The sequence below is a fragment of the Giraffa tippelskirchi genome, chromosome X (genome assembly GCF_054371585.1).
Source record: "Giraffa tippelskirchi isolate mGirTip1 chromosome X, T2T-mGirTip1v1.2.pri, whole genome shotgun sequence".
In the NCBI taxonomy this organism is placed as follows: domain Eukaryota; kingdom Metazoa; phylum Chordata; class Mammalia; order Artiodactyla; family Giraffidae; genus Giraffa; species Giraffa tippelskirchi.
Window position 1 is genome coordinate 41,762,555 of NC_137289.1, and position 72,089 is coordinate 41,834,643.

At 42.5% G+C, this 72,089-nt stretch overlaps 1 protein-coding gene and 1 long non-coding RNA gene across 6 annotated transcripts; one reads left to right on the plus strand and one right to left on the minus strand.

The window, feature by feature from the left end:
* Positions 1-1,558: 1,558 nt before the first annotated feature.
* Positions 1,559-39,423, minus strand: LOC145537095 (plastin-3-like). 5 transcript variants are annotated; one of them, XM_081567739.1, is made up of 13 exons: positions 39,195-39,423; positions 36,115-36,340; positions 22,850-22,931; positions 21,910-22,075; positions 19,863-20,005; positions 12,179-12,274; positions 8,379-8,574; positions 6,727-6,805; positions 5,885-5,999; positions 5,564-5,697; positions 4,599-4,722; positions 4,252-4,376; positions 1,559-2,790 (listed from the first exon to the last, which is right to left on the minus strand). In XM_081567739.1, exons 2-13 carry the CDS (start codon positions 36,117-36,119, stop codon positions 2,658-2,660), a joined length of 1,398 nt encoding a protein of 465 aa, XP_081423865.1. In that variant the 5' UTR covers positions 36,120-36,340; positions 39,195-39,423; the 3' UTR covers positions 1,559-2,657. The 5 variants fall into 5 exon arrangements, with proteins under 5 accessions (XP_081423865.1, XP_081423862.1, XP_081423863.1 ...); XM_081567736.1 differs by lacking the exons at positions 36,115-36,340; positions 39,195-39,423 and adding exons at positions 12,547-12,573; positions 38,832-39,000; XM_081567737.1 differs by lacking the exon at positions 39,195-39,423 and adding an exon at positions 38,832-39,000.
* A 20,536-nt stretch (positions 39,424-59,959) lies between these two features.
* LOC145537096 (uncharacterized) lies at positions 59,960-62,615 on the plus strand. Its single transcript, XR_014076201.1, has 2 exons — positions 59,960-60,765; positions 60,858-62,615. It is a non-coding gene; the product is annotated as an uncharacterized LOC145537096 (long non-coding RNA).
* The last annotated feature ends 9,474 nt before the right edge of the window (positions 62,616-72,089 follow it).

Below are 72,089 nucleotides of genomic sequence, written 5' to 3' on the forward strand. Positions count from 1 at the left end.
CATTACTTACAGAGAACTTTTGTACCTGGAAGGAAACATATGTAGATAAGCATGGGAAATACAAAGTAGAAGACAGGTCATAAGGGATAACTGTCCTGTCTTATCAGTTACCCTGGTATATATTTGCAGAGACTGGTCTTTTATCCTTATATTAAGAAAATCCATCATACGGGTACTATAGACTAAATGTTTCAGGCTCCTCCAAAATTTGCATGTTGAAACACAATCTCCCAGTGTGACGGTATTAGGAGGTGGGACATTAAGTTATAAAGGTGAAGTCATGAGTGGGGTCAGTGCCCTTATTAAAGAGACTCCAGAGCTCCTTGTCCCTATCACAATGTGAGGTTACAGCTAAAAGACAGCCATCTGTGAACTAGGAGGTGTGCTCTCACCACACAGCAAACCTTCCAGTGCCTTGATCTGGGACTTCCAGACTGCCTAACTGTGAGAAATAAATTTGGTATTTATAAATCACGCAGTCTATGATACTTTGTTACAGCAGCCTGAATGGACTAAGACAATGGGACCAAACATTTTTTCTCAGTCATCTATATTGTGACTTTGCTTACTCATTTATTGCAAAAGTAGAATTGTCACATTTATCTTTCTTTTATAGCTCTGGGGTTTATATCATATTAAGAAAGGTCTTTCTTATTCTTAGGCTATAAATAAAAACTATTTTATAGTATCACCATGTAGTTCCTTAAAGGATTGCATTTCATATTACTGATTCACACAAAACGTTAAAACGGTACCATAAACAACATTTTGTCAACTAGAGATGATTTTGCCCCCACCTTGGAACATTTGACTGGTTCTGGAGACATATTTGGTCTACACACTGGGGGTATGCTACTGACATCTAGTGGATAGAGGCCAGGGACACAGCTAAATGCTCTGCAATAATGCACAGGACAGCTCCCTCCCACCTCCAACAAAGAATTATCCAGCCCAAAATGTCAATAGTGATGAGGCTAAGAAAACCTGTCATAAGCCACCTCTCCTCCCTGGTTGTTTGGATCCCCATTGTTTTGACCTTCTGTATACCATAGAACAGGCGTCCCTGGTGGCTCAGCAGTAAAGAATCGCCTGCAATGCAGGAGTTGCAGGAGATGCAGGTTCTAGCCCTGTGTTGGAAAGATCCCCTGGAGAAGGGAATGACAACCCACTCCAGTATTCTTGCCTGGAGAATCCCATGGACAGAGGAGCCTGGCGGGATACAGTCCATAGGGTCACAAAGAGTCCAACAAGACTGAAGTGACTTAGCACGCATGCAAACACATATCGTGTCATTACTGAACACTGAAAAGATTGAATGACATGAAAAGAAAGAAAAAGGGAGAAAATGGACTAAGAAATTTTGGTAAGTTGGAGAAAACCATCTTACCTCATTGAGGATTATAACCTTAATCTGTCCATCTGTGTAATTCAGCTCCAAAAGCATAAATTTAACAAACATCATATTATAAAGTACACCAGAAAATGAGTTAGAATATTGGAGAAAAAAAACTGGCAAACATTATAGGCATACTAAGAAGGGACAGAGGCACGAAGAGACTAATTATGTAAATGCCTTTATTTGAACTAATAATCGCTACCAGATTACATTAGAGTTAGAGTAACATTATGATCTTAAAAACTATAGCAAACAGCTTGACAAAGCAAGAGTACATTAGAGTACATTAAGTCCTACATATATGTTTATTTTTTAGTGACCACATCTCCTTATCTTAGGTGTAAAATTAGAAAATTTAATATACACTTAGCATACTTGGCCTACCATATCCTTCCTAAATTCTGAGCCCACTCTCTCCTCAAAAGTGTCATATTCAACAGCATTTTAAATCTAAAGAGAGAGTTTGATGGTACATGTTTTAAAACAAATAAGCATATATTGAACCAATGTTTCAGGACAAAATATGTCAAGTGTTTACAGCTTTAGTGTGGGAGGGAAGATGGAAATTCAAGGTACATTTCCCTCTATGTTTTTTACTTACTTGAAGACCCCTTAAAAAAGTAGCAAAATCAGCAGTCTTATTTAACGTAATCAAAATATTCTTAAATGTACAAAAAAGGATCATGTAGACAGAATACTGTAAAAAGATACTGATTTTAAGAATAAAAGAATATGAAAAGCTTCTATTACATTCTGCACAGCCAGTTACTTCTGTCAATTTTCAGTACTAGAAAGATAAGCAAAGGATACTCATATACAAATACCCTCTGACCACAGTTCTTGAATAAGAACTAGCATACTGGATGGAAAGCAAATTATTGCCTAATATCAATAATATTCATATTCAATCATCTAAGCAAGTCCCACGAGGTGGACATTCTAAGAGGAAAACAGATACATAGAAATACGTACAGCAATGGAAAATGTCAAGGGCAGCGATCTATGAGGAGCGAGTAAATGATTTGACTACGGGCACATTTCAGGTGGGCCTGACAAATCCACCTTGACTATGGGAAAGAGGAGTTGTTGCTACTAAAACTCTTTCACCTGAGGGCTCCCATGATGAGCTTAGTCTTGTGAAAACTAAAAAGTCCTTTCAATAACCAATAGTTTCTTAAGCCATGAGCACTTCGGCCAGAAATTGCTGTACTGCTAATCATGCACCTGGGAGCAAGGTTGTTTTTTATTCAAATTGGTTATTTTACACTCTCTTCATACCCCTGCCCATCAAGCATGCAAACACAGTCATGACCATCTTGGGCTTTACTTCCACAAGGTCTTCTGGGAGAGCGTACACCCTGGCTCCAAGTCTTCTAGCCATCGACACTGCGTACCTATTTTTTGGAGGAAACAAAAATTGAAGTGCAATTCTGGTCAGTCATGGGCACTGACATGAGGCATCTATTTCCTCTTATATACTCAACTGTCTAGGATGCAAAACTTCTACAGTGAGAGTTCAAATCAGAATGACTTTATTTTTCATTGTCTTCTCTTTTATTTTTTGAGGTCACTCATAAGTGATACCAGATTTTTAAGCTCTACTATTTGGGGCTGATGATATTTATTCACTCCTTTTCTACAATGTAAAATGAGAACAATTTAGGAGCACTGATATGAAAAAACACTTTTCTAGAATATGTGTGTGTGTGTATATACATATATGTATATATACCCAGATGTTGAAAATATGTATATATAATTACTCAGATATTGATATTCTCATTGAGCATGTAATAAGATAACAGTGGCTATCACGAGATCTTAGAGACACAGAATGGAAAACTGTGCCAGATGCAAAATACAATTTCATAGATGCAGTGAATACTTCGAAATATCCAAGGGAGGAGAGAAAGTCTGTATGGTACATGCCAGTGTGGCTGAAGCAAGGAATGAAAAGGGTAGAAAAAGGAAAGGAGTTAAGAACTGACATGTCCAGCCGAGGAAATTTGCAGGAGCACCCCTCAATTAATACACAAGGCATTTCTAGGTGTTCTATAACAGGAATCTTTAAATATGATCAAGTTTCTGGAAAAAGAACTTTGAGGAGTTCTCTATAAATCTTTATCATATTATGCTGCAAATATTTTTTTCAAGGAGGGAAGAAATGATGTGATGCAGTATGTGATGCCAAAATGAAGTTTTACAGTAATGCTTCTTAGCTATCTTGTGAAGCCCTGTTGGGAGCTGATTTTCAGTGTATACTAGGAGAGCTTTCATGGGTTGCCCATGAAACCAGATCACAGTCTAGATCTTTGGAGAAGAAGGGAAGAGGCAGGTGGGAAGGACCTTCTGCATGTTGTCAAAATGCAGGGAACTTTCAAGGCACGGTTTCAGCTGAGGGTTTAGCATCCTGCCCACTTAAGGGACCAAGATAAACTCAGTGTATGTAGTAAGGTGGGCTATGCACAGTAAGTTTTAAAAACGTTTGAAAAGAGTGCAACAAAAGAAAACCCTATCAAAGGCATGGTTATCCTTAGCCCATTTTTCTTCTGTTCTAAGTTTGCAGCTAAGTTGCTTTAACACATACATTATTTCTATAACCTACAAACCAATGGCTGACTGAGCACCTACCTATTAGGTCAGGTGCAGCAATGTTAGGCTCTTAACGTATTTTACTCATTTCAAAATCTCCAAGGTAAGTATTATTGCTCCCATTTTATGGATGAGGAATCTGAGGCTAGAAGATGCTTCCCCCAGCTGACACCATTCTTGAGTGGCAGAACCTGAATGATAATGCAGATCTGCCTGCCTACAATGTCTATGCCCTTATGAGGATATTAGGCAGCATCCCTTACTTGGCATTATTGTGCTTGTCATCTTCTGTCAGAGTGCCACTCTTAACAAGGTCATAGTTTATGCAGCCTGGCTGGATGGCGTCAATTAAATCCACAACTGCCAAACTAGAGCTGATCGTCTTATCCTAGAGTAAAAGGACAATACATTTGAGAATTTCCATGTGTACAAATTAATGCATGATCACTTATATAACGCTGTCAAAAACAAAGTCTAGTGAATTAGAAAAGAATCATGTCGTTAGCCCCACAATGATCTCACTCACAAAGAATCCAAAGGCTAGCTTTCCAAACTATAGATACTTTTTATAGCAAACATAACGTTTAATAGTCAAACATGGAATTCTTACCTTAAAACTCTGAATGGAGGTTGATTTTCCAGCTTCATTCAATGTTCTGTTCACCCAGCTTACAATGATGTCGTCATTAGCTTTCTGACCATCACCGAGATCTTCCAGGACATTGAGGGTATATCTAAATGAAGCAGCAGAAGAAATAGGTAACTAATGAGAAGCTACTGCATAGGATAGGGAACTCGACTCAATGCTCTGTGCTGAAAAAGACGGGATATATTTAAACATATAGCTGATTCACTTTGCTGTATAGCAGAAACTAACACAACATTGTAAAGCAACTAAACACCAATAGAAATTAATTTTAAAAAAGCAGCAGAACAGTTTCTGTCCTAGTTTATTAGAAAAAAATACAATTATTAGAATGCTTTATCTTTCATTTCTTTTCCTTAGGTTTGAGAGATTAAAGGAAAGATTTCACGAGAAGACATTCACACTATATGAAAAAAAAAATTTCAGGCAGTAGTGGCTTGCCATTGAGCTGCCTTTTGCACTGCTGGTGGGAAGATTTTCAGCGCTCTACTGAGTAAGTCCACCAGTCTACTTACTGCAGGCTCACTGTGTACTAGGCCAACCCCTGGTAACGACTTAAAGTAAGCTGTGCTTTGGCTGGTACCCAGTTATAATGAATTGCTTTTTAGCATTACAGTTAAGAGATCTTCTTTCTCAAATGTATACATGTTCATAATTTTTGCTGTTTTTATTCACCAACTCTAAATGAGGCTCAGGTCTGTGTCAGGCAGATTATAAAAAAGGGAAATATTCACAATTCTGTTGCCTCACTATCGAGAAGGCATTTCCCATTGACCATCCAACATATACTCATTACTTAAACTCACTTCGGAGTCTAAACATAAAAATTTCAAAGGTGTAGTCATTGATACGTTTCCTTAGAAATAGTAAAGACTAGATCACAGACCTGTATGATAGTGAACTTGAGCAGTTAAAATTGTATACCATACCTTCTCATCAGCTGCCAGACCAAAGCTAAAGTCAGGGTTTGATTTCCATCATTCAGGTCTTGCCCTCCAATGCCAACCAGGGAGAATTTGGCAGGATGCTTCCCTAATTCAACAGCATAGTTGCAGTTTTCTAGCTGCAAGCAAACAAAAGCAAATGATTAAAGATTTTCACTTGTTTAATCTTTATATGCAGGTGCGCACAAAGTAAGACACAGTTTCTGTCCTCAAGAAGCTCAGAGTCAAAGAGTTTCCCAAACAAAAGAAACAAATTGAGAATAAAAACAGTCCGTAACAAATATGTGCAGCAACTTAATTAGCTACCTTTTTCATGTTGGCTCCAAGTTTCGGGTATGGAGGTTTATTCACCTTACTCCAGTCAACAGGAACTTTAATTCGTTCATATAGCTGTAAGATTACCAGGGCATCTTGCAGGTCACTGATGATTTAAAAAGAGTTTGATCAGTGTTTTCAGAGAGCAGAGCCTGTTTCCTTAAAAACAAGGACACTACACTGTCAAAAGACTCATGTATTTTATTAATCTGTGCTAAAAATGGAGCTAACACCATCCAATTCACTTAAAAATAGTTATTGAGAGCTTATTGTTTGCAAAGAACTGTTCTAGAAGCTGGGCTCATAGGAGAAAAATTCCAGGCCTTTAGAGTCAGAGAAAGAAAGAGAATAAACAAGTATATGGATAAATGGGTTAGGGGAATGTATTTAATTGCTATGAAAAACAAAAAGAAAGAGGTTAGGAGTTAGGGAGTGGTAGGTGGTGGTTAGGATCTGGATCAGCGGCTTGAATATAGCAAGGGAATAAAGCATTTGATGTGGAAAAGAACATTCCAGGCTGAGAGAACAGTGAACACAAAGACCTCAAGGCATCATGGATGGTCTACTTAATGTGCTCTCTGGTCTCCGTTTCAAAATATAAAGTCTCTGTTCCCTAGGGTGTTAGAAAGATATTTATACATTTTTTCACTTAATGACCATGTAAAGAAATAATCTGGGCTTTTGTGTATTTGGGAAATGATAACAGAAGTCACCACATTTTCCAATAAAGTAATGGCTACAAACTAACATTTAGAAAAGGTTTAGAGCTATAATTATTTATGCAGCATCCATTCATGATGTTCAAAACTTTACAAGAGCATTGGAAGGCTTACGCATAGAGATGGTTTACATGGGGATTAACACCAAGAGAGTTCATCCAGTTACGAAAGGTTCTTTCTTCGCGAGTTTCTCCTATTAAAAATATTCACAGTGTTTATATAATCATTAAACACCTTGCATATGTGCATATAACATCAACCCACAATTAGATGATTATTTTTTTTTCAGATCTAAAGGTTTTCTCCAATATGAATCTCTAAGCAGTCTCTCTAAATACATACTCTCTTGTTTTTTAAATTGGATGACTTTCTTTTAAAAGTAAAAATATAACCTTATTATAACCAGCTAAGAGGTATATGAACTTTTTATACTCTCTTCCCTATCTCATCCTTCTCCAGTATCTCCCCAAATCCCCATACTTCTAAAGTAACTGATATTATTGGTTTAGTTTTTATTAGAAAAATTTACCATGGTCATACAAACCTCTATACTCACATTAATTTACATCTTCTCTCTACCCATTTAAAAATACTGATACTAAGTTACATATATGTACTTTTTTTTACGTGCCTATATTAGAGCAACAAATTATTTGAAACTTCAAAAGCATAAAATTTAAAGATTTTACAGTAATCCTAGTATATATGCAATGAGCTGCTAATTGAGAGTTTGAAGTATTAGTCGCTAAGTTGTGTCCAGCTCTTTGTGATCCCATGGACTGTAGCCTTCCAGAATCCTCTGTCCACGGATTTCTTAGGCAAGAACACTGGAGTGGGCAGCCATTCCCTTCTCCAGGGGATCTTCCCAACCCAGGGATTGATCCCACGTCTCCTGCACTGCAGGCAGATTCTTTACCATCTGATTTCATAATAATGCTAGTGGATATGCAATGAGCTACTAATTACATTTGTTAATTTTTAAGTACTATACTTCATGCATATATAATCTGGCAAAGGTATACTCTGCCTTTCCCAAATTAAATGAATATTTACATGCATTATTATTATTTTTTGAGTAGGTTAAAGGTGAAAGGAAATGAGAGCAGTTTCAGTTAGTCTGACTATGCAAGAATGAATCAAATACTGCAGATTTACATAGGTCAAATTTTATGCACATGTGCATTTTTTTGGAGGGAGGTTTAAAAATAAGTGACCTAAATACAAAATATTAAAATAAAACATTGGTTTACTAAGTGGCCTTATACTAAGTGATCCTAGGCTAGCTTACTTTAAAAGTTCCCAGACTTCCTTGGTGGTACAGTGGATAAAAGTCCTCCTGCCAAAGCAGGGGACACAGGTTCGATCCCTGGTTCAGGAAGATCCCCTATGCCATGGGGCAACGAAGCCCAACTACTGAACCTACGCTCCTCAACAAGAGAAGCCACCCCAATGAGAAGGCTGAGCACCAAAACAAAGAGTAGCCCCCGGGTGCAGCAACTAGAGAAAGCCGACACGCAGCAACAAAGACCCAGAGCAGCCAAAAATAAGTAAATTAAAATAAAAGTTCCCTTGTATCATCCCTTTCTATCAGCTGCCACTTTTTACTCAGCCCTTGGGACTACTTATAGTAGACAGTTGCTAAAGGAAAGTGGATAAGGAAACTTATTAAATCAAGATTATGAAATCATCGTGGCCTATGTATTTCTACTGTGTAGCCCCAAATATAATTTAAGAAACCTGTATACTAAACCTGTATACTCTATTACCTTCTAATAGAGTCCAATCAATATCTTGGTTCTCTGGCTTAGTGAGTGCTGGGTATTTATTAAACAGGTTAGCCACAAAGGCTAAGTTCAGTTTGGGGTTCCCACTGACAACATCAGCTGGGGTAACAAACTTTCTGCAACCTAATTTGTCTGCTTGTTGAAGCATACTCTCAGCCCTCTTCAAATCATCTGTTTCCTGTTGAAGTAAAATAAGACTTTTTTTTAAAAAAGGCCATACTAAAAATATAGAAACTTTGCCCTACAATGATAAGCTGGGTATACAATTCTATTTTTTCTTAGCCAACACATGGTACTTATATTACTGTTTTGAATGCAAAAAAAAAAAAAAAGTTGCCTGTGCTGGATATGCAGTACCTTGAAAATACCCTAGATGGCACCAGATCACGAATCTAAGGACAGGATACATTTCACTCAACTGAAATTACTTCTCTCATGCCAAAATTCATTAAGAAAAAAAGTGAAACTTGTTCAGATTTTAAATTTAGGCCCTAAAGAGGGTGTAAGGCTGAAAAAGATGAAGGAATTATGAAGAAATTTTTTACAATAATAATCAAGGATACCAGGCTCCAATAATTTTGAGGTTTAAATTACATATTTCAAATTATCATCTTTCTCTTAAACTATTTTTTGATTTTACTTTTCCATCCAGGAAGCAAAGTTGTCTATTTCTGTGTAAAATACTTACTTTCAGCTAATTCCTAGGACTCCTAACTTCTTCTCTGTTTTGTCCCCCCCACCCCCTCAACCCCAACTTCTTTCCTTTTGGAAAGATGCATGCTGATTTCTTGACTAACATACAGTTTGGTGAGGAGTATAAGTTACAGATCTGATAATTTCATACCAAATTAAAGATAGTTTCCCAAGTGCTCACCATCCCCACCTCCCAACAATAAAAGTAAAAAAAAACTGGAGCTGCAGGAGGAACAATTGCTTTTGGATTATTCGTTTCCAGTGATCTGCCCCCTCTAGACTTCTCTTGGCAGTTACTATAGATGTGGCCACCCCAGTATGCCCCAGGGTAAATGTATGTCTTCTGGAAAAGAGTGTCAGGTAAGAAGGGATTTTTATAATAAGGGGGAAACAAGAGATAAAGGAAATTTGAGGAATGTTACTTACAAACCAACACAGTTCAGATTCTATAATTTGAGTCTTAACTCTGTCTTTAATGGGTGATGCTATCTTTACTTTTTTCATCTCCAGTGAGGGGCCTCGATCATCTAGGTCTCCAGAAGAATGGGTATTTACTGTGTTACCCTTCACTGTTACCATTGCAGAGCAATCAGTAACCACCAGCAGATGAGCAGTTGACTGGGATTCAGCCTTTGGGATTCTCCATGAGCCTAGTGAGTTCATCTCATAGAGCCTATTCTATTTTCTGTTACTTTAATACTTCTGGTTCATGCTATTTACTATCTTTATTTTTAAATCTCATATTTTTTATCATCTCGGCATTCTTAAACAAAAAGCATTGATGATATTGGAGTAGAAGGAAACGTTGAAATAGCAACAATTTTAAAAAATTAAGATACAGAATAATGAAACAAAAGACAATCAAATAAATATATATATATATGCCAAAAAGAACTTCAGCCCATACCTCACATCATATTCAAAATTAACCTTCAATACACACACACATGTAAATGTATAAACCCAAAACTATAAATAAAAAACTAGATATAAAACCCCAACTATAAACCCTCTAAGAGGAGACATAAGAAATGTTTGTGACCTTGTGTTAGGCTAAAATTTCTTAGATACAACATCAAAAGCATGATTTGTCAAAGAAAAAAAATGACTAAATCTGACTTTGTTCAAATTAAACAATGCCTGTTCTTGGAAAACCACTGGGACTAAGTATCTGCAAATCACATATCCAATCAAGGACTTATATCCAAAATATATAAAACACTCAAAACTTGATAAGAAAACAAACAATGCAATTAAAATGGGTAAAGTGTTTAAACAAAGATGTATAGACAGCAAATAACTACATGAAAAGATGTTCAACATCATTAGCCATTAGGGAAATGCAAATTAAAATCACAATGAGACACCTCTACCACTGCCAAAATTCTTAATGTTTAAACTAACCACATTAAAGTGTCAGTGAGCATGTGGATGAACTGGAACTTTCATGTGCTACTGGTAGCAATGTGCAATGGTACAACCATTTTGGAAAACAACTTGGCGGCTGCTTAGAAAAGTTAAACGCACATATACCATTACCCAGCCATTCTACTCCTAGGTATTTACCAAAGATAAATGAATGCATAAACTCACACAAAGACTTGTATATGAATGTTCAGAGCAGCTGTATTTGTAATAGCCTCAAACTTGAAACAATCCAAATGTTCATTGGGGTGAATGGATAACAAATTATAGCATATCCATTCACTGAAATATTATTCAGCAATAAAAAGGAATGAATTTCTGATTTATGTAACAACACAGATGAATCTCAAAATAATAACGCTGAAAGAAGCTTGATTAAAAAAAGGGCACCTATTATATGATTCCATAAAATTCTCAAAAATTCAAACTACATTGAAAGAAAGCAAATCAGTGGTTGCCTGGGATGGTGGAGTATGGAGGCAGAGAGGAATCACAAAGGATCATGAGGAAACTGGATGTTATGATGGAGATACATATCCCTAAAGAAGGTATAAGACTGACAAAGATAAAGGACACTGAAAAACAAAGGAAAAGCATGATGAAAGGCTCAACAGTAAAATGAATGTGTGGACAGAGCAGTAGGAAATTGCCCTGGCTAGAAGAAATGGAGCAAGATGGTGTAGCAGGGCTTCACGTGCACAGCAGAACATTTCAGATTGAACTCTTAAGTCAACGGGGAATCCTTAAAGGATTCTGAGGAGGACAGAGACAGCGAAGGGAGTGCTTTAAGATCAACCAGGGAGAAGTGACTAGAGAAGAGCTGTATCATAATCAGAATCAGTACACTGGTGTTATCTACCCAGGCATAAGATCACCTGGCTAGACATCCCAGATAGCTTCCTTCATGCACAGGAGGGCCCCTCATTTGTGCCAAGAGGGACCTGAACTGAAGAATTTCAGATTTAAAAACAGACAGAAATGTAAGTACTACAAGTCAGTGACAAATTCAGTTCTGATAAGGGCTGCATAAAATGTTTAGCAAGTGTAATCCACTCAATCCTGAAGTGGATATGAAATATGCTAGAAATGTGCATTTTTTAAAAATCAGTAGAATCCATTCCATATCTAATGAATACAAAGAACAACAGGATCCTAGAAAGTTGAGACTCAATAGTCTAGGCCAACTTGTTACTTCATGTATGAACAAAGGAACTTGTCCAAGGTCATTGAGCAAATAAGTGATGTAACAAGGGAACATGGTCTGTGACAGTAATTCACCAAATTGGATTTGAGAGATCAGGAGTTTGTAAACACATTCACATTACTCTCAACATAAGAATATGTTTTCATTAAATCTATCATTGTGATTATAATCCAAACACTCAGAAAAGGTTAGCCTCTAGTGCTTATTTCCCCACACTTACTCTGAATATTTTATGCCATCCATAAAAACCAACAACACCATAACTACAGAACTCACCAATAAACTATTAATATAAATCAAAGCTGGTCTTTCTGTCTATAAATTACATCTACAGTAATAAAATTTAAGATAATACTTAAAACTGCCAACATCACAACATGCAATTATAGGCATTCTTGTTATCTATAAGAAATTGACAATTTTGTAAGCTTGTAGAATTCACAAGAACATCTATACTTACATTGAAACCCGACATGTTAATATCTATCCGTGGTTCACCTTCCTTTTGTCCTTTTGGTGCGATTTGATTGAGAAGATGAAAATAGGCTTTGGAATCCTAAAAATGAATTGCAAATGTCAGTGAGATCACATTTACAAAGAATGAATGTATCCTATTGTCCCATGTGTGGAAGGATATTTGCATTGGATTTTGTAAGAATGTGACACAAATCTCTATCTTCTTATTTAACAGTTCCTTTTCCCAGAAAAGTCCACCTATCTGGCCTTATGTCTGCCTTGAATATGGATGAACTGGATTTTGTCATGACTTTACAATTTATTGAAATCATCAATATAATAATGCTAGAAAACATATAACTAGTTCTGTACCTTCACTGAGTTACTGAAGTCAATAAGCTTGACAGATAAAACAAGCACGAGAAACAAGTAGGATAGGAGAAATCCAGGAAGCATAGGGAAAGAGAAAATAAACAGGTTCTATCATTACAAAGCATAATATGTATATACCATAACCTATGGAGAAGAGATTAGTTGTGTTAACAATGCATTAAATTATAAATTGAAAGGACAAAAATTTTTAAATGATTTCTACTTGAGGTGGTGAAATAACAGTAAACTCTTAATCATCTGAATATATTTAACCAAATGAGCTTCTCTTTGTTTTAAGCCCTTGACCTCTTTCAACACTGGAACACTTTTACTTGGAATACCAATACCTAAAACAAAATGGTATTGCTCATATGGGATGTGGGCTGGGTGAATTCAGGCTGTGTGGATGCTACACAGAACAAAACCTGAAAACCACTATATTAGTGTAAACATTTAATGAGGGTCTCCAACACACATGTCAAGTACAATTCTGCCTCTCTGGAATACCAGAGGACAGGAACTGGAGTGAAGTTTCTTTATCATGTTGAGGCAGGACATACATGGGCCCCAGGCTGAAGTTTCTCCCTGTGGACAGAAACTCCATAATAGTAATAGCAGAAACTCCATAAAAGCTGGATGATGGAGCAGGCTGGGCCCTGTCCAGATAAGAGATAGAAGAGGTAGCATCACGGTGGTTTTGGGTAGCCTCAGTCCACAGTGCCTTGAAGCAGGGCTTTGGTTCCCAGACAGAAATTGAGGTGTTGCCCCCTTCCTTTTGACCTCCATTGAGCCTTCCTGTGCCTGTGTAGTCAGGAAGGTATCCTTGACTTCAAGAATGAGGAATATATGGTCTTTTATTTCTTATCTGGGCAAGGCCCAGCCTCCTCCATCATCCAGTTTTTATGGAGTTTCTTCTATTATAGAATTTCTGTCCACAGGGGAGAAACTCTTCAGCCTGGACCCATGTATCTCCTGTCTCAAGCTCATAGTAAGTGATGTCAACCTACCCATAGGCCTCTTCACTAGAATCCATCTTGGCTAAGAGATACACATGCACACATGGGAGGATCCTGAGATAAACCAAACACGGACTCAGAACCAGACAAAGCAAGATGACTGGCAAAGGGAAACCCAGAAGAAATGCTCCATGAAAGTGACTTCAACCACCACAAGGGTGCAACTGTCTCTCTGAGCCCACCCATGTGAGTCTATTCACATATACGTTTTCCTCCTAATAAACACTTGTTTTACTTGTCTCAGTCTCTATGTGGAAATTCATTTCTACACAGCTGATGGGCCAGGGCCTTGGTCCCACTGGTCCCTCGTGGTCTAGTGGCTAAGATTCAGTTCTCTCACGGCTGTAGCCTGACCTCAATCTCTGGCTGGGAACAGAATCCCTGCCTCAAGCTGCTATAGGCCGAGGCCACCTGAGATCAATGTTACATCTGAAGATCACCTTCCCAGCTTTGGTAGTTTTCTATTACTGGGCCTTGACAGTCCAAACAGATTATAAAGGAATGTTTCTCATGGTAACTCCTATGGATTGTGTACACCCTAATCCCCCAGGGAAGTTGCTGAATATGGAGATGGCCAGATGTAAGCTCTGACCTGCTAAGTACAGAGCTCTGGGAGAGGCCTAGAAAGCTGTATCTTCAATGAGCCAACTATGTACGTTTGATACACTTGCCAGAAATTATTCTAAGAATGGGGAGAATCAGGTGAGAGTGAAAGCCACTGCAGAGAAATTCATGGAACGCAAACTCAGATCTTACATTAGTGGCACAGAGGTTATCTCCTAAGGAGTAGGGCATTACAGTTGTGAAAGTGCTTTCACTTACAACTATCTACTAAGGGTGCAGAAATAATTTGTATGTGCCTTCTCCCTATGCACTTGAGAAAGACAGGTGAAGAGTAGACCCCAAAGAGTCTGTAACTTACTACCCCAAAAAGGGGCTTTAGGTGAAAATTTGAATGTGAACATAAATTGGAACTTCCTTTTCACATTACCCAGAAATCCTCTTCTTTTTAAAACTATTAAAAGCAGAATATCTTTTTAAAAAAATATCAAAGGAGAATTTTTTACAATATTCATTTAAAAATAAGATTCCCTTTCCAAAACAGCAGAATACACTTTTTTTCTCAAGTGTACACGGAACACTCTCCAGGACAGATCACATCTTCAGTCACAATCATCAGGAAATTTAAGAAAACTGAAATTGTATCAAGCATTTTTTCTGAACCACAATGCTATGAGACTAGATATGAATTACAGGAAAAAAAAAAACACAAACACATGGAAGCTAAACAACATGCTTCTAAATAACCAACAGGTACTGAAGGCATCAAAAAGGAAATTAAAAATACCTAGAAATAAATGACAATGAAAACATGACAACCCAAAACCTATGGGACGCAGCAAAAGAGGGAAGTTTATAGCAATACAAGCCTACCTCAAGAAATGAGAAAAACATCATAAACAACCAGACTTTATGCCAAAGCAAATAGAAAAAGAAGAACACAAAAAAAAAACCCTGAAGTTAGTAGAAGGACAGAAATCGTAAAGATATAAATGAAAAATACATGAAGGAAACAATAGCAAAGATCAATAAAACTAAAAGCTGGTTCTTTGAGAATATAAAATTGACAACCCACTAGCCAGACTCGTCAAGGAAAAAAGGGAGAAGACTCAAATCAATAAAACTAGAAACAAAAAAGAAGTTACTACAGAACGCAGAAATACAAAGGATCATAAAAGACTACTGTGAGCAACCATATGCCAATAAAATGAACAACCTGGAAATGGATAAGTTCTTAGAAAAGTACAACCTTCCAAAACTGAAACAGGAAGAATTAGAAATCACAAACGGATCAATCACAAGCACCAACATTGAAACTGTGATTTAAAAATCTTTCAGCAAACAAAGGCCCAGGGCCAGATGGCTTCACAGGTGAATTCTACCAAAAGTTTAAAGAAGAGCTAACACCTATCATGCTCAAATTCTTCCAGAAAATTGCAGAGGAAGGAGAACTCCCAAACTCATTCTATGAGGCCACCATCACCTTGAGAGCAAAACCAGACAAAGATACCACCAAAAAAGAAAATTACAGGCTAATATCATTGATGAATATAGATGCAAAAATCCTCAACAAAATTTTAGCAACCAGAATCCAACAGCACATTAATGGATCATACACCATAAGCAAGGGTGATTTATCCCAGGGATGCAAGGATTCTTCAACATATGCAAATCAATCAATGTGATTGACCATATCAATAAACTGAAAGATAAAAGTCATACGATCATATAAATAGATGCAGAGAAAGCTTTTGACAAAATATAATACCCATTCATGATAAAAACACTCCAAAAAGTAGGCACAGAAGGAACCTACCTCAACATAATAAAGGCCATATACGACAAACCCACAGCAAGCATTATTCTCAATAGCGAAAAACTGAATGCATTTCTTCTAAGATTAGGAACAAGACAATGGTGCCCACTCTTGCCACTATTATTCAATCTAGATTTGGAAGTCCTAGCCATGGCAATCAGAGAAGAAAGAAAAAGAAATAAAAGGAATCCAGATTGGAAAACAAGAAGTAAAACTCTATTTGCAGATGACATGATAACATAGAAAACCATAAAGATTCCACCAGAAAATTACCAGAATTAATCAATGAATATGGTATAGTTGTAGGATATAAAATTAACACAGAGAAATCCCTTGCATTCCTATACACTAACAATGACAAATCAGAAAGGGATGTTAAGGAAACAATTCCATTCACCATTGCAACAAAAAGAATAAAATACCTAGGAATAAACCTACCTAAAGGGACAAAAGACCTGTATGCAGAAAACTGTGAGACACTGATGAAACAAATCAAATATGACACAAACAGATGGAGAAATATACCATGTTCTTGGATTGGGAGAAATATTGTGAAAATGACTATACTACTCAAAGCAATCTACAGATTCAATGTAATCCCTATCAAACTACCAATAATATTTTTCACAGAAATAGAACCAAAATAAGTTGCAAATTTTTTTTTTTCAAAATAAGTTACAACTTTAATGGAAACACAAAAGACCCTGAAAAGCCAAAGCAATCTTGACAAAGAAAATCAGAGCTGCAGGAATCAACATTCCTGACTTCAGACTATACTACAGATCTACAGTCATCAAGACAGTATGGTACTGGCACAAAAACAGAAACATAGACCAATGGAACAAGATAGAAAGTCCAGAGATAAGCTTACACACACCTATGGGTACCTTATCTTTGACAAAAGAGTCAACAATATACAACGGAGAAAAGACAGCCTCTTCAATAGGTAGTGCTGGGGAAACAGGACAGCTACAAAAGAATGAAACTAGAACACTTCCTAACACCATACACAAAAAAAAACTCAAAATGGATTAAAGACTTAAATATCAGGTCAGAAACTATAAAGCTTAGAAGAAAACATAGGCAGCATGCTCCTTGACATAAATCACAGCAAGATCCTCTGTGACCCACCTCCTAGAGTAATGAAAATAAAAACAAAAAAAACCCTAATAGACCTAATTAAACTTAAAAGCTTTTGCACAGCAAAGGAAACAATAAACAAGATTAAAAGATAACCCTCAGAAAGGGAGAAAATAATTGCAAATGAAACAACTGACAAAGGATTAATCTCCAGAATATATAAGTAGCTCATATAGCTCAATATTAGGAAAACAAACAGCGCATTCAAAAAATGGGCAAAAGACCTAAACAGACATTTCTCCAAAGAAGACATACAGATGGCCAAGAAACACATGAAAAGATGCTCAACATCATTAATCCTTAGAGAAATTCAAATCAAAACTACAATGAGCTATCACCTCACACCATTCAGAATAGCCATCATCAAAAATTCTACAAACAATAAATGCTGGAAAGGATGTAAAGAAAAGCAAACCCTCCTATACTGTTGGTGGAATGTAAACTGATACAGCCATTATGGAGAACAGTATGGAGATTCCTTAAAAAACCAGGAATAAATACCATATGACCCAGCAACCTCACTACTGGGCATATACCCTGAAAAGGATCCATGTACCCCAATATTCACGTGTGCTTAGTCACTCAGTCGTGTCTGACTCTTGCGACTGCATAGACGGTATCCTGCCAGGCTCCTCTATCCATGGGATTCTCCAGACAAGAATACTGGAGTGGGTTGCCATTTCCTTCTCCAGGGGATCTTCCCAACCCAGTGACTGAACCTAGGTCTCCTGCATTGCAGTCAGACTCTACCGACTGAGCTACGAGGGAAGCCGAACATTCATAGCAGCAGTATTTACAACAGCCATGACATGGGAGCAACCTACATGTTCATCAACAGATGAATGGATAAAGAAGATGTGGTATATATACACCATGGAATATTACTCAGCCATAAAAAAGAACGAATTTGAGTCAGTTCTAGTGAGATGGATGAACCTAGAGCCTGTTAAAGAGAGTGAAGTCAGTCAGAAAGAGAGAAACAAATATAGTAGATTAATACATATATATGGAATCTAGAAAAATGACACTGATGAACCTATTTACAGGGAAGGAATGGAGACATAGATATAGAGAATGGACTTGTGGACACAGTGGGGGAGGGAAAGAGTGGGACGAATGGAGAGAGTAGCATCTATATATATATACACACACACACACACACACACACACACACACACACACACACACTATGGAGTGTAAGATGGATAGCTGGTGAGAAGTTGCAGTGTAGCACAGGGAGCCCAGTCTGGTGCTCTGTGATGATCTGGAGGGATGAGATGGGGAGAGGGGTAGGAGGCCAGAGAGGGAGGGGAATGTATGGCTGATTTGCGTTGTGGTATGGCAGAAACAAATATAACATTGTAACATTTTTAAAAATATATTTAAATTTAAAAAATAGGGGCAGGGTTGAGGTAAGAAATACAAACATACATAAGAGTATATAACTACCCCCAAGAACTGAATGCCTGAAGGAGGGAGCACATGACAGAAGAGGAGCCAAATAAGAAAGGGAATGGGGAATCCTGAGGCCCTTTCTCTCTAGGCCTTTACTAACACAGATCCACTGAGGCCTGGGAAAGGCAGTTAGGAACAGAAGTCATGACTGCCGATCTTTTCGTACAGCATGTTGAACAGTAGGCAGAATAGAAAATGTTAGCACTGTAATATTTAAACCCCTTTCCACAAAATGAAAGCTAGACTTAGTGCTGGTGCTCTTACTTGGCTCAGTCTCTCTACTGAAATCTACCATCAGGGCCTAGAGGCAACAAGGTTGGGTGATAAACTCATAGGATTTTCCCTCCTTTAAGCTGACCTGAAGTCTCCATGTTATTATGTCCCTGTCAAGTATTTAACTAAACGGTTAAGGCTGTATATTGTCACCCTGCTTATTTAACTTATATGCAGAGGACATCATGAGAAACGATGGGCTGGAGGAAGCACAAGCTGGAATCAAGATTGCTGGGAGAAATATCAATAACTTCAGATATGCAGATGATACCACCCTTATGGCAGAAAGCGAAAAACTAAAGATCCTCTTGATGAAAGTGAAAGAGGAGAGCGAAAAAGTTGGCTTAAAGCCCAACATTCAGAAAACTAAGATCATGGCATCTGGTTCCATCACTTCATGGGAAATAGATGGGGAAACAGTGGAAACAGTGGCTGACTTTATTTTTCTGGGCTCCAAAATCATGGCAGATGGTGATTGCAGCCATGAAATTAAAAGACGCTTACTCCTTGGAAAGAAAGTTATGACCAACCTAGACAGCATATTATAAAGCAGAGACATCGCTTTGTCAACAAAGGTCCGTCTAGTCAAGGCTATGGTTTTTCCAGTGGTCATGTATGGATGTGAGAGTTGGACTATAAAGAAAGCTGAGTGCAGAAGAATTGATGCTTTTAAACTGTGGTGTTGGAGAAGACTCTTGAGAGTCCCTTGACTGCAAGGAGATCCAACCAGTCCATCCTAAAGGAGATCAGTCCTGGGTGTTCATTGGAAGGACTGATGTTGAAGCTGAAACTCCAATACTTTGGCCACCTGATGCAAGGAGTTAACTCATTGGAAAAGACCCTGATGCTGGGAAAGATTGAGGGCAGGAAGAGAAGGGGACGACAGAGGATGAGATGGTTGGATGGCTTCACCGACTGAATGGACATGGGTTTGGGTGGATTCTGGGAGTTGGTGATGGACAGGGAGGCCTGGCGTGCTGCGGCTCATGGGGTCACAAGGAGTCGGACACAACTGAGCAGCTGAACTGAACTGAAGTATTTAACTAAACAGTTACCTTGATGTCAGCACTAAAATTGTTGATTTTCTGCCAGCCTGAGTTTTCCAAATGAAAATTTGCCCATCTAAGCAGAAGCTCTTCTGGAGATAATTTCATAAGCTCCTCCAAAGTCTCACCATCTCGAAGTAAAGCAGCCAAGGCTACAAAGGAAAAAAAGAAAAACCCAACCGATACATTATATGGTAACAGTCATTACATGTTTATTGAGTCTTTTGACACTCTGTTAAGTAAGTAACAGAGGTACAAAAAGTACTGTGACCTAGTTCCTGGTTTTCAGGTACTCACAGTCTAATAATAAAGATAAATGAAAGTATATAATGAGTTATAAGATGATACAGATAGAAACACTTAATTACAAGAATACACAGCATTACATATTTTAACATCTTGATTATTCATCACATTCCAAATACCAAGTAAGTTCTAGCTTTAAGTTGAACATTGTTACATTATGTCATATATTTACATAAACTATTCTTAAATAATATTAAAATCAGAGGCTTGGGGGAGTATGTTTAAAACTTTGGAGCCTTTTGATTTAAAGAGTATTCAAACCCTATGGTATTTATATTTAAGCATAACTAACTCTTGAAATGTTAAACCTGGTTTTTTAAATTAATTTAATTGGAGGCTAATTACTTTACAATATTGTAGTGGCTTTTGCCATACCTGTTTTTAAAGAAAAAGAATTCAACTTTACATTGTCTATAGCACCTAATATGTAAAGGTTCCTCAACACTTTTTTGTTATTGAATTAAATGTGCAGAAGAAGCCAAGGGTTTTTGGTTAAATATCCCCAGAGATAAGAGGTAGAAGCTTGGGCATCTGCACAGAGAATTGTCTAAATTTAGGTACTGTTTTTATGGAGAAGTTGTATAGTCCTTATGCAATAATTCCCTCCCATAGGATAAAAGATTTACACTGAACAAGAAGACTAAAACTGCCTGACTTCCAAAGAGGTCTAAGTAATATCTCTAATGGGCAAACTTCATCTTTCATAGACTCCACTTCACACCATGTCACTCTGGCACTGAGGGATTTAAGTAAAGGCAGAGGCAACATTGTCACTTGTACAGAAACCTCCTCATGCTCTCCATCTCCAAGTCAAAAGGCTGGAAAGGATTAAACAGCCTGACCTCCCTGCACCTGAGACCTTGTCAGAGATAAATCATTTGACTTATTACATGAGCCAATGTAGTTTAATTTTGTTGTCTTCCTTTCCTTGTTCAATGGACTTTAACTCTAACAAGATAAACACTGCTCTGAAGAGGCTAGCAACTAGAAAAATTTTATTTGTTTAAATACAGCCCACTTTGAGTGGACTGAAAATTTTAAGTATCATAAAGTCTTGGATAAATGTGCAGAATAGGACTGTTGACAGGTATTGTGAGACCCTGAAATACTGAGAACTCCCAATATATATTCTTCCCCCAAAGTAACTGAAGATTGATATGGTGATTTCCGGAAAAAAACGTGAATATTTGGAGTGATGCTTAATATTTTAAACTTCAAAAGGAGAGGACAGTGTAGCACTTCCTAGGACCTTAGGACAATTGTATCACATATGCTTATACATTCTACAAGTCTATGATGTGATATCAAACCCTATGCTATAAAAACGGTGCTTCTGCTAATTCAGGAAATATGAGACCATCAAGGGCAGGTTAGAATATTTTTGAAGAGTCTTAAATCTATAATAGAATAGAAAAGGTATTAAAATTAATAGGAGATGGTGTGCCTGAGGGTGGTAATGGGGTGGGGACTATGTGAGTAGAGCAGAAAAGAACTTTGCACAAATTCCTTAAACTCTCTGGGTTTTCGTGTCTTTATTGTGAAATGAATTCTAAAGAGCCAGACAAATGTTAATTACTACTAAAGAAGAAAGTTATAATTAGGCTGTTTTCCTGAATAACACTATAACATTACCTTCTGTTAATTCTAATTATCATCTAATCACCTCAATTAGGTGAAAGCGTGACAGTCTGCATGACTAGAAAAAAATAACCAATAAACAATTTTCAAGATCATGACTGTGTTTCATTACCTTCATTCCTGCTTAATTCAATGTCAGCAAACAAACCGATCTTAATGATCTGCCACAGCAGTCCCAAAACCAGGTGAGGCTTCCCAGCCCTCAAATCCTCTGCACCAATGTTCACAACATGACATCCAATGGCAGAAGCTGAATTCAGTGCCAAGTTCAAGTTTTCCTGCAAGACAGCCAATTTATAACACTTGCTTCTTGACCTTTCTGTTTTTTTACAGTCTTTTTCTCCCTTCACTGAAATAACACTCAGTAATGACATTATGTATTAAGTTTACCCATACATGATCCACAGAAAGTAATATCCAAGCTTTGGTGTTAAAAGCATAGCTAAAACAAATCTATCCTCATTTTTATAGTCTTTTCCAGATTTCCAAGGCAAGTTAACAGCATTTTTAGTTAGCCTCGATTGAAAGATACCGACCCTAAAGGAAAAGGCTGAGTTACTAGAGTAAGTATATCCATGTGGGTTATGTGTTGAATTTTTTAAAATGCCTAAATGAGAGGTCTACTGAATACACATGAGAGTTCTAGAAGTTCTGAATCTCCTCATCCCAAGAGATGGCCTTGCATGAGGAAATACTGCTATATAACGCCCTAATACGAGATGGAAAATAAAAGCCTTCTATTCTTCAAGCATGCTAATTAACTAAGAGCTTAAACATGCTTGCTTATTTCTGTATGTTTGAACGCAAAATGTAATGAAAAGAATATAGGGCTTTGCAGTTACACCTGGATTTGAACTTTAGTTCCAGCACTATTTACCTTGGTACAGCTCTGAAATCTTTCTGCATCTCAGCTTCTATGAAATCTGGAAAATAATCCTCAACTCAGAGCTGTTGTAAGAATTAAATGAGACAATGCAAAATGCAGAGCCTTCAGTCTGTAAAACAGGTCCTCAAATAATAGTTTCATGGAAGGAGAGGAGAAGAGTGCATACCTGAATGATGAATGGTATGAGTTTCTTCTTGTTGATTGCTCTCTCATCAATTGTATCAGGAACTGAAAGGTTGATCATTTTACTGAAACAGAAATTTTAAAATAAGTTGACTTATTTTTTAAATAATCCATAAATATTCACAAATATTTTAAGGCTTATTATAATATCTATCTCATGTAATCTGAAAAAAAAGCAATGTATGACTTTAGTCAGGTTGATCAAAAAACCATACATATAAAAATGCAAATAAAGGAAAGACCAAAGTGCTTATAGTAGTTGAATATTTCTGAGTTGGGGATTGGGGCATATTTTCTTATTTAATGTTTTGTACTTCTCACATTCTTTTAGAAGAATGAATTACTTGGATATTAAAAACTTTGTTGAGTAAGTGTTAAAAACAGATAATATCCCACATTGGAACTGAATCTCTCTGTTAGATTATATAATGTATAATTAAAATGATTTCATCTACAAAGACGAAAATTAGTTGAGCATGAGATTCTTTCATTCACCAAATATTTATTGAGTACCTAGATGATGCACCTGGAGAAGGCAATGGCACCCCACTCCAGTACTCTTGCCTGGAAAATCCCATGGATGGAGGAGCCTGGCGGGCTGCAGTCCATGGGGTCACTGAGTCGGACACGACTGAGCGACTCCACTTTCACTTTTCACTTTCATGCCCTGGAGAAGGAAATGGCAACCCACTCCAGTACTCTTGCCTGGAGAATCCCAGGGACAGGGGAGCCTGGTGGGCTGCCGTCTATGAGGTCGCACAGAGTCGGACACGACTGACGCGACTTAGCAGTAGCAGTAGCAGATGATGCACCAGGTACCATATTTGGTGCTGAAAATACAGTGATAATATCGATAGAAAGAAAAGTTGTATTAATTAGGGCAGGATCTGACTTAGAACAACCTCATTTGGTAAAATTTGGAGTTAGACTCTAACATTTTAGATGTTTATACTACTGTCCTAAAACAAGTTATTTTGCATAGAGAAAACCGTGCTTATTTCCATGCAAAATTTAAATATTAAACAAATAGTATCATATGAGTCTCTCTATTAAAATATATGGGAAATTATTTCTTTACAGCCTATAAGTGGCAAGTAAAAGGGTATCTCACATTTTTAGAAATCATCTTTTTAAATAACCAAAATGACCGTATTGGAAAAAAACAAATTTTATATATTGTACACTGTCATCAGAAATATACCCACTGTACTGTTCTAAGTGTTCCAATATGTACTTACTCAATGCTCACAACAAATTTCTGAGCAAGCACAATAATATGGGGATCATAATGGATGGATCCTGAAATGCAAAGCAGTCAAGTACCTTTTTTTTTTTAATACTTCTTCCCTACTATGGAAAAGGTCAGTTTTCATTTCAATCCCAAAGAAAGGCAATGCCAAAGAATGCTCCAACTACCGCACAATTGCACTCATCTCACACACCAGTAAAGTAATGCTCAAAATTCTCCAAGCCAGGCTTCAGCAATACGTGAACCGTGAACTTCCAGATATTTGAGCTGGTTTTAGAAAAGGCAGAGGAACCAGAGATCAAATTGCCAACATCTGCTGGATCATTGAAAAAGCAAGAGAGTTCCAGAAGAACATCTATTTCTGCTTTATTGACTATGCCAAAGCCTTTGTGTGGATCACAATAAACTGTGGAAAATTCTGAAAGAGAAGGGAACCCCAGCCCACCTGATCTGCCTCTTGAGAAATCGGTATGCAGATCAGGGAGCAACAGTTAGAACCGGACATGGAACAACAGACTGGTTCCAAATAGGAAAAGGAGTATATCAAGGCTGTATATTGTCACCCTGCTTATTTAACTTATATGCAGAGTACATCATGAGAAACGCTGGGCTGGATTAAGCACATGCTGGAATCAAGATTACCGGGAGAAATATCAATAACCTCAGATATAAAGATGACACCACCCTTATGGCACAAAGTGAAGAAGAACTAAAGAGCCTCTTAATGAAAGTGAAAGAGGAGAGTGAAAAAGTTTGCTTAAACATTCAGAGAACTCACGCCGTCTGGTACCATCACTTCATGGCAAATAGATGGGGAAAGAGTGGAAACAGTGGCAGACTTTATATTTTTGGGCTCCAAAATCACTGCAGATTGTGACTTCAGCCAGGAAATTAAAAGATGCTTACTCCTTGGAAGAAAAGCTATGACCAACCTAGACAGCATATTAAAAAGCAGAGACATTACTTTGCCAACAAAGGTCCATCTAGTCAAGGCTTTGGTTTCTCCAGGAGTCATGTATGGATGTGAGAGTTGGACTATAACGAAAGCTGAGCGTGGAAGAATTGATGCTTTTGAACTGTGGTGTTGGGGAAGACTCTTGAGAGACCCTTGGACAGCAAGAAGATCCAACCGGTCCATCCTAAAGGAGATCAGCCCTGGGTGTTCATTGGAAGGAGTGATGTTGAAGCTGGAACTCCAGTACTTTGGCCACCTGATGCGAAGATCTGACTCATTTGAAAAGACCCTGATGCTGGGAAAGATTGAAGGTGGGAGGAGAAGGGGACGGCAGAGGATGAGATGGTTGGATGGTATCACCAACTCAATGGACATGAGTTTGGGGAAACTCCGGGAGTTGGTGATGGACAGGGAGGCCTGGCGTGCTGCCGTCCAAGGGGTCGCAAAGAGTCGGACACGACTGACATTGACTGACTGAATAAACTGAACTGAACTGATGTACCCATGGGTTAGTTAGACAAACAACATCAGAACATTGCAGTTTAAGGAAGAGAGCATTTTCTTGCAGGGCCATGCAAGGAGATGGGTGGCTTATGCCTTTAACAATCCTGAACTTTCCAAACACTTTCAAGAATGCCCACTTATACAAAACTTGAGGGAGGAATGTGATTAGCTCTGACAACCTTCTTGCTGTCAGATATTCTATTCTTGAAGAAAAGTCATAGTGAGGTAACTGTGTTCCTGTAAACCTCTAGCAAAACAAATATTAGTCTCAATGCTGAAAGGTAAGATTCCAAGCTTGACTTTCACACTCCAAGGTCCTGTTTAGGAGGAGGGGCTTCCTGGGCAAGCTGATTATCCTGCCTGAGAGCATTCATCCAGCACCCAGTCTTGGTCCTCCCACCAGTGGCCAGTCACAGCTGAAGATGCAGCTCTCAGTCTCTGGGCCCTCCTCTTACCAAGGTCCCCATACCCTGCCCAGCCACCTTAAAGGAGGGAGCCAGGTGCCCAGCCCACAGTTGCCCTCAGTCTTCTCAGTCTACCCTAACTTTGGGGGGGAAGCTGGGTCTTGTAGACTCTGACCCAATCAGATTATTGCAAGCGTTGAGTCATGGAGGTGGGGATGGCAGAGGTAGGTTGCCTAGTGCTCTGAACCCTGGGCCAGGCCAGTGAGTGTCTCTAGCAAGGTCTCTGGACCTCTGCAAGACTCGGCCTTTGGCCTGTCCCCAGGCTCCACCCCTTGCTACCCAGACCAAGGCCAGAGGACCTGGAGGGCCATGGACGAAGGCTGAAATATACCTTTTACTACACTCTGCTGAGAGGCTGACTATTGGTGGACCTGGTCTTCTAACCTCTATGGTCTTTAGCTAAGGACGGCAGCTCCATGCCCATCTTGCCCCTATTACAGTATCTTCCTTGGTGAGATTATACAAACTTTGACTGAAAGTGGGTAACTTAGACCATCATGGTCTATTTCCACTAGCCCAAGATAATCACATTCTACTCTGTTTCTATAACTCAGGTAAATTAACTAACAATATCATGTGATGATATAGTTTTTATCTTCCTCTAACTGAAATATTATACTTAAAAAGCATAATGTCCCCTCAGACATATATATTGCAAATGGGGGAACCATTTATTCATTCACTGCTGGAGCTATAGTTGAATTGTTATATTTTGAAAACAATTTTTATTGGAATGGAGTTGCTTTACCATCTTATATTAGTTTCCGTTGTACATCTAAGTCAATCTATTATAGGCATACATAGATCTCTTCATTTTTGGATTGTCTTCCCATTTAGGTCACCACAGAGCACTGAGCAGAGTTCCTTCCACTTTTTTCGTTTTTGAATTCAAATTAAGTTATTTGTATTAACTGGAGGATAATTACTGTACAATATTGTGATGCTTTTTGCCATATATCAACATTAATGAGCCATAGGTATACATGTGTCCCACACATCCTTAAGCCCCACTCACCTCCCTCCCCACCCTATTCCTATGGGTTGTTCCAGAGCACTGGTTTTGAATGCCCTGCTTTATGCATATATAAACCTGAATGATGATTTTCCTGAATGATGAAATATGCAATTTTCTCTATATCACATATGAGTTATGGGTGTAGTTTTTTCTACATTAAATTTGATATCTGTATTTATGTTTGGAAATCTAGCTGTATATTTTTGGTCATGATAGATGGACTATTGTATGTTTCACATCTGGATATCTCTGCACTCTTTTCCCTACATAAATATGGAATGCTGTATTCTTCACATAGGAAAATTTGAGCACATGTTTTCCTGAATAAAGTATGGAATATTTTGCAGTTTTCTAATGAAAATCTCACTTAAGATTTTCGGACATGAAGTATATAATTCTCCATAGTCCAAATATGAAACACCGAGGCAAATTTTCATTACTGAACTAGGAAATTTGTACATCTCATAAATGATCATCTAGGTAAAGATTTTCCTACATGAAAGTTGGTATATTTCATATTTCACATAAAGAAATATGGACACAGATCTCCTTGTTTGGGGATACTCTGTATTTCACATATGAAAACATGGGTGCTGATGTTTCTACACTAAATATGTAACTCTCTATATTTCCCATTTGAAAATCTAGACACAGGTTTTCCTGCATGAAACATGCAATATGCTATATGAAAATCTGGAAAAAGGTTTTCCTGCTTAAATACTGAATGTTTTATTTTACACTTATTAAAATCTGTGTGCACATTCTGCACATGACATATGGAATTCTCTTGTGTTTCTCTTTGGAAAATATAGACATTCAGGAACCTACATTAAATATTAAATTCTCCTTAGAACTCATATTAAAATATTGGCACAGGTGTTGTGGGCCTAGGTTTTCAACTGTGAAATTATATAATTCTGTATGATTCACGTGTGGAAATCTGAGTGCAGATTTTCCTAAATGAAGTATGAAATCATGTATATCTTACAGATGATAAGTTAAGTGTAGATTTTCTGCTATATTGCTATATGGGATTCTGCATATTTCATATAAGAAAACCTTAATTATGATTTTTTGACATAGAATATGTAATTCTAATTTCACATATAGATATCTGGGAACAGATTTTCCTACTTGAACTATGACATCTCTATATTTCACATATAGAAATCAGTGTACAGATATTCACGCATCACATATGAAATTTTCCACGTTTCGTATGTGGGACTCTCAGGCCAGATATTTTAGAAAATATATGGAACTCTCTATATTTCCCAAGTAAAAACAAGATGAGGAAGTTTTGAGATGAAATATGGACGTTTGTTCATTTCTCATATGAAAACCAGGGTACAGATTTTCTTACATGACATATGAAACGTGTATATTTTAGATACGAAAATTTGAGTTCATATTTTTTACATGAATTATGGAATTTTCTATGTTTCAAATATGGAAAACTTACCTTAGATATGCTTCTATGAAATATAGAATCCCTATATTTCCTATATGACATGTGGACCCTGATTTTGCTCCATAATATGTGCAATTCACTACATGTCATATATGAATATCTTGGTTTAGATTCTCCCACATGAAATATGGAATTCTCTGTATGTCCCTTTCAAGACATGAGGGCAGGTTAACTTGACGAACAATGGAATTCTTTGTATTTCACATTTGAAAATCTAGGTGCAGATTTTCTACATGAAATATGAAATTCTGTACATTTCTTGTATTAAAGTATTAGTGCAGATTTTCCCACTTCAAATATGGAATTCTCTATATTTCATATAGGAAAGCCTGAAAGATGACTTTCCTACAGGAAATATGTAACTTTCTATATTTCATACACGAAAATATGGGTACAGAATTTTCTCCAGGAAGTATGAAATCTGTATTTCATGTCTGAAAATCTAGCTGTATATGTTTGGTCATGATATATGAAATATTGCATGCTTCACATATGGATATATGTGCACGTATTTTCCTGCAAGCATAGGGAATTCTGTATTATTCACATAGGAAAATTTGAGTATCCATTTTCCTGCTGAATCATGGAATTCTACTTTCATAAATGAATTTCTCAATTAAATTTTCTGACAAGAGATGTACAATTCTCTATCATTCAAATATGAAATTCCAGTAGCAAATATTCATTCCAGAAATACGAAATGTGTACATTTCACAAATGAAAATCTAGATAGAGCTTGTCTTACATGAGGTGTGGTACTCTTTACATTCCATATAAAAGATCTGAGCACAGATTTCCTTGATTTAAATATAGACTAATCTATATTTCACATATGAAAATATTGGCGTTGTGTGTTCTACAATATATGTATTTCTCTACATTTCACAAATGAAATGTTCAATTCTTCATATCGCATTTATAAATATTGGCTGCACATTTTCCTACATGGTATATGGAATTCTCTGTGTTTAGCATTTGAAAATATAGACTTTCATTTTCCTACACTAAATATTAAATTCCCTAAACTTCACATATTAAAATATTAGCATGGGTTTTGTAGGCACAGTTTCTCAAATGTGAATGTGGAATTTTGTGTTTTGCATGTGGACATCACATTAGAAGTTTTCCTAAATGAAATATGGACTTCTGTATATTTTACAGGTGATAATTGGAGGAAGGGTTTTTCTGCTATATTGATACATGGGATTCTGTATTTTTCATATATGAAAATCTTATGATTTTATTACATAAATATGTAACTGTCTATATTTCACATTATACAACACTGGGAAAAACTTTACCTACATGAAATATGAAATCTCTACTTTTCACATATATTAATCAGTGAACAGATTTTCACACATGACATAAGAAATTTTTCATCTTTCATATAAGGAAATCCCATCCCAGACATTCATACAAAAAAACCCTGAAGTCTATATTTCATATATGAAAATACAGTTGCCAATTTTCCCACATGAAATGTGGAGTTCTCTCTATAGAATCACATGTGAAACCTGGACACCCATTTACCACAAAATATGAAATCTTCTATATATCATATAGGAAAATCTCTGCTCAAATTTTCCTCTAGGCAGTACTTAACATTATGTATGTCACACATGAAAAACTGGGTGCTAATTTACCCATGTACAATCCGGAATTGTGTATATTCTGGATATCAAAATCTGTGCACCAATATTACTACCTAAACTATGGAATTCGGTATATTTCACATATGAAAATCAGGGTGAAATTTTACTCAGTTAAAAATGGAATTCTCTATATTTTACATATGAAAATGTCAGTGCTGAATTTACATCATGAAATATTGAACTTTTTGTATTTCACTTTAGGAAAATCTGGATGCTGAGTTTCTTACATGAAATATGGTATTTTCTATACCTCATATATGACAATCTGGGTGGTGACTTCCTTACATTAAATATGGAAATCTCTATATTTCACAGACGAAAATCATGGCGTTGGTTTTCTTAAGATATGGAGAACCTATATGGTATTGGAGTTCTCTCTGTTTCACAAATGAAAATATGTGCACCACTGCTTCTTCGCAAAATATGGAATTCTTTGTATTTCTTCTATCAAAATCTAGGCTTGAACACACTTTCATGGAAGTTGGACTTCTGTATATTTCACATTTGAAGATCAGAATGGATTTTCCTATGAGAAATATGAAATCACTGCATTTCGTGTGAACCACTGGTTCTTCAGGTACTGACACATTTGTTCCCTGTTTGTGTCCCTGTGCCTTGCACATGCGTGTGTACAGGTGTGTGCTTGTGTCACCTGTGTTTGCGTGTATGTGCATGGGCCCAGCCCCCTGCTGACATGGGAGATGAAGGCGAAAGAACATGAGATGTCTAACAACGAGAAGAGGAGGCAGGAGACGTCCACAGTCTAGGGGAGACTGGTCCACGCATCTCTGCGGTGACCCTGTTCAGGACAAGAATGAGCAAAGGATGGCCAGTGACAACTCTGGGTAGTGAGTCCACAAATCTGCAATTACCTCAGGAGACAAAGACAGGCTTACAATTTCTGCTGTGCTGTTGTGTGTGTTTGTATCCGCAAGAGGGGTTGGAGGGTTTGCAGAGTCACCCAGTGTAAATCAAGTGGTGGGGGCTCTAAAATCATGACCTGTGGACCCCTCAGTCTGTGGGGGCATTGGCTCTGATTAAAACTCTTCAAGAAATGGGCATAGAAGGAACCTACCTCAACATAGTAAAGGCCACATATGATAAGCCCACAGCAAATATTATTCTCAATGGTGAAAAACTGAAAGCATTCCCCCTAAGATCAGGAACAAGACAAGGGTGTCCACTTTCACCACTATTATTCAGCATAGTTTTGGAAGTCCTAGCTACAACAATCAGAGATGAAAAAGAAATAAAAGGAATCCAGATCGGAAGAGAAGAAAGTATAACACTCACTGTTTGCAGATGACGTGATGCTGTACATAGAATACCATGATACTATCAGAAAATTACTAGAGCTAACCAGTGAATTTAGCAAAGTCGGAGGATACAAAATCAATACACAGAAATCATTTGCATTCCTACATACTAACAATGAAAAATCAGAAAGAGAAATTAAGGAATCAATTCCATTCACCACTGCAACAAAAAGAATAAAACATCTAGGAATAAACTTACCTAAGGAGACAAAAGAACTATATACAGAAAATTATAATTTGATGAAAGAAATCAAAGATGATATAAACAGATGGAGAGATAATCCAGGTTCCTGGGTAGAAAGAATCAATATTGTGAAAATGACTATACTACCAAATGCAATCTACAGATTCAATGTGATCCCTATCAAAGTACTAATGGCATTTTTCACAGAACTAGAAAAAAAAAAGCCACAGTTCGTACGGAAACACAAAAGACCCTGAATAGCCAAAGTCATCTTGAGAAAGAAGAATGGAGCGGGAGGAATCAACTTACCTGCTTTCAAATTATACTACAAAGTCACAGTCATCAAGACAGTACACAAAAACAGAAATAAAGGCCAAGGGAACAAGATAGAAAGCCCAGAGAAAAACCCACACACATGTGGGCACCTTATCTTTGACTTAGGAGGCAAGAATATACAATGGGAACAAGACAGCAGTTTCAGTAAGTGGTGCTGGAAGAACTGGACAACTCAGTGCAAAGAATGAAATTAGAACACTTCCTAACACCATCAGTTCAGTTCAGTTCAGTCGCTCAGTTGTGTGCGACTCTTTGCGACCCCATGAACCGCAGCACGCCAGGCCTCCCTGTCCATCACTAACTCCCGGAGTCCACCCAAACCCACGTCCATTGAGTCGGTGATGCCATCCAACCATCTCATCCTCTGTCATCCCCTTCTCCTGACCTCAAACTTTCCCAGCATCAGGGTCTTTTCCAATGAGTCAGCTCTTCCCATCAGGTGGCCGAAGTATTGGAGTTTCAGCTTCAACATCAGTCCTTCTAATGAAAACCCCGGACTGATCTCCTTTAGGATGGACTGGTTGGATCTCCTTGCAAACCGAGGGACTCTCAAGAGTCTTCTCCAACACCACAGTTCAAAAGCATCAATTCTTCTGCGCTCAGCTTTCTTTATAGTCCAATTCTCACATCCATACATGACCACTGGAAAAACCATAGCCTTGACGAGACGGCCCTTTGTTGGCAAAGTAATGTCTCTGCTTTTTAACATGCTGTCTAGGTTGGTCATAACTTTCCTAACACCGCACACAAAGATAAACTGAAAATGGACTAAAGACCTAAATGTAAGACCAGAACCTATATAACTCTAGGAAGAAAACATAGGCAGAATACTCTATGACACAAATCATAGTAAAATCCTCTATGACAAACCTCCTAGAATAAAGGAAATAAAAACAAAAATAAATAACTAGGTGCTAATTTAATTTAAAAGTTTTTGCATAGCAAAGGAAACTATACACACAGTGAAAAGACCACCCTCAGAATGGGAGAAAATAATAGCAACTGAAACAACTGACAAACTATTAATTTCCAAAACATACACACAGCTCATACAAGTCAATACCAGAGAAACAAACAACCCAGTCAAAAAGTGGGCAAAAGTCCTAAACAGATATTTCTCCAAAGAAGACATAGAGATGGCTAAGAAACACATGAAGAGATGCTCTCCATCACTCATGATTAGAGTGTTAGTCGCTCAGTCGTGTCCAACTCTTTGCAAGCTCACGGACTGTAGCCCACCAGGCTCCTCTGTCCATGGAATTTTCCAGGCAAGCATACTGGAGTGGGTTGCCATTTCTTCCTCCAGGGGATCTTCCTGACCCAGGGATTGAACCTGGGGCTCCTGCACTGCAGGAAGACTCTCTACCATCTGAGGCACCAGAGAAGCTCATTATTAGAGAAATGCAAATCAAAACTACAACGTGATATCACCTCACACCAGACAGAATGGGCATCATCAAAAAGTCCACAAGCAACAAGTGCTAGAGATGGTGGGAATGTAAATTGATACAGTCACTATGGAAGACAGTGTGGAAATGCCTCAAAAAACTAGGAATAAAACCACCATGTGACCCAGCAATCCCACTATTAGGCATATGACCTTCCAAAAACCAAAGCTGAAAAAGACACACGTACCCCAGTGTTCACTCCAGCACTATTTACGGTAGCCAAGACATGGAAGCAAGCTAGATGTCCATCGACAGAGGAATGGATAAAGAAGCTGAGGTGCGTATATACAATGGAATGCTACTCAGCCATAGAAAAAAAGGAATGCATCTGGGTCAGTTCTAAGGAGGTGGATGAACCCAGAGCCTATTATACAGAGGGAAGTAAGTTAGAACGAGAAAAACAAATACCGTATATTAACGCATACATGTGGAATCTAGAAGGATGGTACTGATAAACCTGATCCCAGAGCAGCAATAGAGACGCAGACATAGAGAACAGACTTGTGCACAAGGGTAGGGGAGGAGAGGGAGTGGGTGAGATAAATGGAGAGAGTAGCATGGATGAATATACATTAACATATGTAAATAGATAGCCAATGGGAATTTGCTGTATGACTCAGGGAACACAAACGGGGGCTCTGTAATAACCTAGAGGGGTGGGAATGAGCGGGAAGTGGGAGGGATTCAAGAGGGAGGGGACATATGTACACCGAAAACTATGGTTAATTCGGGTTGAGGTGTGACAGAAATCAAACCAATACTGTAAATAATAATCAATCAATGAAAAATAAATATTTGTTAAAAGCTAGAAATAGGTTAATTTGGAAATTACCTAGAATGTCACAATTGAGAGGGAAAAAACCCCTTAATATGTGATCTATTGCCTTCCAGGTTCCGTTCTCTTCATTTTTAAAAAGTATGAGATAGGGGAGTTAATGTCTTCATGATACTGTATCTATTATTTGGACCAGGAACTGTTCTCTGTGATATGTGCATGCTGACCTGACATCCCATGGTCTTTCATGCACTTAGGAGACACTGTGTTCAATCCGTACACGGTAAAGTTTCCTGCGGATGGACATGTGGATCTGCCTTTTGATCCAGAGTACACTAGACACCGCAATGTGTTCCAGATTGGGGGTCAGATACAACACGTCTCTGTTCCTCTCCACCTGGCACCAATCTGACTCAGCTCTTGCCAGGGAGGTGACTTTGGGTAAATTCATTCACCCGTTAACCGCTACGTGTTTCTGCTTCCTCAGCTGCCGAAAGGGATGACAGCATTAAAAATGCTACCTCATAGTGTTGTGATGAGTACTCAAAGACTTCATTATACGTGCACACATGGAGAGCTAACCACGGTTCAGAAGGGTGAGCTTATCTTCCTGCCTCTCTTCACTTCCGTTTCTGCTTGTACTCACACCCCCGTCCCTGCCCCCACCCTTTTCCCCTCCCACCCCAACTCCGCTCTCTAGCACCCGTGTCCCATCCTCAGACTCTCCATCCAAAATCATGGCTGACGATCTCCTCATGATTTACCTAAATGTAAGACCAGAACCTATATAACTCTAGGAAGAAAACATAGGCAGAATACTGTATGACACAAATCATAGTAAAATCCTCTATGACAAACCTCCTAGAATAAAGGAAAATTAATTTCCTTTATTATGAAAATTATGAAAATATCCATACCATTACCCTTGGATTAAAAATCATGAATATTAGCAGAAGAAATAAGAAACACACTAAAACTGGCAATGTGAAAACTAAACAAGAAATAAAGCATTAATGATGAAAGTTTGACTATTAACATTTTCATATCTTCATTAGATTGAGATTTTCAGAATTTGATACAGGGGAATTAGACTTGATAAAAAGAAAGCCAAAATAAAAAAAAAACCTATGTGAAGAAGTTTCTTGGCCTTTAAATGACCCTCTGTAAGGTTTTTAAAACTTTATATACTCTAGTTCTATAACTGGCCAGTGACCACTTACTTCCTGTCATTATACATATCATAGGAAGGGGTCATTAGACTTGTAACTGCATAGAGAATATGCACTAAATTTTTCCATACGAGCACATGATGAAGCCTCAGTGTTGTATTTAGGCTTCACAATGTCCCCACAGGAAGAGCCGAATACTCATTATGCTAAAAAAAAAAAAAAATCCTTCCCCCATGCCTCATACAATCCATTCTTGAGGCCCTGAAGGGCTGAAGTGATGCTGCAAGGTCCATGCGGTGAGTCAAAGGTGGTCTTGACACTGTGTCCCTGGAGCACTATCCAGGGAAATGTGGAACAGCAATAATATTAACTACAGTAATGACAACAGCTAGAATTGACCGGGAACGTACCATATGGCACATACTGTTCTGACACTTTCCCCTGTCTTAACATGGTCAGTGTTCTACACTGCCCCATGAAGTAGTTAAATTTACTCCAAGCTAGTGCTTCTATGTGGCTAATGGAAGAATGAGGCACAGAGACACTATGTTACTTGCTCAGAGTCGCCCAGCAGTCAGGGAACCACCGGTCTCGAGGCATTGTGGAAACCTCAGTGTGTTCTGTATTTATTCAGTCAAGGCTAAGATCCAACGGCTATGGCAAAATATGTAGAATAACAGCTACCACATAACACAAATTGATCTTACCTCATAGAAATGCACACGAAATAGAAATCGGATTTCTTCAGAAATCTTTCAGATAGAGGCTTGGCAAGACTGCATCAGGATGTTTTGTAGAAAGGATAGTCTGAGAGCCTCCTCAGAACAGCAGACAGCAGGTCAGTGAGTCTCCTAGACTGGAGGTCTTGGGTTTGTGCATCAGAGAAGGCAGCAAACCCCTGTCACCTACACATGCTCCCAGTGGAGACAGAGCCTGGCAGGAGACAAAATAAGACCATTCCTCTGCTCTAGTAGTGCCTAGACAAGTTGTCCATGTCAATCAGAACTGAGGAATTCTAAAAAAAGAAAAATGGAGATTTCATGATCCGCACTCGGTGCATCTCACTTAGTGCAGCTACAATAGTGCCCTAGAATCTGTCCGTTTTCACTATGCTTGGGAAACTCTCAGGGACTTTAGTAAACCTCATTAGTAGCGAGACTGTCAGCAAAATAAGGGAAATAGCGATCAGAACACATATCAGAAAAAAAAAAAGTAGAGATGATCAACAAAACCCAAAGCTGGCTCTTTCAAAAGATCAATACAAATTCATAAACGTCTACTCATGTAGACCAAAAAAAGCAAGATATCTAAAGACAACACTTACGAATATCGGAAGTAAAATAGATTTCAGATCTCACAGAAATTAAAAGGATTCTGTGAATGATTATAATAACTACATCTGGCAATTTCGGTGAAAGGAACTAACTAACAAAGTTGAGCCAAAAAGAAATAGATAATCTATTTAAAAATCGAGCTTGTAGTTGAAAAATTTACAGAAATCTCCAGGCCCAGGTGGTATCCCTGGCACAACAGACAAAGGGAGGGAAAAAATGGGTAGGGACAGAGAAAAGGTGACTATATTCTAACACAACCAGTTACTCAAGGTAAAATGGGCCAAATCCAAGCAATGTGATGAAGCCATTGGTTTTATTTTCTCATTGTCCTCCAGCTTCTCCTTCCTGCCTCCCTCCTTTGCCCCAGTTGCTTCCTCCTTCTTAAGTCCTGCCCTGCATCAAGAGTAGCAGTGTTATGAGGCGCGATTCCCATATTGTAACTGATATCCGCTGGCTGACTGACATTCAGCTGGATGCTATCATCCCTGCAGCTGGTATACTCAAGCTTTCTGTCTCATCATGGACCAGAAGGTTTCACTCCTAATTTCAGGTATAGCTAGGAGAGAAGGTGCAGGGCACACGTTGGAGCCTTGAGTCCTTCATCTGTGAAATGCGGATGACCACAAATTGTGGGAGAAACAGAGATTTCGGCACCAGACCCTTTGCAATGAGTGCTAAACCCAATGAAACATGACAAACTCAGAGCATCACGGGACTCCTTGACATTCAGAAGCACCTCAAGTAGATTTCCCTGCCAGGACTGTTGCGTTTATTGCTCCTTCAGCCTGGAATGCTCTTCCCTTAGGTAAGCCCATGGCCTGCTCCCTCACTTCCTCCACATCTCTGCTTAATTGCCATCTTTCAGGGAGATTTTCCCTCATTATCTTGAATAAAATAATAACATCATACCCCACACACCCCCTTTCCCCTGATCTAGTATTATCTTTCTTCATAGTGCCTGCCACCCACCCTTGATTTACTTACTGACTACCAGGTCTCTGAAACGAGAGACTTGGTCCGTTTTGTCCTGTTACAAACTCCTCGAATAGCGCTCTGGTATATGGCAGGTGCTCAGAAAACATTTGCTGAAGGACAGTCGGGAGCCAGGCCCTTTACACACATCGCTAACATGCACAGGTACCCTCCAAGACCGACACTGGCCCCACTGAATTAATTATCATACACGCTCAATGACACACAGTCAGCATGTCAGGTTCCAGGCTTCGGAATCATATCTGCCAGCTTCCAAATCCTCAGCTCCTGGACAGAGACCTCACAGCCAAGAACTCAAGAGGTTTTATTTCTAACACAACGACTCCAAACAGCTCAGGTAGATACCCAGACACACAAAAAAAGGTCACTGAGTATCTGCACAGAGAGCTCACAACTCGAGCCTCAGACCCTCAAATACGACAGAGACCAAACACACTGCGACAAAGAGCCTCCAAACAGACCAAGGTCGTCAAGACAGAAACAAATGAGAATCGCACAGATACTTCACATCACGGAGACTGACTTCCGAACCACTCCGGACACTTACTAAGTTAATACAGAAACCGCTAAGCAGAAAGACATAACTTTGAGTAACTCAAGAACATCATACAACCTGCAGATAAAGTTCCCAGACAAATGGAAAACCTGCACCCTGTGCGCAGACCCCAAGCAGCTGAGAGTTTCCACCTTAAGACAAACCCCTCCTCAAAGCAGCTCAGAGACAGCACAACTTGGGACCCAGAATCAAAAGCTCAGAGATCTCACATTCTGGGGCGCAGACGCCTACACAGAGATCTCACACCCAGGGACTCAAGTGCCCCAAAGCTCCAAAAATGCACATCCCGGCACACAGGCACACACATCCTAGAGGCTTTGGACTATGGCTCTCAAAATCCACTCCGATCAAATACCCCATCACCCACAATCCTGGCCAATGGCTCAGAGAGATCAAGCGTACCCAAAACAGCATCTGTGATGTCACACGTAGCCATACACAACCCCAAGCTCCCTGACCCAGGTTACTCTCCAGGGAGAGACACGAAACAAGCCCTGAGACCTCTCCCTGGTCATGAATTGCATGCATCTGTGCGACTTACCGCGCGTTGCCATCTGATCCAGACTGAGGGAGAGCTCAGTAAGACTGAAACACGGTCGCCCTGCACAGCCACTGACTGTGCCGAACCTCGCCAGTAACCAAGGCAGCCATTCAACCCCTTCGGGAAAAGCGGTAAAACTCGGAGAAAACATGGCACACTCTGAAAAGCCGGGCAAACGAACGCAGGCGCACTGGTATACACACGCCTCGCGCCCAGAGGTCCAGCTCCGCGACCTCAGTGCCTGTCTAAGACAGGCAGCCAATGGGAACTGAGCAGGAGAAAAAGGAGGGCGGGAGTAGCCGGACTTCCGCGTATACTCGCGCTCCGGAAGAACTAATTCCGGCCATCTCCCGGTCGCCTTACCCCCAAAGCGGCAGCCAATCTCTCGCTCTGGAGCCATCCCCACCTTGGATGTGACCATGTCAAAACGAAGGGGTGGAGTTGGAAAAGAGACAAAGAAAGTTGCGGCTTAATATCAGTGTCCACTCAAATTCAAATGCGGCGGGAAGGCGGAGTGGAGCGAATGCGGTTGGACCCAGTGGCGCCATGAGTGCCTCCGCTGGGAACTGTGGTCGATGCCCGACGCGGTGTCAGGGGACCCTCTGTGTTGTCACACGCACTCTCCCAATGGTACCTTCCAGAGTGGGTGGTCCTACCGCTACCCCTCAGCGGTACATCCCAGGACAAAACTGTTTCATCTCGAGCGCCTCTTGGTGGTGAGATTGGGGAACAACAGACGTAGATTCCCCAACCTTCCCAGGATGATAATGCAAAGGGTGGAAAGACAAAGTCAGGAGGAAAACCCCACAGATTGCCACACTCTTGGACTCGGAAAAAAGTCTTCATAAACTGAAGATTACTCCTCTGTGGTGGCCACTATTGTAACAGGAAGCATTCAAAGAATTTTCTCTGTGCTGAGCATTGGCATTGGTGCTTGTTTGTGCTTTCCTGCTTAACACAGAATAGGTCTCATGGGGAAAGGCGGCCACAGTCCCCCAACTGGCAGAAGAGATAAAGCTACTGAGAATGGAATCCGAAGGCCTGGCGTGGGGACGGCCTCTGTCGCTGACTGCGAGTGATATGTGAAAGGACAACAGGACTTTCCATTCTGTTAGAAAAGGGGTCATCTCCAAGGGGACCCAAGGACACCATGTAGGTGAGATAAAGACCACAGCTGTGTCATCATCTTGTCATCCCTGAATATGTTCCCTAGCAGAATCCTCAGCCTGTCTAGCTGTGCCTCTCTCAACGAGTTTAAATTTATTCATTCTGTCATTCAGTCATGTGTGAAGCACATGTATGTGTGAAGCACAACTATGAGTGTTAGGAAGGAGAAAATCAACCTTGCCCTCATGGAATGTACATTCTGTTGGGATCATACACCCCCAAACTCTAAGTAATTTTTCAGGCGTTTGTAACTGCCGTGATTAAAATTAAATCGGGATAGTGAAATAGAGAGAGGGGATCATGTCTAGAAAGAGTGGTCACGGAAGTTCTTTCTAAGATTGTGACTTTTGAGCAAAAGCCTAGAAGAGATGCCTCTCTGGGAGAAGAGTACCCCAGACAGAGATAATGGCCAGTGGAAAAAGTGGGGAGTGGAACTCAGTGTCGTGTGTGTGAAAACAGTGAGGAGGCTGATGTGACTGTCACAGCGTGATGGAGGCAGAGCCAGGAGATTGGATGAGAGAGGTAACGAGGGGCAGGTCCCATAGGGCGTACTGGCCATGGGGAGGACTTTGACTTGAGCCCCAGGAGGGTTCCTACAAGAGAAGCCCCCATGCTTCCTTCAGAGGCCCAGGTCAGACAATGATTGTTGAGGGACGCCTGGTTTACCCCCAAGAAAACCACAGGCCCTCTGAAGCTGAACGTGCCTTTCCTCGAATCCCCACTCTCAAGGGGAATGCCCCCTACTGCTCCCAGTGAACATCCATGTCAATGGATGATACCCTCAGGAGAGCCAGAACAAGGACCCTCGTGGTGTGAGTGAGGTCACATTCAGTCTTGCAGAGGCAAAGAGGGACGATGTAACAGGCACGGAGTTGTCAGGGAGAAAGACAAAGCTAGAGCATTAGATAGGAGCAGAGAGACTCTTTCTGGAAGCAAAGTGTCCCCACTTAGTTAGCAGCCACCTATGGGTGCCCAGCCCTGCTACTGGATGATGTACCTGTCTCTACAGGAGAAAAGAGGCCCCTCCTCGGGGACTGCCTCTAGGGAGTGATTGAGTTACCCATGGCCAGGGCATCGGTCATGCTCCCTTGACACACATCAGGGGCCTCTGCCCATCAAGACAAGGACATGTTCCAGTCATGGGGAGGCTCATGCTGTACACAGGGTCCCTCACAACCTCTTCTGTCCAGACTACACTCCTGCTGACCTCAGTGCCAATGAATGCTTTAATGGGGGAAAGAGAGGCAGGGGTCTCTGCATTTGTGGTGGAGCCTCATGAAAATTGCTGAGTGTGAAGTTTCTCCCCACCTGCTTGGAGCCTCACCTCTGTAATTTTCAGCACCACCTCCCAGGGGATGAGAAGGTTGCATTCCATATATCCGGTAACCAGCTGAGTGTGTGATGGGGAGACACAGAGAAATATCCTGACAGTGCGTCAGTCACAGGGTCCTTGCGGCCCTGTGCAAATGCCCCCCTCCCTCACTACCTGGCCAGGGTTGTGCTGAGTCTTCCCTGCCTCCTCCAAGGAACCCAGGCTTACATCCAGTTTCTCCCCTCCTCCGGTGCTGAGACTTTCCATCTGCACTGGGCTTTGGATTGGGCTCCCATCTACAAACAGTGCCCTCCTTGTTGTGGGTTGGGCAGATTGAATGAGTGAGTGTGTGAACACAGATTTGGTCACAGGGCCCCTATCAAGGGTGGTCATCATGTCAGAAAGTTTTGTTCTTATCAGAGTTATTTCCATGGGCTCCTGTGAACTGCACATCACTTACTCTCCCTGAGGATGGGGCCCCAAGCTTTCATCTCTGTAGGCAGGCATGGTAGAAATCATAGCAAATGTGAAATCACAGGTCTACTTCTAGACCCGTGAGAGTGGGGTCTATCCAGCCTTCATCTCAAGAACACTCTCATTTGCAGATACATGAACAGCTCAGAGGCCCATCCCTCTGGACAAAGACCACCCCTCCTCCCCATAGTTCAGAGACTCCATACCTGGGACAGAGATCCACAAATAGTTCCGAGCCTGCTCATCCTGGACACCAATACCAAGCAGCTCAAATATGTCACACCTGAGGACACAGACCCTAACCAGCTCAGAAATTCCCACTGTGGCCTCAGATGAGTTAGGATCCCTAAGACAAACAGCGTTGCTCACAGCCAGTTCTATCGGGTGAGGTTGTAACCTCTGTGGTTGCTGAATGACACTGCATCCTGAAGGAATTCAGAGTGAAAAACAGGATGAGGCACACTATGCTTTGGACCAGCTGGCCTTTATTTCGTTGCACGGATACCTCAGGAAAAGGTTCAGTGACGCCAGATTCTTGCATCTTCCCAAACACAGAAAAGCATGAAAAGCGGTAACTTGTGATATCTGATCTCTGTGTTTCACAGTAATCTTTCACCAATATCCATACTTGACTGAATGTATTTCCTAGCCAAAATCATACTGACTTCTCTGCTACCTCCTCAGAGCAGGTTCCTCAGAGCTAACAGAGTAGCTGTGTCCTGGGTTCTAGTCCCCAGAAGACCCTGAATCCAACTTAGACTCCCAACACTTCCACCGTATGTTTTTCTCTAAGTAGACACTACTCAAGCTAACAGCTCCCCTTTAGCTCGGAGGCGTCACACCCCTCCGCACAGGGCCGACAGGCTGCACCCTGGGACACAGAGCCCCAATTCTTTCCCTCTGGACTTCCGTGTGGGCAGTGGCACTGAGACTCTGTTAAGTCAACACCAAGGGAGAGAGGCCGCAAGTCTTGCAACCCCTGCAGTCTGCATTCACCAGCATGTCATTCTGAGGAAGGCAGTTTCACTCCAGGGGTGTGGTGTGCCTTAGAGCTGAGGGGTTCTGAAACTGATTTCCCATGTCTGGGTCCCTGACTTAGGCCCTAACCCTCCCCCCATCACCGGTCACCTCTGGTCATGGTAACTTTGTATCCTGCCCCATGGGAGGTTCAGAGTGAATCCCAGATCCAGAGAAGAAGCCCCGGGGACTTGGTCGTCTCTCTCAGCACCCACTGTGGGCTACTGAATTCTGGAGATCGGAGAGGGTTTCCCCTCACTGTGCCTATGACAACTCCCTTACATCCCTCTAATCATCTGTCATCTTCCAGAGTCCCTCTCCTGGTGACAGCTGCCACAACTCCTCTCTCTCCGCAAATTCCCACCCCTCCCCTCATCTTCCAAGAGGCCTCCCCTCCCACCTCAGGGGCCTCTTTAGCCCCTCCCCCAGCCCGACTCCCAGGGCCTCATTGACACCCTCACTCCATTTGTGGCCTCTCAGCTGGCACCCCCCTTCCTCAGAGGATCCCGTGAGGACCCTGTCTACTCCCTGCATTCTTCAGGACACCTCTCTCCTGCCCACACACAGGGGTCTGTCACAAATTCCTGCTGAGGGAGGAACGGAAAATCTCTCCAAGATCCAGCGAATATCCAGACCCAGACCAGGAGTCCAGGGCACTTCCCTCAGGGCTGGTGGGAAAGGGTGAGGGTCTGTGAGAGAAAGAGCCAGACTCAAGGTCCCACAGGTGTGACAGGGTTTTCTTCAAGGGACCTAGTGAAGAAGAAGTGAGATGGCACCTTAGAAGTGCTTAGGACACTGCAACTCAGAAGGATGATTACCTGAAACTCAGAGCCCCGCCCAAGGATGCCTGCTGACTCCTAGAGTGACCTCGCTAAAGCAGCCACTGACTGGGGAAGCCTCTCCAGCCTGTTGACTGGGCAGCAAACACTCCTGGAAACTGGGTTCCACTGGCCCTTCGGTGCTCAGGCCCCAGGCCCCCACTGCAAGCTCTTGCTCATCAGCCTCAGTGCCTGTGTGAGCCCTGGTCTGATCTGGGGTCTCTGTCGCTGTACCCCGCGAGAGCCTGAACCTGCGTTTTCCACGTGGGCTGTGCAGAGTGGTCTAGTATTCCTTGCCTTCCAAGCCCCACAACCAAAAACTGCTGCCTGTGTATTCTAATGTGCAGGGGACGGGCGTGGGCAAAATGGGGGTTGGAGTGGCCTCCTGGACATCTGAGAAAGGGGATTCCCCTCTGTCCGCCCTGAGAATGATGTGAGGAGGTAGGAAGCAAGCTTGACTTCTCCTGCACTGTAGATTGGACAGCGCTGTGGCAGCATCTATCAAAGTGAACACTCCTTTCAAAATCCTTGTCCTGTCCCTGAAGGAAGGATATTTTCTGTCCAGTTTTGTCAGTCACCCCAGTGCCCAGCACATAGTAGGTGCTCATTGGGTGATTGGTGACCGACTGAGTCTTGATCCAGCAGCTCCACTTTAAAAATGTATAATCAACACACCCACATTCGTAGACCTGTGTGTAGAAGGAAGGTGGTAGCAAATAATTGTGCAAAACCTCTTTATGTCCATTAATTGTCAATGATCTTTGGATGGTAAACTAACGGTGAGGGGTTCATGGTAGAGCATGCAGCACGCACTGGCCGTGGAACACAATGAGGGGACCAGTGTGTACTGATCCTATGGAACTGCTTCAGGAGATGCTGTTAATAGTTGTGGGGAGGGGAAGCAAATGGGAGATGCTCATAGTGGGGCCTGCTCTGTGTGTGTATTTGTCTGTGTGTGTGCTCTGCTGTGCTTAGTCGCTCAGTCATGTCTGCCTCTTTGCGACCCCATGGACTGTAACCCTCCAGGCTCCTCTGTCCATGGGGATTCTTCAGGCAAGAATACTGGAGTGGGTTGCCATGCCCCCCTCCAGGGGATCTTCCCAACACTGGGACCAAGCTCAGGTCTCCTGCATTGCAGGTGAATTCTTTAGCATCTGAGCCACCAGGGAAACCCAAGAATACCAGAGTCGGTAGCCTATTGCTTCTCAGGGTTCTTCCTGACCCAGGTCCGAACCGGGGTCTCCTACATTGCAGGCTGGTTCTTTACCAGCCGAGCTACCAGGGAAGCCCTGTGTGTGTGTGTGTGTGTGTGTGTGTGTGTGTGTGTGTGTGTGTGTGTGTGTGTGTGTGTGTGTTTGTGAAAGCCGTGTGTGTGTGTGTGTGTGTGTGTGTGTGTGTGTGTGTGTGTGGTTTAAATACAGAGAAACCTGTTTGAAAGGAACAAGGAGGCAGTGATAACTAACCCCAGTGGTAGGTCCTGGGAGCAGAGAACGTGGAGTGAGATGACCTGTGTAGTCCATGTACTGATATACTAATGGAATCTCACCAGCCCCGTACTCAGATAATATTTGAGTAACTATTAATATATAAAGCAAGGTCATATGATGAAAACAATACCTGTAGCACAGAGCATTTGTATGTGAGGGCCTCTGGAAGATGTCCAGGAACAGGGTTCTCAAACTTACATGGCCCAGGGCCAGGCAGTTAGTGTGCATAAGGGAACCCAGCTCATGTGAGGGTAGGGAAGAGCAGCACATGGCCACGGTAAATGTTCCCTGCTGATCCGCTTCTGGTGTAGGTACAATAGAGAAGATGGGGTTGGTGCAGACTCCAGACCCTCGTGACAGCCTCCGCCGCATCATAAATAGAGGTAATTTTCAGGACTGCATCAAAGTTGTTACGTCTTTGCACTCATGTCAACTCCTTGGGAGTTTCCCTCAACCATTTCATCGCAGAACACACAAACACAGACACGTCATAAGGAAAGATAACTGACCCTCTGAACCCAGAATTCAATAACTAACTAAGATGGACTTGAGGGGACTTCCCTGGTAATCCTATGGTTAAGAATTCACGTTGCAGTGCAGGGCATGCGAATTCGCTCCAACCACTGAGCCTGTGGCACAGCTAGCGAGTCCGTGCACCCCAAATTGAGTTGCGGATCTTTCCTTGCGGTGCACAGACACTCTATTTATGGTACAGGTTTACTATTGTGCTAATAAATTATGTCTTTTACAAAATAGATACAGAAATGTAAATTGTAAAGACATCAATTAAAGATAAACTTTTTTAAAAAACAATTATCCAATTAAAATAAATAAATACATTTTAGAAAACAACAAGACTGACTTAGGAATTGGTTCAGCCCATGAGGAATTAACAGGCTTGTATTTATCCTCCCACTTTAAGTAACTGAAATTTTGTGATGGTTCTCATACATAGTAGAACCTGCAAGATGCTGATGCCTGAGAGAAGGGGGAAAACGAGGTGAGAACTACAATTTTCCCTGGCTTACTTCCTGAAGAAGTTTCCAAGCGTTAGTGCAGGAAGAGGGAACCCACCCAGAGGCCAGCACTCTGCCAGATCTGACGAAACAGAGTACAGCATTCAGGGAGGCCAACACAGCTAGAAATCCTGGAACACAGGACAAGAGAAAGGGGAGCTGCACCTAGCAGGGAGGACTGCAGAGAGAGAGAGAGAACAGGAGCGAGCGCTACCGATATTTGTACAGGGTTCCCTGGGAGCCCCCTGCTCCATTCCGATCAGCTCATATGTGTGAAGAATGCACCTAAGGCCACGAAAAGAACCACCGAAAAGGAGTGGGTGGAGCGATCTCAGAGTTCACAGAGGGATGGAGATAGTTCTTCTTCTTACCTGCCAGAGGGAAGAAAACACTCATAATATGCAGGTATCTTGCACATTACTCAGCAAGATATTACCTCAGTAGCGGGGCAAATTAGCCCTAGATTAGTGACTGCTCTGGTCCAATCTAACAATGATTGAAAGCAAGCCTGAAAAGGATAAATCTCCTTCTAAGCATCTGAAATGCATCACAGGCTCGGTCTCAAAACTACTGAAAGGAATTATTATTATTGCTATTACTATTATCATAAAATCCAGAACTCAACAAGGTACAATTCTCCATGTCTAGAGTATAGTAAAAAACTGTATTGCATCGAAAATGTCTATAGACAGAAAACAACTGAAGGCCAGCTCAACTACTGAAAAGATTGACTCAAACATCAGCAGCGACTCTGATGTGACATCAGCAGTGGCAGAAAGAGAAACAAAAAGACACGTTTCATACACAGGAACAAATTTGAGAAAGCAGAATTCTCATCAGAATTTATACCACCCAGAATTGTCTAATCAGTGCAAATGCTGTTTGAAACGTGAAGATGAAGTGGAAATATTTAAACCAATGACTATCAAACTAAAAATCTAAGAATATTCATTGCTAACAGATCTGCCATACAAAGTCTTTTAATGAAGTTCTTAAGGAAGAAGGAAAAGGATAGAAAAACATGTGGGTCTGTACAAAGAATTGACTCATACTGGAAATAGTAATACTTTTTATAAATATACATTTTAAAAGTAGTTAATCTCATATGATAATCATTGAAAGCAAAAATATTAAGTGTACCGTGGTGTTTGTTACATATGCAAAAATAAAATGTAAGAAAAGAATAGCAGGAAGGAAAGGGAAACACACAGTTTTAAGGTTCTTCGATAGGAACTGGGTATAGTATTAATTGAGGGCTTATTGGAAGAAGTATAAAATGCATATTGTAAACTCTAGAGCCACCGCTAGAAAGATTATTTTGGCTGTGCACTCAGCTCGTGGGATCTTAGTTCCCTAACCAAGGACTGGACCTGGAGCCATGGCAGTGAAAGCACCAAGAGCTAATCCTTGGAGTGCCAGGGAATTCCCTAGAAAGATTTTTCATAAGATGTATAGCTAGAAAGCCAATAGAGGCAATAGAGTGGACTAATTAAAGAAAACAACCATCTAAACGAAGAGAAGAAATGGACAACTGGTCACTGAAAGAACATATGTGATATAAAGAAAAGCATATCCAGATGGGAGATTTAAAACTGAACTGTGTACACACTAATTGTAACTTGCCTACACATGTCAACTAAAAGACCTACTTTGGGGGACTCCTCTGGTGGTCCAGTGGTTAAGGATCTGCTTTCCAATGCAGGTGACACAGGTGTGATCCCTGGTCTAGGAGCAAAGATCCCACATGTCTCGAGGCAACGAAGCCCTTGTGCTGCAACAAGAGAAGCCCATACACTGTAACTAGAGAGAAGCCTGCACGCAGCAGCGAAGGCCCATGAAGCCAGATAAATACTTAAAGACCTAGTTGGTCAGATCACATTATGTATGGTCAAAAATGATCTCACCCTAAAAAAGTTAATAATTTAAAATTAAATGGGTGGAAATACTTACACCTTCAAATTCCAAATCAAATCAAAGCTGGAGAGGCTGAATTAATCCCATTAAGCTATACTTCAGAATGAGGACTTTTACTGAAGATAAAGAAGGACAGTGCATAATGATAGAGAATTCAGTTCATTGAGAAGACGTAACAATCATGAATGTGTAGGCTATTTTAAAAATATAGGAGCCAAAAGCTGATAGAATGGAAAGGAGAAACAGACAAATCCACAGTTGCAGCTGGAAACTTTAACTTTTCACTCCCAGTCGTTAATACAATAAGAGAGCAAAAAAATGAGAAAATATATAGAAGACTTGAATAATACTATGAACCAGCTTGACCTAATTGATATTTATAGAATGTGCTCAGTCACTCGTTTGTGTCCAACTCATTAAGACCCCACGGACTGTAGCCTGTTGCATGGTTAGTCGTATTGGACTCTTTGTGACCCTATGGATCGTGGCTTGTCAGGCTTCTCTGTCCGTGGAATTTTCCAGGGAAAAATACTGGCGTGGGTTGCCGTTTCTTACTCCAGGGGATCTTCCGGACCCAGAGACTGAACCTGCGTCTCTTGCCTCTCCTGCGTTGGCATGCAGATTCTTTACCACTGCACCACCTGGAAAGACCAACAGAACAACAGCAACCAAATACATATTCTTCTAAAGTGAATATGGAAGTTCATGAGATATGCGATTTTAAAAACGTCATGAGTTCAAAAGGACTGAAATCATACAAAGTATATTCCCTGACCACAGGAGAATTAAAGTAGAAATTAGCTGTGGAAAGATAGCTAGAAAATCACAAACTATTTGTAAATTAAAACCACTTCAAATTAATGCCAAGATCAAAGGAGAAATAGGAAATACAACAGATCAAAATTTATGAGGTGACACCAAATCTTCAAAGAGGGAAATTTATAGCATTAAATCGTTGTATTAGAAAAGGAAAAAGGCCAATGATCGTTCAAAGACCAATAACCTTCTTACTGAAGAAGCTAGAAAAGTACAATAAAATTTCATCCACAACCAGCAAAAAAAAAAAAAAAAAAAAGATTAACAAACATCTGAACAGAAATCAATTAAATAGAAACCCGAAAATCAGTAGTACCAGAAAACTCCATGAAACCAATTGTTGATACCTTGAATAGATTAACAAAATAATAAACTTTCAACCAGGTTGATTAAAAAAAGAGAGAGAAAAAGCAAGTAGTGACACTAATTACCAATTTCAGTAATGCCATAGGGGACATCAATACAGAGCTTTCAGATATTAAATGCACAATGAAGGAAGATTTTTAAAGTATTATTCAAAATCTGTTGCTTGTTTAGTCGTATTGGACTCTTTGTGACCCTATGGATTGTGGCTTGCCAGGCTCCTCTGTCCATGGGATTTTTCCAGGCAAGAATGCTAGCTGGAAAATTTCCAGGCTCTAGAGTTTACATGGGTGGCCATTTCCTCCTCCAGGAGATCTTCCTGGTGCAGGGATCAAACCCGCATATACTGCAACGGCAGGTGGATTCTTTACCACTGAGCCACCTGAGAAGCCCCGAAATTTGTTAAGAGTATATCTAATTGTGTTCTCGCTATACATACACACATTTGTGCGTACTATGTCGTTTCAGTCACAACCAGCTCTTTGAGACTCTGTGGACCATAGCCTGTCAGACTCCTTTGTCCAGGGATTCACCAGGCAGGAATACTGGAGTGGGTTGTCATGCCCTCCTCCAGGGGATCTTTGCAACCCAGGGATCGAACCCACATCTCTTGTCTCCTGCACTGGCAGGTGGGTTTTTTTTTTACCACTAGCCCCACCTGTGAAGCCCCCTACACACACACGTAAAACCTAACAAAAAAATAAAATAAAATAAAAGGAAACAAGACTGCATCCAGGAAATTAAAAGATGCTTCGTGCAGGAAGAAAAGCGCTGACCAATCTAGACAGCATATGAAAAAAGCAGAGACATTACTTTGCTGACAAACTTTCCTCTAGTCAAAGCTGTGGTTTTTCCAGTGCTCATGTATGGATGTGAGAGTTGGACAGTAAAGAGAGCTGAGCACTGAAGAAATGATGCTTTTGAACTGGAATATTGGAGAAGACTCTTGACAGTCTCTTGAGTTCAAGGAGATGAAATCAGTCCATCATAAAAGAAATCAGTCCTGAATATTCATTTGAAGGACTGATGCTGGAGCTGAAGCTCCAATACGTTGGCCACCTGATGTGAAGAACTGACTCATTGGAAAAGACGTGAATGCTGGGAACGTTTGTTTGCAGGAGGCCAAGGTGATGACAGAGGATGAGTAGGTTGATGGCACCAACGAGTCGATGTACAGGAGTTTGAGCCAGCTCCGGGAGTTGTTGATAGACAGGGAAGCCAACAGAGAGTGTAGGCAACTTCCCTAAGATCAAAGACCTCAGACGTGGAAGCACAGAGAGGTCAGACAACTTGTTCAAGATCACACAGCTCTTAATGTTAAGACCAGAGAAGTCAGGCCGGGTGCTGAGATCACATGGGTCAGAAGTGGAAGCACAGGGAGGTCAGCCAACTTGCCTAAGATCACACAGCTCATATGAAGAAGCACAGAGAGGTCAGGCAACGTGCCTAAAATCACAGAGCTTCAATGCGGAACAACAGTGAAGTTGGGCAACTTACCTAGGGTCACATAGCTCATAAGGACATAAGCACATAAGCACAGAGAGGTCTGACAACTTGACAAAGAACACAGCTCAGAAGTGGAAACACAGAGAGATCAGACAACTTACCTAAGTTCACACAGTTCAGAAGTGGAAGGAGAGAGGTTAGCAATCTTGCCTAACATCACACAGCTCACATGCAGAAGCACAGAGAGTTTTGGCAACTTATCTAAGCTCACACGGCTGAAATATGAAAGAACAGCACATACAGGCATCTTGCCTAGGATCATAGAGCTCAGAAGTGAAAGCAGAGAACGGTCAGGCAACCTGCCTAAGATCACACGGCTGAGATACGGAAGCACGGATAGGTTAGGCTACTTGCCTCCGATGGGATGGGTGCAATCTCAAAAATGAGAAAAAGATCTCTGTTCGTTTCCAAAGGAAACCATTCAATATCACAGTACTCCAAGTCTATGCCCCAACGATAATGCCGAAGAAGCTGACGTTGAATGGTTCTTTGGTGGGCTACAAGACCTTCTAGATCTAAAACCAAAAAAGATGTCCTGTTCATCATAGGGGACTGGAATGCAAAAGCACGAAGTCAAGAGATACCTGTCATAACAGGCAAGTTTGGCCTTGGAGTAAAAAATGAAAAGCAGGGCAAAGGCTAACAGAGTTTTGCCAAGAGAACGCACTGGTCATAGCAAACAACCTCTTCCAACAACACCAGAAACAACACTACACATGGACCTCACCAGATGGCCAATACCAAAATCAGATCGATTATGTTCCTTGCAGATGAAGATGGAGAAGCTGGATACAGTCAGCAAAAAGAAGACTGAGAGCTGACTCTGGCTCAGATCATCAACTCCTGATTGCCAAATTCAGACGTAAGCTGAAGAAAGTAGGGAAAACCATGAGATGGTTCAGGTATGCCCTACATCAAATCCCTTAGGATTTTATAGTGGAAGTGACAGATAAATTCAAGGCATTAAATCTGATAGAGAGAGTGTCTGAAGGACTATGGACGGAGGTTCGTCATAGTGCACAGGAAGCCGTGATCAAAACCATCCCCAAGAGAAAGAAATGCAAAAAGGCAAAATGGTTGTCTGAGGAGGCCTTACCAATAACTGGGCAAATAATAGAAATGAAAGGCAAAGGAGAAAAGGAAAGATATAGCCATCTGAATGCAGACTTCCAAAGAAGAGCAAAGAGTTTAAGCCTCCTCAGTGATGAAGGAAAAGAAATAGAGGAAAAGAGTAGAATGGGAAAGACTAGAGATCTCTTGAAGAAAATTAGAGATACCAAGGGAATATTCCATGCAAAGATAGGCACAATAAAGTACATAAATGGAGTGGACCTAAGAGAAGCAGAAGATATTAAGAAGAGGTGGCGAGAATACACAGATCTATACAGAAAAGATCTTAATGACACAGATAAGTCCAATGGTGTGATCACATCTCATACTACACACCTCTTTTCCCTGTTCTTGTGGATCTTAGCGTTTCACCCTATTTGGGTTCTGACTCCCCATACTAGGCTACTTTGTCTTCATGGATATCCTCTTCATCCCTACCATCTCATCTGGCCCACTATAGTACCACGTCCCCTATCATGGATGCCTGTCTTGATAGACCTCACCAAATTGCTTTATGAATAGTTGCTTTATACTTTGGGGTATAATCCCAAAGGATGACTTACTTAATTTATTCCGTTGCTCATCCTGTTCTAGTTTTGGCCATTGGAAGCTCATTCCTGTCTACTTTGACATAACCCCATTACTGTGGGGCTTTTTTTTTTTTCACTTCCGTTTTGATACCATAAGATGCCCCAGACTCCTCTTCTATATTTCTTCTCTGAGCCCTATAATCAGCAATTTCTCCTAGAAGCCTGGTTCCTTTCCTTGGGGAAAGTATTGGGAACCAAAATGTGTGCTTATTTCTACATCGTTGTTTCTTTCAGGTATGGGGAGTATCATTCCTCTTAGACTCTTTCAGCTCACAGAACAAAGAAATGTATGTATGTATACTCATGTGCCATCTATTTAACAGTTTAATTCATGTACGCATGTGCAACCATATCAAGATTGTTAACCTGTATCACTACTAGAAAGAACACGATCAACTAGATTACAGTGCTTTTATCTTTTGCTTTCAGTCTTTCAAACTCTGTTCATTTCCAAAGTTACTTAAGTCAGGGAATCTGATTGAGGTTGTTTTAAATATTTGCAATATAATTGGATAGTTTAGACAGATTCTGTATTCCATTCTTGAGGTCAAAATTTGTTTAATATGCATACATTGATTCACTCTATGTGCTGTAAGATTCTGAGGGTTTTGGGAAATATGCAGTGTCATCTATTTACCATAACATCATACAGAATAGTTTCACTGCCCTAAAACATCCTCTCTGCCAGGAGAAGAAAATGGCATCCCACTCCAGTATTCTTGCCTGGGAAATCCCAGGGACAGAGGAGCCCGCTGGGCTACAGTCCATGGGGTCCCAAGGAGTCACTCACGACTTAGAACAGTGAAGGCCACACAAAACACCTCAGCGGCTCCTAGTTTGCGGTCTCTCCTTTACTATCTTTCTTTCCCACTTGGCCCTCTGTTCCACAGGGCCACGTGCCCATGGGTCTGCTCTGCTCACCCAGTGTCTGGATTTAACAAATGGAAAAATAAAAATGAAAGATAGACCCACCCTCCCAGTAGAGCACCAGGTTCAGAAAGAATACACTGGCAAGGAGATGGCATTCTGTCACCCCCCAACCCTTTTGCAACTACCCGCTGGAAATTTCACCATCTTCCTTTAAGCCCTACTACCAGTTGACCTCTGCAAGCCTCCTTATCCTCTGCCCTGAAGTCATCACAATGGCCTCATGGGTTCTGGATGGGGCAGGGCCTCTAAAACGTCACCAAGGGCCCAGCCCTGGCTGGACCTCAGTCTCCAGGTGCCAGGGCAGACCAGCGCACCAGGAGCCATTTCCTCTCGGCTCACCATGTGGTCTCTCAAATCGTTCCTGTGCTTTTCCATGGGTGTTACCTGTGTCTACGCCTTAAAGTTTACTTCTCTGAGAGAGAAAGCTGAAGAACCCCAGGGGAAGCTGCTCTGTGGAGGGCACTTTTTAATTCGGCAGAATCTACAAGAGCATGTCCGAGACTTGCTTGAGATCACGTTGCTTTGGCTTTTCTTCATTGTGCTGATGTACGTGACAGTGAAGTTGGCAGGAGAGAGTGGCGAGAGTAAAGTGCAGCCTCCTCCTGCAGCCCATTAGGACCGTTCATTTGGCTCTCTCAGAAGGAAAAAGGAAAAGTCTTCCTCTGAAGAAGACTACCTTTTCCATACCTTAACCCTGCTCGAGATGGACCTCGTGAAATTTGTGTCCAGTGTGTGGAATCTGAAATTCGCCACGTCAACTGGTGGTAACCACCCCCCCCCCCACAATGTCGAAGTTCCTGCAGACCTATGAGCTCTGGGGCAACGAAGAATCCAACTGACTGGATTTGTGAGTCAAAGTAGGAGAGGCATTGTTAAACGTTGACATACATTATCCAAACTAATAAAACTATTCTGAAGCAAAACAAAAAAGTCTCTGATATTTTTCATTCACTCTTTAGTTTTACCTTTTCCAGAATGTCATATAATAGGCAGCATGCAGTGTGTGATCTTTTCCAGGCTAGCTTATTTTACTTTATAACATTCATTCAGGTTTCATCCATTTCTTTTTGTGATTTGATAGCTCACTTTGTTTTATTCTTCAATAATATTTTCTTATGTTGATGTACTACAGTAGTTTATCAAGTCGTCTATTAAAGCACACTTTGGTTGCTTCCAATTTGTGTTTGTGTGTGTGTGTGTGTGTGAGAGAGAGAGACAGGGAGAGAGATAGCATGAATTAAGCTGTTATAAAATTCATGTGCATGTTTTTGTGTGGGCAGTGGCTATCAAATCGTTTGCTGAACTATCTAGGAGCACAATGGTTAGATCATGCGGTCTGACAATGTTTAGCTCTGTAAGAAATTGCTTCCAAATGGCATTCCCACTAACAACGAATGAGAGTTCCTGTTGTCCCTCATCTTTGCCGGCAAATGGTTTGTCAGATTTTTGTATCTGACCATTCCAATAAGTCTGTCGTTGTATCTCAGTGTTCTAGTTTCACCAGTCTACTCTAAAAAGTTATCTTATTTCCATATTTCCATTGTGTTTTATTACCATAAATTCTTCGGGTGTTTTTTCTTTAACCTGAGGTTTAATCTCACTCCTGACATCGCCTACATTTGGGGCCTCCCTGGTAGCTCAGACGGTAAAGCATCTGCCTGTAATGCGAGAGATCTGGGTTCGATCCCTGGGTTGGGAAGATCCCCTGGAGAAGGGAATGGCAGCCCACTCCAGTAGTCTTGCCTGGAAAATTCCATGGATGGAGGAGCCTGGTAGGTTACAGTCCATGGGATCACAAAGAGTCAGACACGACTGACCAACTTCACTGGTTTTCTGAGGTTTAAATAGATCTTCTGCTCAGCAAAACTTCTGCTTCTGTTTATGCCATCAGTGATTACTTTCCTTCATTAGTCCTCTAATAACTTTTTCATGAAGGACCCGTAAGTTGAAATCATGCATATTAGAAAAAAATATTTTTAATCGAACAACACTGAGCACATTTTCTTTTCCTGAGTATTGCTTTGTCCACTATTCTTCAGCGTTTCCACACAAAACTTGAAGTTCAGGATGAACTTCTCCCCTTTTTCTTTGGTTTGTTTTGATTCTCTTCTATCCTTTCGAGATGTTAACCAAATCGGTATGCGTACCAGTTGCAGTTGCAGTTTTACATTTATCATGAAGTTTCACTACAAGCATATGTGTATTTTATATGAGTCTTCACTGTATTATGTGTGTTCTTCATAGTGTTTGAAAAACTATTGCTCATTATTCCAGTTTTTAACAGTCTGTGCCTCTTCTCCATTGAGATTCAAACGAACCCATTGATATAATCTTTGAAAGAGAGAACAGCCATAAAATATGTTGGTATAGTTATTGAAGAAAATAGACTTCAAAAAGAACAGTAACTAAACTGTTTGCTATTGAATAGCCGAATTAATTTTCTCTCAGTGTATTTTGTATTTATGAAAGTCCAAATGTTCTTGCATGTAGTCTATACAGAGAAGATAAATTAGAAAGCACCTCAATAGAACATAGATTTACAGAAAATCTAATGTTCAGTTTTAACTAGCTCAACTTAGAGCTTTGTTATAGTTCAGTTATCCACAGCCTTGGTTTCGTGTCAGCAAATAGAATGTGCTAGTTCTCTTTGGGGGGAAGATATTTTAATCAACCTTTTCATATGCTTTTGATTTTCAAGAGAAGAGAAATCTAAAGACACATGTTTTCATATGTCTGGTACTGTGCCTGATGAATATTTTTCTATTTAATATGTTATCATGAGTCAAATGTACGTTTTGCTTACTTTCAATACTGATTTAAAGTTGGACTGGCATTACTGACTCAATGGGCATATCTTTCAACAGGCTCCAGGAGATGGAGAAGGACAGGAAAGCCTGGCGTGCATGGGTCGCAAAAAATTAGACACGACTGAGTGACTGAAATGATCCTATTAAAGCACAGTCATTACAAAGGTTACAAAGTAACATGTATTCCTCAAAGAAGACCTGATGACAACATTTGTCACCGTTCTTTTGTCCTAAATTCACCTGGTAATTTGTTGTAGCCATCAGTGTTTGGAAGAATGATCAATTGCACATAATTTAATGACTGAATGTGGTTTGGGAGTGAGGTATTCTCTCAGATAGTTACCCTCTTCAGAAATAGGACTTTAGGTGCTACTGTTAATGAATACCAACGTACCCAGTATAGTTAGGCCAAGCAATATCAGAACATTGGAGCTTAAAGCAGAGAGAGTTTTATTGCAGGGCCATGAAAGGATGGCATATGGCTTTAAAAATCCTGAACTCCCCAAGGGTTTTCAGCCAAATACACTTCTGGGAGAGGTGAGGGAGGGGTGTGATTAACCGTTGCAAACGTATCCCTGTCAGATCCTCTGCTAGTGAAATAAGGTCACGGTGAGGTAACAGTGTTCATGTAAGCCTCTATCGAAACAAATATGATTCCCTATGCTGAAAGAAAAGCTTCCAAGCGTGACTTTCACACTCCAAGGTCCTGTTTAGGAGTGGGGGGGGGGCCCTGGGCATGCTGGTTATCCTGACTGGGAGCATTCATCCAGCACCCAGTCTTGATCCTCCCACAGGAAGCCAGTCCCAGCTGAAGAGGCAGCTCTCAGTTCTCTGTGCCCTCCTCTTACCAAGGTCCCCATACTTTGCCCAGCCATCTTCAATGAGGGAGCCAGGTGTCCAGCATGCAGCTGACCCTCAGTCTCCTCAGCGGGCAGGGGCTGGGTTCGGTAGACTGACTCATGCAGAAGCCACAACCGTTCAGTCATGGAGGTGGGGATGGGAGCGCTTGGCTATTGCTCTGAACCTGGAGCCAGGCCAGTGAGTGGCTCTAGCAAGCGGCTCTGGGCCACTGCAAGACACAGCCTTTAGCCTGTCCCCAGGTGCCCTGGCTTGCTACCCAGCACGAGGCCAGAGGACCTGGAGGGCCCTGGGCAAAGCCTGCAATATATCTTTAACTAAACTCTTCTGAGAGGCTGACTCTGGTGGAGCTGGATTTCGAACTTCACTAATGGACATGAGCTAAGTGTGCAGCTCCATATTCCTCCTGCCCTCTTACAGCATCTTCTTTGGTGAGATTATTCAACGTATGACTAAAGTTGGTATCTTGGGCCATCATGGTCCATTTCCACTAGCCCTTGATAACCACATTCAACTCTCTGTTTCTATAACTCAGGTATTTTAACTAACAATATCATGTGATGATCAAGTTTTTGTCTTCCTCTAACTGAAATATTTTACTTAGCGGAATGCCCCTAAAGACATATACATTGCAAATGGGGGAACCATTTATTTATTCACTGCTGGAGGTCTAGTTGCATTGTAATATTTTTAAATCAATTTTTATTTGAGTATAGTTACTTTACTTTGGTGTATTAGTTTCTCCTGCACATCAGTGTGAATCAATTATATGCTAACATAGATCCCTTCGTGTTGGATTGTCTTCCCATTTGTGTCTCCAGAGCACTGACTAGAGTTCCTTGTGCTTTTCTTTCTGATTTTGTTAGTAAGTTAAGTTGATTTCTTTATTTTAACTGGAGGATGATTACTATACAAACATTGTGACGGTTTTTGCCATACATCAACCTTAGTGAGCCATAGGTACACATGTGTCCAACACATCCTTAAGCCCACCCCACATCCCTCCCCACATTATTCCTCTGGGTTCTTCCAGATCACTGGCTTTGGATGCCCCGCTTCATACATATGTACACCTGAAGGATGATTTTCCTGCATGAAATATGTACTTTTCTATGTTTCACAGATGAAAATATGGGTGCAGAGTTTTCTACATGAAATACGAAATCTGCATTTCCCTTTTGAAAATCTAGTTGTATATTTTTGGTCGTGATACATGGCTTATGGAATGTTACGCATCTGGATGTCTGTGCACACTTTTTCCTACATGAATATGGAATTGTGTATATCTTACATAGGAAAACTTGAGCATACATTTTCCTGCTTGAAATACGGAATTTTATATATTTTCTATATGAAAATCTCTATTAACATCTTCTGACATGAAGTATGTTGTCCATAGCTCAAATATGAAAGCACGATGCAAATTTTCACTCATGAAATAGAAACTTTGTACATTTCAAAAATGAAAATCGAGGTACAGATTATCTTACCTGAAATTTGGTATATTTTATACTTCACGCAAAGACATTTGGATGCAGGTTTCCTTGGTCTACATATGCAATACTCTATTATTTCACATACGAATATACGAGTGCTGTTAGATTTTCAGTTCAGTTCAGTCATTCAGTCGTGTCCCACTCTTTGGACATCAGGGATCAGTGAAAGGCGGCGTCCAGTCCTAGAGAGGAAACACGCTACGGAGCCATAAGAGGCGGCGACCTGGCCTGGAGAGGAAAGACTGGAGTCGTGAGAGGTGCTGTCACATCCTAGATAGGAAAGACGTCTGGGATCAGTGAGAGGTGGCGTCACGTCCTAGAGAGGACGACGTCCAGTCCTAGAGAGGACAGACGTCTGGGATCAGTGAGAGGTGGCGTCCGGTCCTAGAGAGGACGACCTCAGGGATCAGTGAGAGGCGGCATCAGGGCCTAGAAAGGAAAGATATCACGGAGCTGTGAGATGCGGCGTCACGTTTTAGAGAGGAACGACGTCAGGGATCACTGAGAGGCGGCATCACTTCCTAGAGAGGAAAGACGTCAGGAATCAGTGAGAGGCGGCATCCGGTCCTAGGGAGGAAACACGCTACGGAGCCATAAGAGGCGGTGTCCCGTCCTGGAGAGCAAAGACTGGAGCAGTGAGAGGCGGTGTCACATCCTAGAGAGGACGACGTCAGGGATCAGTGAGAGGCGGCGTCCCGTCCTAGAGAGGACGACCTCAGGGATCAGTGAGAGGGGGCGTCATGTCCTAGAGAGGAATACGTCAGGGATCAGTGAGAGGCGGCGTCCCGTCCTAGAGAGGACGACCTCAGGGATCAGTGAGAGGGGGCGTCATGTCCTAGAGAGGAATACGTCAGGGATCAGTGAGATGCGGCGTTCGGTCCTAGAGAGGAAAGACATCTGGGATCAGTGATAGGCGGCGTCCGGTCCTAGAGAGGACGACCTCCTGGATCAGTGAGAGGCGGCGTCATGTCCTAGAGAGGAAAGATAGCACGGAGATGTGAGAGGCGGTGTCACGTTCTAGAGAGGAACGATGTCAGGGATCAGTGAGAGGTGGCCTCAGGTCCTAGAGAGGAATACCTCAGGGATCAGTGAGAGGCGGCGTCAGGTCCTAGAGAGGAAGACGTGAGGGACCACTGAGAGGCGGCATCATGTCCTAGAGAGGAAAGATTTCATGGAGCTCTGAGAGGCGGAGTCCGGTCCTAGAGAGGACGACCTCTGGGATCAGTGAGAGGCGGCGTCAGGTCCTAGAGAGGAAAGATAACACGGAGATGTGAGAGGCGGTGTCACGTTCTAGAAAGGAACGATGTCAGGGATCAGTGAGAGGCGGCCTCAAGTCCTAGAGAGGAAGACCTCAAGGACCAGTGAGAGGCGGCGACAGGTCCTAGACAGGAGAGACGTCACGGAAAGACGTCACAGAGCCGTCAGAGGCGGTGTCCAATACTGGAGAGGAAAGACGTCAGGGATCAGTGAGAAGCGGCACGACTTCCTAGAGAGGAAAGACGTCAGGAATCAGTGAGAGGCGGTGTCCGGTCCTAGGGAGGAAATACGCTACGGAGCCATAAGAGGCGGCGACCCGGCCTGGAGAGGAAAGACTGGAGTCGTGAGAGGTGCTGTCACATCCTAGATAGGAAAGACGTCTGGGATCAATGAGAGGTGGCGTCACGTCCTAGAGAGGACGATGTCAGGGATCAGTGAGAGGCGGCGTCCAGTCCTAGAGAGGAAAGACGTCTGGGATCAGTGAGAGGCAGCGTCCCGTCCTAGAGAGGACGACCTCAGGGATCAGTGAGAAGCGGCGTCATGTCCTAGAGAGGAATACGTCAGGGATGAGTAAGAGGCGGCCTCAGGTCCTAGAGAGCAATACGACAGCGATCAGTGAGAGGCGGCCCCACGTCCTAGAGAGGAAGACGTCAGGGACCAGTGAGAGGTGGCGTCAGGTCCTAGAGACGACGACCTCAGGTATCAGTGAGAGGCGGCGTCAGGTCCTAGAGAGGAAAGATATCACGGAGCTGTGAGAGGCGGCGTCCGGTCCTAGAGAGGAAAGATATCACGGATATGTCAGAGGCGGTGTCACGTTTTAGAGAGGATCGACGTCAGGGATCATTGAAAGGTGGGCACGGGTACTAGAGAGGAAAAGCATCACGGAGCCGTGAGAGCCAGTGTCACATCCTAGAGAGGACGACGTCAGGGATCAGTGAGAGGAGGCGTCCGTTCCTAGAGAGGACGACCTCAGGGATCAGTGAGAGGCGGCGTCCAGTCCTAGAGAGGAAAGACGTCTGTGATCAGTTAGAGGCGGCGTCCTGTCCTAGAGAGGACAACGTCAGGGATCAGTGAGAGGCGGCGTCCAGTCCTAGAGAGGAGAGACGTCTGGGATCAGTGAGAGGCGGCGTCCGGTCCTAGAGAGGATGACGTCACGGATCAGTGAGAGGTGGCGTCCAGTCCTAGAGAGGAAAGACGTCTGGGATAAGTGAGAGGCGGCGTCCAGTCCTAGAGAGGAAAGACGTCTGGGATCAGTGAGAGGGGGCGTCCGCTCCTAGAGAGGAAAGACGTGTGGGATCAGTGAGAGGCGGCGTCCAGTCCTAGAGAGGATGACGTCACGGATCAGTGAGAGGCGGCGTCCAGTCCTAGAGAGGAAAGACGTCTGGGATCAGTGAGAGGCGGCGTCCAGTCCTAGAGAGGAAAGACGTCTGGGATCAGTGAGAGGCGGCGTCCAGTCCTAGAGAGGAAAGACGTCTGGGATCAGTGAGAGGCGGCGTCCAATCCTAGAGAGGACGACGTCAGGGATCAGTGAGAGGCAACGTCACTTCCTAGAGAGGAAGACCGGAGGGATAAGTGAGAGGCTGCGTCACAGCCTAGAGAGGAAGACGTTAGGGATGACTGACAGGCTGCAACAGGTCCTAGAGACAAAAGATATCACGGAAAGTCGTCAAGGAGCCATGAGAGGCAGTGTCCGGTCCTAGAGGGGACGACCTCAGATCAGTAAGAGGCAGCGACAGGTCCTAGAGAGGAAAGACGTCACGGATCAGTGAGAGGCGGCGACAGGTCCTAGAGAGGAAAGACGTCTGGGATCAGTGAGAGGCGGCGTCCGCTCCTAGAGAGGATGACGTCACGGATCAGTGAGAGGCGGCGTCCAGTCCTAGAGAGGAAAGACGTCTGGGATCAGTGAGAGGCGGCGTCTGGTCCTAGAGAGGAAAGACGTCTGGGATCAGTGAGAAGCGGCATCATGTCCTAGAGAGGAATACGTCAGGGATGAGTAAGAGGCGGCGTCAGGTCCTAGAGAGGAAGACGTGAGGGACCAGTGAGAGGCGGCATCATGTCCTAGAGAGGAAAGATATCATGGAGCTCTGAGAGGCGGAGTCCGGTCCTAGAGAGGACGACCTCTGGGATCAGTGAGAGGCGGCGTCAGGTCCTACAGAGGACAACGTCAGGGATCAGTGAGAGGCGGCGTCCAGTCCTAGAGAGGAAAGACGTCTGGGATCAGTGAGAGGCGGCGTCCAGTCCTAGAGAGGAATGAGGTCTCTGATCAGTTAGAGGCGGCGTCCTGTCCTAGAGAGGACAACGTCAGGGATCAGTGAGAGGCGGCGTCCAGTCCTAGAGAGGAAAGACGTCTGGGATCAGTGAGAGGTGGCGTCCGTTCCTAGAGAGGAAAGACGCCACGAAGCCGTCAGAGGTGGTGTCAAGGTCCTAGAAAGGGTTAGGGTTAGGGGTTAGGGGTTGGGTTAGGGTTTGCTGTTAGGGTTAGGGTTCAGTACCCACCTTGAGGCCAGGGTGCAGGCTCACGGCGTCCTCTCCCCTCAGCGGGGCAAGAGGCTAGTGTGCCAGTCTCAGCCACCTGCCCTGAAGACCAAGGAGCAGTCCAAGCACGAGCTGATGGACAAGGACAAGGAGGAGCAGCTGTTTCTCTTCACATAGCTCGCGGGGCTCCTTCTGGCTGAACAGAATCATAGACGGAGGCATGGGGAGCAGAGGCGGAGCCTGCACGCCAGCACTGGACCCCCGCCCTCGCCCCTCGTCCCCCATGCTTTGCCTTCAGACTCACCTTAAATAAAAGCTGTGTTGCTCAGGTACCTCCAGGCCTGTCTCGGGAGGCAGGCACGGTAACAAAATGTCAGTCTCCCCTCATTTGTCACTTAAACCAGCAAATGATAAGGGGTAGAGGAAGAGATGGTTGGATGGCCTCACCGACTGAATGGACGTGAGTTTTTAGCAAACTCCGAGAGATAGTGAAGGGACAGGGAAGGCTGGTGTGCTGCAGTCCATGGGGTCGCAGAGAGTCAGACATGACTCAGTGACTGAACAACAATGATAAGGGATGAGCCCATTTGGATGTCCTGTCAGTCAGCTGCTGAGACAGACGTCCTGCGGTGACTGGGGTGGGATCAATTGCAGTTCTGCACAAGGTGAGGTGGGAGGTCAACTGCATGTTAACCTGAGGTGACAGGTAAAAACTCCAGTGTAAACCGAAGTGATGTGTGTGATCCACCCTGGGATCTTCTTCAGCTCCACCCAACACTGATGCGTTGTAGGATGACTCCTAGCTGCCAAGGAGCTCAAGTGTGGGAACAAGCACTGTTACACTTGAGGTGAGATGTAGGCTCAGACTCAGGCTCTCTGAGACGTAATTGTGAAGTTCATCCATTTTTCTACCTGAGGGATGTAGAGGATCATCTCTAGGTGGAACTGAGTGGAGGTGTGGGGTCAGCTCAACACAGAGGGTGAGGTGTGGCCTCAGCCCCGAAATCCAGGGAGGTGAGGTGTGGGTCACTGCCAGCTCCACCAAGGGTTTAGGTGTGGGTCAGCCCCCAACTCCTCCATGGGGTGAGGTGAGGGGTCAGCCCCCAACTACACATGGGGTGTTGTTTGAGGTCAGCCCCAGCTGCACCATGGGGTTTGGAGTGGCTTCACCCCCAGCTCCACTTGGGGTGAGAAGTGGGTTCAGCCCCAGCTCCACAGTGGGGCGAGATGTGGGATCAGCCCCAGGTCCACCTTGAGGTGAGATGTGGGGTCAGATCCAACTCCACCTGGGGTGAGTTGTGGGTCAGTGCTTGCTCCACAGTAGGGTGAGGTATGTCGTCAGCCCTAACACGTGTGGGATGAGGGGTGGGGTCAGGCCCATTTCCATTGTGGTGTGAGCTGTGGGATCAGCCCCAACTCCACGTGGGGTGAGGTATGGGTTCAGCCCCAGCTCCACCATGGGGTGAGGTGTGGCGTCAGCCCAACTGTTCTGTGGGGTGAAGTCTGGGGTCAGCCCCTAACTCCACCATGGGGTGAGATTGAGGTCAGCTCCAGCTCCACGTGGGGTGAGGTGTCGGTTCACACAACCCCACGAGGGGTGAGGTGTGGGGTCAGCACCAACTTTATGTGTGGTGAGGTGTGGGGTCAGTCTCAACTCCACATGGGGTGAGTTGTGTGGTGAGCACCAGCTCCACCATGGGGTGAGTTGTGCCGTCAGCCCCTGCTCCACCATCTGGTGAGATGTGTGGTCAGCCAAAACGCCACCGTAGGGTGTGGTATGGAGTAAGATCCATCTCCACTGTGGGGTGAGGTGTGTGGTCAGCCCCAGGTCCACAGAGGGGTGAGGTCTGGGGTCTACCCCAAACTCCTCCATTGTGTGAGTTGTGGGGTGTGCCCCCAACTCCTCCGAGTGGTGAGGTGTGGTGTCAGCCCTAATTCCACCGTGGGATGAGGTGTTGGGTCAGCCCCAGGTCCACCATGGGGTGAGGTGTGTGGTCATCCACGACTCCACTGTAGGGTGTGGTGTGGGGTAAGGCCCATCTCTACCGTGGGGTGAGGTGTGAGGTCAGCCCTATCTCCACTGTGGAGTGAGTTGTGTGGTCAGCCCCAGCTCCACCGTGGGCTGAGGTCTGGGGTCTACTCACAAGTCCTCCGTGGGTTGAGGTGTGGGGTCAGTCCCCAACTCTTCCATGGGATGAGGTGTGTTGTCAGCCCCAAATCCACCGTGGGGTGATGTTTGGGTCAGCCCCACTGGGGGTGAGGTGTGGGGTCAGCACCAGCTCCACCATTGGGTGAGGTGTGGGGTCAGCTCCCAACCCCGCCACGTGGTGAGGTGTGGGGTCAGACCAACTCCTCTGTGGGGTGGGGTGTGTGCTCAGCCCCCAGCTCCACGTGGGGAGAGGAGTGGGATTAGCCAAAACTCCATGTGGGTTGAGCTGCGGAGTCAGCCCCATCTCCACCTGGGTTGAAATGTGGTATCAGACCCAGGTCCACCGTGGGCTGAGGTGTGGGATCAACCGCCAACTCCACGTGGGTTGTTGTGTGGGGTTAGTGCAACTCTACATGGGATGAGGTGTGGGATCACCGCAAGGTCCACCTTGAGGTGAGGTGTGGGGTCAGATCCAACTCCACTTGGGGTGAGTTGTGGGTTCAGCCAAAGCTCCACAGTTGGTTGAGGTATGTCGTCAGCCCTAACACACGTGGGATAAAGTGTGGGGTCAGGCCCATTTCCACCGTGGTGTGAGCTATGGGATCAGCCCCAACCCACAGCCAGCAATTCCATTTGGGGTGAGGTGTGGGGTCAGCCCCCAACCCAAAGTGGGGTGAGGTGTAAATCAGGCGGAAATCCACTTGGGGTCAGGTGAGGGGTCCACCCAACTCCACGTGCAGTGAGGTGTGGTGTCAGCCCCGAATGCACCATGGGATGAGATGTTGGGTCAGCCCCACTGGGGGTGAGGTGTGAGGTCAGCACCAGCTCCACCATGGGGTGAGGTGTGGGTTCAGTCCCCAACTCCTCCGTGGGGTGAGGTTTTGGATCAGTCCCAACTTCATCATGGGGTGAGGTGTGGGGACAGCCCCCAACTGCTCCATGGGGTGAGATGTGGGGTCATTTCCCAACCCCTCCATTGGTGAGGTGTGTATTCAGCTCCAACTCCATCATTGGGTGAGGTGTGGGTTCCTGCCTCATCTCCTCCGTGGGGTGAGGTATGGGATCAGCCCCAGGTCCACCATGGTGTGAGGTGTGGGGTAAGCCCTACTGTGGGCTAAGGTTGTGGGTAAGCCCCCACCGTGCGGTTAGGTGTGGTGTCAGCCACAATTCCACAATGGGGTGAGGTGTGGGGTCAGCCCATGCTCCACCATGGGGTGAGGTGTGGGGTCAGTCTGCAACTCTTCCGTGGGATGAGGTGTGGTGTCAGCCCCAAATCCACCGTGGGGTGAGGTGTTGGGTCAGCCCCACCAGGGGTGAGGTGTGGGGTCAGCCCCAGCTGCACCATGATATGAGGTGTTGGGTCAGCCCCAGGTCCACCGTCGGATGGTGTGTTGAATCAGCCCCAGATCCACTTGGCTTGAGGTGTGGGGTTGGGCCCAGCTCCACCGACAGGTGAGGTGTGAGGTGAGCCTCAGCTCATCCGTGGCGAGACGTGTGGTGTCAGCCCCAGCTCCTCCGTGTGGTGAGGTGTGGGGTTAGAACCAGCCGGCCCATGGGGTCAGGTGTCGGATCAGTACCAGCTCAACCGTTGGGTGAGGTGTGGTGTCAGCCCGAGCTCTACCGTGGGGTCAGGTGTGGGGTCAGCTCAAGCTCCACTGTGGGGTTAGTAGTGGGGTCAGCCCCAGCTCCACCACTGGGTGATGTGGGGTCAGCCCCAGCTCCCCCATGGGGTGAGGTGCGAGGTCAGCCCCAAATCCACCATGGGGTGAGGGGTCGTAAAGGGAAGAGGAGAAGGGAGCGACAGAGGATGAGATTGTGTGGATGGCACCACCGACTCAATGGACGTGAGTTTGAGCAAACTCCGGGAGATCATGAGGGACAGGGAGGCCTGGCGTGCTGCAGTCCATGGGGTCACAGAGTGTGGGTCACGACTTGGGGACTGAACAACAAAGAGGTACTCATAAGCAAAACTCTTAAGGTTGCTATTTCAGGGAATGGCCACAAGGCGGCAGGATTCTTGCATGCCCAGTTGTGATAACCTTGGCAATGAAAACTTTCGAGTTTTAACTCAGGACTGTAATTTAATATGGAATGTACCTGAAGAAACACCCCAAAGCTTGTGTGTTCTTCCTGAACATTCTTATGTATTTATTTTAATAATTTTATGTATTTATTGGCCATGCCACGCGGCTCGTGGGATCTTTATTTCCCTGCCCAAGGATCGAACCTTCGCCCTCTGCATTGGCAGCATAGAATCTTAACCACTGAACTGCAGGGAAGTCCCCCTGAGCATTCTTTTTTTAAACGAACCTTTATTTTATACTGTGGTGGCACTGACATACTATGTGTTGTTGGTGGCAGGTGAACGGAATGTATTTTCTATTTTGTTGTTGTTGTTCAGTCGCCAAGTCATGTCTGACTCTTTTTGTAGGAGCGTTCCCTTTTTATCAGGCCCTGTTACACTGGTAAAACATCTATTTGTGTATACATAAGTGTACTTAATTATAAATGTCTAGGTACATAGATACATAAACGTCCAGATTGATAGTGATATAAATGTCTAGGTACATAGATATATAAATGTCTATATGCATAGATATATAGATACATAAATACCTAGATACATAGAAACATAAATATCTATATACATAGACATATCAATATCTGTATACATGGAAGATGGTTACACAGTGGAAAATGCAAGAGACAACCTTATCGACAAAATAAGTGATAAAGATCGTGGCCTTTATAAGAGTATACTAGGAGAGAGAAACATAAACAATTTCAAACAAAGAGAACAAAGCTAACCACGATTCATGTAACTAGTTTTAATCTGGTGGCAATAAACCAAGTCCCCAGGGGAGTCAGTAGATGATGGCAAATTCTGGAAGGGTCAGATAGTGAAAACAAATTCAATGTTTCATCTTTGTTTACAAAGTATACCTTATCAATTTATGGATTCATACTTGTTGATACCTCCTTAAGTATGTATCATCCTATATATATCCTCACATGGCCACATCCAAACTGTTTCAACTCAAATCATTCCAAGCATAACTCCAACTTGTTGCAACTCTAGTTAGTCAGTTGTTGCAATTTCATGAAACAGGCACATTGTGATTCTTTCGTATAGACCAGTAAAGGCTAGGGTTTCTGTCTAATGTTTTTTTTAGAGGCCTTAGAAATCATTGAAAATTTCAACTCTTCTCCCTGCTTCACCTTGTTCTGATTCAATCGACATGGGAAGAGCTGTGGAAAGAGTGTTTAATATAATCTGAACTCACCAGGTATCTATTATTTGGTGTACATGAAGATCTGAGAAGTAGACTTTGATGGGTATAACAAGAAATATTGTGGATGTAGAACATAATTAGAAATTGCGAGAGTCATTTGACCAGAGAACAATCACAATGGGTCAACTTTATCTCCCACACCCATGAGGACAAGTTTATCTTGGTAATAACATCAGCAACTGAGGAGTGAAAGTGTTATATCACTGTGAAAAATGATTATGAAAAGAAATCTATGAAATGTTTTCATAGATAGAACACAACTTTCCAAGAGGCTTTAAATTTCAGGTAAATGTTTTATTCTTTGAAATCTTGAGTGGATTACAGACTCGGTGTACGTTTTACAGACTGTTCCAAGTAACATTCTATTCCATCCTGGAACGAATACATCACTTTGATTCATGCCCTTGTGACACACTTAATCAGACTTGGAGACAATCTATGTTGGAGAGTGCTGTCAACCAATTTGTGCATACCAGCTGCAGATCTGACAAGAAACATTTACTCTCCCGTGGTTGTTGCTGTTCAGTTGCTGAGTTGTGTCTGACTCTTTGTGACCCCATGGACTGCAGCACGCCAGGAATCCCTGTCCTTCACCATCTCCTGGAGATTGCTCAAACTGCTGTCCACTGAATTGGTGATGCCATCCAACCATCTCTCCCTCTGTCGTCCCCTTCTCCATTTGCCTTCAATCTTTCCCAGTATCAGTCTTTTCCAGTGGGTCGGCTCTTCACATCAGGTGGCCGAAGGATTGGAGCTTTGGTTTCAGCATCAGTCCTTCCTATGAATATTCAGGACTGATTTCCTTTAGGATTGACTGGTTTGATCTCCTTGCAGTCCAAGGGACTCTCAAGAGTCTTCTCTAGCACCACAGTTTGAAAGCATCAGTTCTTCGGTGCTCTGCCTTCTTTGTGGTCCTACTCTCACATCCGTATATGACTACTGCGAAAACCGGTAGCTTTTACTCCCACATACGGGATGTCAAATTTGCTTTTACATACTGCCTGCTGTATTTAGACTCTCGGTTCAGACTTCATGTAACCATGTAGTGTTGTATTTAAATCCAATTTGAAACAAAGCTTTAAGAATGTTTTGCCTACCAGTAGCGTTCTATTTTCACCAGCACCTCTTACCTTGGTGTGACATCTCAAAACTCAGAAATCCTTACATGTTGATATGAATATCAATTTCATTGTAGCAGAGTTTGAACAGAGAAGTGAAAAAATCAGGATGCCTATTTTATCCGATTTCTCCAGGCAGAAAATTGAAGCTGCTTGTTGCTGTTCAGTCACTCAGTCGTGTCCAACTCTTTGCGACCCCATAGATTTCAGCACGCTGGGCTTCCCTGTCCTTCACCATCTCCCAGAGTTGGCTCAAACTCATGTCCGTTGGGTCGGTGATGCCATCCAACCATCTCGCCCTCCGTCGTCCCCTTCTTCTTCTGCCGTCAGTCTTTGAAATTGAAACTGTTAGAAGGCAGAGTTCATGCAGCTTATGGGCTCCTTGACTCAATCTTTTTGCAGGAATTTTCTTATGTATTTTTTCAAGTGTGACCTTTCCTTCATATAATAGCCAATAACAGAATTAGAAGAAACTAATTTGAAATGACGGAATGTTTCCACCCTGACAATCTGAACACAAAGGAACCAGTGGGAACTGCAAAGATCTGGGGTCAGGCTTTTAAGAATATTTTAGGTTGGCAAATAATAACCAATATGCTTTCAATTTGAACAATGTTTATTCTGATAAAGAAGATCCTTTTCTAGAAGGCTTCCAGTGTGGCTGCCTCCTGCTGGAAGCCTTGGATGATGGAATCAGGGCACTTTCTGTCTGTCTGTACAGGACCCTGGGCTCATCTCTAAGAAATCCCTGGATCTCCCCTGCATCCTGACCACCATGTGCCCAAAGATATTGGTAACGGTTTGGTTTTGCCTGTTGAAGTGTTTAATGACAAAGATTCTTTCAGTTTCCTGGTGTGGGTGACATGTGGAGCCCAGTGATGATTTTTTCTTTAAGAACCTTACTTGCTAGTGAAAGGTTGTTGCTGAGCCACAGAAAAACGGCCGGGATTCTTGGCCTCTGGAGGAGAAGAATTCAATCCTGGGCCAGAGACGAGGCTGGATCGCTCAGAGCTTTGGTGTGATCAAGTTTTATTAAAGTATAAAGGAGATAGAGAAAGCTTCTGACATAGGCATCAGAAGGGGGCAGGAAGAGCACCCCCCTGCTAGCCTTCAGCTGGATGTTATATAGTCACTAGCAGTTTGTTAATGTAAGGAAGAAATGTCTTATACTCAGACATTGTTCCCCTAATCTATGTAAATGAAACTATTTGCATGATCTGCCTTTCTGCAAAATTCAAGTCAATCGTTTTATGACTCGGAATGTCCAGTGACCAGATTATTCGAAAATACATCCTATGGATGAGGGGTCTGGTGCCATTCTGAGTTTAACATGCTGGTTTGCCAGGTAGGTTCTGAGCCATTAGGCGGAAGACAGCATTTGGGGTAAATGCAGAGTACATTAACATAGCTTAAGACAAACATTTCCTTAAGAAAAATGCATTGGTTAACTCAAAGTTTGAGAATAGTTAACTTCAGGTGAAACCAGGTGTCATGGCAACACAGTATTTTTTTTTTTAATACATTTATTTATTTTAGTTGGGGTCTAATTACTTGACAATATTGTAGCAGTTTTTGCCATCCATTGACATGAATCAGCCATGAGTTTACATGTGTTCCCCTTCCTGGACCCCCCTCCCACCTCCCTCCCCATCCCATCCCTCTGGGTCATCCCATTGCCCCAGCCCTGAGGGTGGGACATTCTGGGAGAATAGCATTGAAACATGTATATTATCATATGTGAAACAGAACACCATTCCATGTTCGATGCATGAGACAACACAGTATTTTAAGAGAAACCTCTTTTAAATTTGTATAGAGAAGGGGGAAAATATCGCTAGTTTGTTTTTTCCTGCCGCTTAAGAGAGATAAAATGCCTGACACTTGCAGCCTATTTCCTCCGTTTGGAGACCCCTGGCCTTCCTGCCTGTTGCCCTCTCTCATTCCCCCCTTTTCTTTTAGGAGAATTATGTTGCCTAGGGAAAAGGGACGTCGTTTTTGTTCCATAACTGCTTCCAAGCTGACAAGGGGCGTTGTCCCTAAATTATTGAGGCAACATATTCTCCTAACTCTCATATTGAGGGTGTCTGATCCAGGGGCCCCAAATAGTAGTTGGAGGAAGCTGCAGCAGTAGCAGGCATTTGAGCCACCATCACCATCTGTAACTTAAAAGCTCTCATGCACCTAGAAACAAATCCAGTTACACAGTTACGGATGCAGGGAGTAAACAGCAAAAACAAAATCACCAGAATTATTGTAATTAAACTAGTTTTCCCCCATGGGGAACTAGTTAACGTCTCCCAAAGTGAGGCAATCGAGGCTCCAGGAGTATCCATAGCCCCAATCATCTTGTTCATGTGTTTAGCAAAATGAGTAACGTTGGTGCTCGTATCAGGTATATATGTACAGCACTGGGTATGAATAATGGCACAAGTTCTTCGTTGCGCAGCTCTCCGAATATCTAAAGCCAATCTGTTTTGTAAAACCACCTTTCTAATTTGTGCTTGTTCAGCATTAAGAGCTGAAATAGCTTTTTGAGAATCTTGCAATGCCTGTTGAGTAAAATTAGTCAAAGCACCTACTCGTAGCATAACGTCTGTAGTTCCCAAAGAGGGAACAAACATTGCAGCCAAATAATCATACCAGTGAAATATAGACCTTGCCCACCGAGTTTTAAGGTGGGGTAAATTAGCAGGTTTTTTTGGAAGCTCTGAAAAGATAGAGCCGTGAGTAAAGGCGAGACCTAGGGTGCATCTCCCTGTCCAACCAGGGGGAAGCCATGCCCATAGGTAAGAGCCACATATCCAATAAGTCCCGTTTGGAGCAAGCCAGCGTGACTGAGATATCCAGTCCCAATCAGTGCCTGGCCAGACAAAGGGAGGACCTGAATTGGGGTTGGAAAACACGGGAATGATTACATTGCATATTTCCCGAGGCAAAAGTCCCAAGTGTTTCCAATCATTATAATTAAGTTGTTGACTAACTTCCGGGGATGGCTGTATTTGTTCCCAGCATATAGGGGCAGTAGATATTAGACGTCCTTTTTCAGGAGTTAGCCATATAACCTCATCCCATATTTGATAAACATCAGGTAAAAAGCCATTAGATCTAGACCTATTTGCCTTATGTGTGGCAAAAGAGTCATTAAACCGAGACAATGTATAATCAAAATTAAAAGTCACGTTATGTCCATAGTTAAGGTACAAAGTGTTGCACCAGTCCATTTTAGGGTTGTTAGATGTCATTAGTTTAAGAAGAGGCGTCACATAGGATTGTTGTCGAAGGTAT

Bases quoted from the DNA above. Each gene is read 5' to 3' on its own strand.
- LOC145537095 (XM_081567736.1), bottom strand. From the start codon at position 22,927: ATGATCAACCTTTCAGTTCCTGATACAATTGATGAGAGAGCAATCAAC. The intron at 8,575-12,178 runs GTAAGTATAGAT...TTACTTCAACAG, and splicing joins TTAACATGTCGGGTTTCAAT to GAAACAGATGATTTGAAGAG. The intron at 5,698-5,884 runs GTAGCTAATTAA...GTTTGCTTGCAG, and splicing joins TTGGAGCCAACATGAAAAAG to CTAGAAAACTGCAACTATGC.